Source organism: Mesoplodon bidens (assembly GCF_964165515.1).
Source record: "Mesoplodon bidens genome assembly, chromosome: 18".
NCBI lineage: Eukaryota > Metazoa > Chordata > Mammalia > Artiodactyla > Ziphiidae > Mesoplodon > Mesoplodon bidens.
The window spans coordinates 58,695,217-58,766,846 of record NC_138175.1 but is presented as its reverse complement, the minus strand read 5'-3'; the positions used below and the strand labels follow the sequence as shown (position 1 = coordinate 58,766,846).

Sequence of the window (71,630 nt, the reverse complement as noted above, 5' to 3'; positions counted from 1 at the left end):
GTGGGGGTGGAGAGGGCTGAAGGCAGGAAAGGGCAGGGAGGGCTGGGGCCGCGGAGCCCAGACTTCATCAGACACAGCTGTCCGGCGGTGGAAGGGATTGGTTGTCTGGGCTGGCCTGTCCCCTGGTTCTCTCTTTTAGAGAAGATTGTTTTGTTCTTCTCGCGTCGAAAGGGATATTGTGGCTACTTAAGAAATTACATACTCAATACCTTCCAATTATCTATAAGGGAAAAGAATCTGAAAAAGAATATGTATATATATGTATTTGTATATGTATTACTGAATCACTTTGCTGTACACCTGAAACTAACACAACATTGTAAAGGAACTCTACTTCAGTTAAAAAAGAGAGAGAGAGAGAGAAAAGACTAATAAAATAAAAATGCAAAGAAAAGAAATTACAGAAAAAATATACTAAAGGGAAAAAAATGAAAATCACCTACAAGCAGACCGACAAGAGATGAACCCCAGAAACACTTTATTGTTTTCAAAGATTTCTTTTTTGGATGTGGACCATTTTTTTAAAGTCTTTTTTGAATGTGTTACAATATTGCTTCTGTTTTATGTTTTGGTTTTTCAGCCGCGAGGCATGTGGGATCTTAGCTCCCGACCAGGGATCTAACCCGCACCCCCTGCATTGGAAGGCAAAGTCTTAACCACTGGACCGCCAGGGAAGTCCCTGGAAACATTTTAGAGTATTTTCACCCATTTTTTTCAATGCAGATATACTCATGAAAACCACTTTTAACGAAATTCTGAGGTACCATTCATTCACCCATCCAACAGTTTTTAGCTGAGTGACTATTATGTGCAAAGCATCGTTGTAGGTGCCAGGGATACAAAAGCGAACAAAACAGATGAAATTCCCTGCCTTTGTGGCGTTTACGTTCTGTGATTGGACATGTGAACGCACGTACGCATCTTTGAAGCTTCGCAACTTGAAGGTTCGTATGCAGGGGACTTACTGTATATGGAGACTGTGGCCAGGAGAGGCTTGTGTTGACATACATGCTTCTGCCTGTGATAGGTATTTCCCTTCCCCAAGAGATGTGTCGGTGGGGCTTGGATTCTCAGAGACTTTGGAGGTTAATGACCAGCCAAAGGCCTTGCTCCCTGAGAACGAGAGATCAATCCTTCCAGGGAAGGAATGTCAGCTCGTCCAGGACAAGTCTGGGAGCGGCACGGGGGGCATTTCTGCTTCTCTCATTCTCCTAAGCTCCCCTCTTGAAAAAGGATGGGGTCCCAGGAGGCAGATTTGGGGAGAAGATCGGAAATGGGCAAGAACAAATCTCTCCTGTAAGTGTGGGCTGGGCTGCCGCCCCGTTTGCTGGGTTACAGAGAGGCCAGGGTTCCTGCTGCCGCCCTATCCGGGCCTGAAACGCCTGGGAATCCCAGCGTGAATCGTTCATCATGGATTGTTTTGCGCTAGATATGATTTTCTAAAAAAAACATTATATTAAAATATTGTATATCTTAAAAAAATTTTTTTTAATTTTTATTGGAGTATATAGTTGCTTTACAATGTTGTGTTAGTTTCTGCTGTACAGCAAAGTGAATCAGTTATACGGGTACATATATCCCCTCCTTTTTAGGTTTCCTTCCCATTTAGGTCACCACAGAGCACTGAGTGGAGTTCCCTGTGCTATACAGCAGGTTCTCATTAGTTATCTATTTTATGCATAGTAGTATATATATGTCAATCCCAATCTCCCAGTTCGTCCCATCCACCCCTCCCCTTGAATACTTGGTATCCATAATTTTGTTCTCTACATCTGTGAGTCTATACTATTGCTTATATGTGGAATCTAAAATATTATACATGTTGATTACTGAGGTTTTTTTTTTTGGTGCCTCCTTAAACTTTGGGGGACTCGCCTAACCCCAGCCTGGGCCCTTAATTGGTACGAAGTGCAGGGTGCTGGTTCCAGCCCTGTGGAATTCGCCACATGGGTTTTTACTTTCCAACTGGGAGGACAGGACACGTAGGGAAAAGTGACCCCAACTCTCTGGGGCTAATTGACACCTAGAGGCAGAGGCTAGAGTGTCATGGATCCATACGTTCACTATTCTCCACTCTACTTTTGCTCAAGGAACATTAGATTCCCCAAGCTGAAGCTGACCGAGGTGGGAGGGGCAGGCAGGCAACCAGTGTGCATTCCAGGAGAGAGAGAATTTATGGGAAACGCATTTGGCTCCAAAGGAGAACTCATGGCATGTGTCCAGAAACCAGGGATAATAAGGACTTCGTATCTCCCACTGGAGGAAAGAAACATGTCCCCGGAAAGCACAGAGAGCTTAGAAATGCAGAAATCGCCTGTTACCATGTATGTACGTGTGCGTTTACTCTGTCAAAATGCAATGAGACTACTACTCTGTTATGGGCTGAATTCTAATCCCCCCAAATTCATGCATTGAAGTTCTAACCCCCATCACCTCAGAATGTAACTGAATTTGGATTTAGGGCCTTTAAAGAGATAGTTAAGGTAAAATGAGGTCATTAGGGTGGGCCCTAATCCATTGATCAGTGTCCTTATAAGAAGAGTGAATAGGGACGCGCCGGGGGAGACCGTGTGAGGACACAGGGAGAAGGCGGCTGTCTAAACGCCAAGCAGAGAGGCCTCAGGAGAAACCAACGCTGCTGACACCTTGATCTTGGACTTCCGGTCTCCAGAATCATGAGACAATACACTTCTGTTGTTTAAGCCCCCCTAGTCTGTGCTGCTTTGTTACAGCAGCCCTAGCAGACTAATGCGACTTAACATGTGAAATGAAAGGACAGTGCTGAGTTTATTTTTCACCATAACAAGGGAGAGCTGTGATAGCCAGGCAGTCTCTCTGCACAGAATGGACTGATTTCATGCAGGGCTTGGCTTTCGGAGGTTGGCGGGCCTTTGGCGGCATAAACAGCTTCATGTTGTCTGTAGGGCTGTGGTCTCTCAAGTGAGACCCATGTTGATTGGTTGGCACCCAAAGGCGTGTTTATCGGAGTGAGTCCGTCCTTGATAGGCTCTTTCCCTGGCTGACTTTCCAGAGCACAGTGGTGACACGTATTGTTGGCTCGCAAAAGCACGTTCTCTGAGGCAAGTTGCCACGGATCAGTCGAATGGGTTTAAAACGGGTTCTGATGGCGGCGTGCTCTTCCCTGGCTGGGGAACCAGTCTGTCTTTTTTTGAAGCTTGTGGGGACTTTCTTACACGCTGCTTTTGCTGGGTGACGGTGGCCCATAGGCTGTCAGCTCCGTGAAAACAGGAACGTGATCTGAATTGCTCATCTAAACGCATGCCGGTGCCTGGAATGTGACTGGCAAAGAGTAGGCACTCGGTACATGTTGGAAATTATGATCATTCCCTGGTCAGTGTGCCTTCCTGTGTGCATCTAGGCTCCTTGAGTGAGAGCGGCCTGGTGAAGACGTGCACATCTTGGGAATTCCCTGGCGGTCCGGTGGTTCAATCCCCTGTCGGGGAACTAAGATCCCACAAGCCAAGAGGTGTGGCCAAAAAAAAAAAGTGCACATCTCCAGTTTCTATACCTAAAAGCAGAAGAGGAGGAGCTTGAAGGAGAAGGCAGGGCCAGGAAGAGGTCGATGGTGTTGACGGCTGTGATGAAGCCACATAACAGACAGTGACAGCTGGATCTGACTACAGTGGTGGATTTTGAGCAGAGCAGTTGCAGGGGTGTAGGGGTGGGTGGAAACCTGTTTAGAAGGAACTGGTGAGAGAGTGTGTCCTAAAATGTGGTGTATTAATAGAAAATCTGAGGTATGTGAAGGCCAACGGATCAGAAGATGACTTGTCATTAATGAGAACCTACTGTAGAGCACAGGGAACTCTACTCAGTGCTCTGTGGTGACCTAAATGGGAAGGAAATCCAAAAAAGAGGGGATATATGTATACAAATAGCTGATTCACTTTGCTGTACAGCAGAAACTAACACAAGATTGTAAAGCAACTATACCCCAATAAAAATTAATTTTTAAAAAAAGATAGTTTGTCAGAAACAGACTCACAGAAATAGAAAACAAACTTATGGTTACCAAAGGGGAAAGGGCGGGGGGAGGGATAAATTAGGAGTTTGGGATTAACAGGTACACACTACTATGTATAAAATAGATAAACAACAAGGTCCTACTGTATAGCACAGGGAACTATATTCAGTACCTTGTAATAAACTATAATGGAAAAGAATCTATAAAAGAATATATCTATATATATATATCTGAATCACTTTGCTGTACACCAGAAACTCACACAACATTGTAAATCAACTATACTTCAATTACAAAAAAAAAAAAAAAAGATAGTGTGTGACTCACAGATCCCAAGAGGAGGGGGCACACCGGGCCATGGCAGGCCACACAGGGAAGCACCGAGGTTGCCCAGGAGGCGGAGGGAGCGAGGGGGGACCGTGAGCAAGAGCCTTTGCTGTGGTTTCCAAGGGCGGGCGGGGGAGGGGGAGGGGGGCGCAGGCGACTAGAGGAGGCCAGCTTAGGAGTGGCTAGTTGGAATGGTTTCCGTGGGTTCTGAGGCCCAGGGGACATCTCCAGTCCTCTGGAACCTGGCTCTGGGGTGATGAGAGCAGAGGAAGGTGGCCCAGGGTGTGAGAGGTGGACAAGGGAGCAGTTAGGGGTGTGTGGACCCTCGATTGTATTTGAAGAGCATGCCCCCAGGGAGAGGACTTCTCCTGGGGAGGGCGAGGGGGTGCAACGAAAGAGGGAGGAGCCCAGCAAGGGGACCCAGGCATATCACTGGGTCGTCCAGAGCAATGTGTCTCACTGGTTATCCTTGGATCCTACTTTTCACCAGTTTTATTCCCATTTTCAGGGGCTGATAGTCTTTTCCCTTCATGTTCTAATAAAACAGCTCAGTGTCCTGAAGCTCTTTGGCCATGACCAGCACAGAGGAAGGGCCTGGTTATTGCCGTTTGGAACTAAATTCCAAAATATATCCTGAATGTAACCATAAGAGAATGGGAATATTTCCAGTGTTATTGTTTGTCAGCTCACTGTGTCTATACTCTCTCTCTCTCTCTCTCTCTGTCACACACGCATGCACACACACACACACACACACACACACAGACCCCAAAACGTAAGTACATATTGATGAACATCGTCTATTATTTGGAATGGTAATAAGGTGTAGTCATTCATAAGGGGATGCAAGTGTAGCTTCCAGTAGCATTCAGGCACACCCTCTGTTCACCTATTTTTAAGCCAGTTGCCACCCCATGGATCTTCCAAACAGAACTTGGAGTCTCTGTTCCATGCAAGCCTTGGTGAGGAGTTGAGTTTTCAGTTCAAGAACTATAGGAATCTTTTGGAGGATTTTAGGTAGAAGAAAACACAGTCAGATTTTCATTTTAAAAAGGCTATGGATGGGGCTTCGCTGGTGGTGCAGTGGTTGAGAGTCTGCCTGCCGATGCAGGGGACATGGGTTCGTGCCCCAGTCCGGGAAGATCCCACATGCCACGGAGCAGCTAGGCCCGTGAGCCATGGCCGCTGGCCCTGCGCATCCGGAGCCTGTGCTCCGCAACCGGAGAGGCCACAACAGTGAGAGGCCCAAGTACCGGAAAAAAAAAAAAAAGGTTATGGTGAACCTAGGCAAAACATTCTCTGACATAAATTGTAGCAATATTTTCTTAGATCAGTCTCCCAAGGCAAAAGAAATAAAAGCAAAAATAAGCAAATGGGACCTAATCAAACTTATAAGCTTTTGCACAGCAAAGGAAACCATAAACAAAACAAAAAATAACCTACAAACTGGGAGAAAATATTTTCAAATGATGCCACTGACAAGGGCTTACTTTCCAAAATACACAATATCAAAAAACAAAAAACCCAATCAAAAAATGGGTAGAAGACTTAAATAGACATTTCTCCAAAGAAGACATACAGATTTCTCCAAAGAAGACATACAAAAAGCACATGAAAAGATGCTCAACATCACTAATTATTAGAGAAATGCAAATGAAAACTACAATGAGGTATCACCTCACACCAGTCAGAATGGCCATCATCAAAAAGTCTACAAATAATAAATGCTGGTGAGGATGTGGAGAAAAGGGCCCTCTCCTACACTGATGGTGGGAATGTAAATTGGTGTAGCCACTATGGAGAACAGTATGGAGGTTCCTTAAAAAACTAAAAATAGAGTTACCATATGATCCTGCAATCCCACTTCTGGGCATATATCCAGACAAAACTCTAATTCAAAAAGATACATGCACCCCAATGTTCACTGCAGCACTGTTTACAATAGCCAAGACATGGAAGCAACCTAAATGCCCATCGACAGAGGAGTGGGTAAAGAAGATGTGGTACATATATACAATGGAATACTACTCAACCATAAAAAAGAACAAAACAATGCCATTTGCAACAACACGGATGAACCTAGAGATTACTATAAAGAGTGAAGTTAGTCAGAAAAGACAAATATTATATAACTTATATGTGGAATCTAAACAACAATACAAATGAATTTATTTACAAAACAGAAACAGTCTCACAGACATAGAAAACAAACATATGGTTACCAAAGGGGAAAGGGGAGGGGTAAATGAGGAGTATGGGATTAACAGACACACACTACTATATATTAGTATAAAATAGATAAGCAAGAAGGACCTACTATATAGCACAGGGAACTATATTCAATATCTTGTAATAACTTATAATGGAAAAGGATCTGAAAAAATATATAACTCAATCACTTTGCTGTATACCTGAAACTAACACAGTATTATAAGTCAACTATACTTCGATTTGTTTAAAAAGGCTATGGAGAATGGATTCTAGGGGGTAAAATGCCAGGGAGATAGGATGTGATTTCAGGGACCCAAGCTAATGTAGTTGTGGCCTTCACTGTATGGGAAACAATGAGATCAGGTCTGAGGAAAGAGCTATTTCAGGAGGCAGAACTGGCGGGGCTGGTGGGTGATGGTATACGCCAGGTGTGGAGGGGAGACTGACAAGGACATCACCCACATTCCTGCCTTGGCCCCTGAGAAGAACTGCCGTACAGTGTCTGTGGAGGGCGGGTCCCCTGTAGGACCAAGATCGTGTCTAAATGTGCCTTTCTGGGCAGAGGAATTCTAGAAGGAGGGAGAGCCAATTGTGTCCACCCTCTGGGAGGAAAGAGGTTACCTCCTGAAAGCGGGGCTGGCTACACAGTTTGTGGGACCCAGTGTAAGATGAAAATTGTCCGAAAAGCATGAAACAATGTGCATTGAGGGTATTGAAATATAACGTTTTTTCCTTCCTTCCTTGCATGACCTCGCTCATGACCCGGCCAGCTATTTCCCCTTTGCTAATTGATGCTCTGCTGCCTTGGGTACAGGGATAGTTGTGGGGTGAGTGCAGACCCTCCCAGGCAGTTGGGAGCCCTATCCGTCATTCAGATATGTGTGCAGCGCCCACCAGCTGCTACCTTTCTCTTCCCATCTGAGCCAGAGTGAAGCATCGCGCCCTGGTCAGGGCAGAGAAGCCAACCAAGTATTTCCCCTTCTCATCCATAACTGGATGGATGGACCATTTCCAAAGGTCTGAATCAGGGGAGGGTAAGAGTCTTGCCCCCATCCAATGGCCCACTGAGGGCACCCTTCCTCCTCCTCCCCATCATCTCCCCTTCTGTCTATCTCATCTCTCTCTGTCTCACTCCCATAAGGACCTTTGCCTTTGGATTCAGGGTCCACTCGGGCAATCCAGGATGACCTTGTGTCAACATCTTTAACTTAATTACATCAGCAATGACCCTTTTTCCAAAGAAGGTTAACATTCACAAGTTCCAGGGATTTGGACGAGGATGTATCTTTGGGGGGTAGCCATTGGACCCTCTACACTGGCCATGCCTGAGAGAGAAAGTGTTGGGGGTACGTGGGGGCCATATCCTCCCCCTTTCCCCTGCGTCCCCCTCTCAAAGGAGAACTGGGTCCTTGAGAAGGAAGAGCGAGGGGAGGAGAAAGGAGACACATAAGAATAAGGCTCCAGCAGGCTCCTTTTTATAAAGTTGCTGCATTTTATAAAGTTCATTCTTGCCCAGGTTGGGGAATGAATGGAAGGAAGGGAGACCAGCAGAGGGGCTGGTACATTGGCTGTTATGGGTTGAATTATGTCCCCCCACCTCCCCACTGCCAATTCCTATGTTGAAGTCCTAACCCCCAGCACCTCAGAATAGGACCTTATTGAAAATAGGGTTGTTGCAGATGTAATTAGTTAAGATGAGTCACACTGGAGGAGAGCGGCCCCTGATCCAATATGACTGATGTCCTTATAAAAAGGAGAAATTTGGACACAGAGACACACGCACACAGAGAGAATGCCCTGTGAACATGAAGACAGAGATCTGGGTGACGCACCTACAAGCATGCATTGGTGTTCTACAAGGGGTGACAAGAATTTCCAGCAAAGAACCAGAAGTTAGGAGACTGGCATGAACAGTCTCCTTCACAGTCCTCAGAGGAAAACAAATGCCAACATCTTGGTCTCAGACTCCTGGCCTCCAGAACGGAGAGAGAATAAATTTCTATTGTTTAAGCCACTCAGTTTAGGATACATTTTTTTTTTTTTTTTTTTTTTTTTTTTTTTTTTTTTGCGTTATGCGGGCCTCTCACTGTTGTGGCCTCTCCCCTTGCGGAGCGCAGGCTCCGGACGCACAGGCTCAGCGGCCATGGCTCACGGGCCTAGCCGCTCTGCGGCATGTGGGATCTTCCCAGACCGGGGCACGAACCCGTGTCCCCTGCATCGGCAGGCGGACTCTCAACCACTGGGCCACCAGGGAAGCCCTAGGATACATTTTTTAATGGCAGCCTGGAGAACTAATACACTTGCCTACGCAAGAGAAATGAGGAGTCGACCAGGGAGGTGGGACTGGATGAAACAGAAGTGGCAGAAGTCAAGTGTGATTTAGGAAGGAGGAGGGGAAGCTGAAGATGCATGTTGGAGACAGGACTGATGGATTTGATGCTGGAGTTGAGGAAGAGAGGAGAGTCAAGGATACCATCCAGATTCCTGGTCTTTACAGCTGGTGGCACCATTTTGTGAGTTTGAGAAAATTGGAGAAAGTGGATTTGGGGAGGGGTGGAGTAGGGGGGATGGGCTTGATGAGATCAATTTTGAATTTTTCTTGAGTCTGAGATATCAGATCCACCTGGGAAGAATGCCCAGGTCATAAGTGGATATACAGTTTAGGAGCCCAGAAGAGAGTTTGTGGTTGAGGATAGAGATGTGAAAGGCAGGTGGCCCTTGAAGCCGTATGGGTGTGTAAGATTTCCCAAGGAACTAGTGTGGATGGAGAAGAGCCGGTCCAGGATGGAGCTGTGATGAACTCAACATTAAGGTTTTTACCACCTAGTTGGGAGGACGAATCTCAATGAACAAGACATTATAGAAACCACAGAAGTTATCTAACATCCTGAGACAAAGGTCCTGTCTTGAGTCATTCATTATTTCATTGTTTTCTCCTTCACTCTTGCCCAGTAATAGTACCTTTTTTCTTTTTTATTCCATATCACGTGGCATGCGAGATCTTAGTTCCCCAACCAGGGCTCTAACCTGTGCCCCCTGCAGGGGAAGCTCAGAGTCATAACCACTGGACCACCAGAGAATTCCCTAATAGTACATTCTTAAGGTCATGAATTTCTCAGGCTGGTGATGCAGACATCCAGCAAGCGGGCACATCCAGAAGGCAGAAACCAACCCAGTAAGACATAAGACTGTGTGTGCTCAAAACTGAGTATTTATAACACTCAGTTTATACACAATGTCCGTCCATTCAACCCTCCATCCAGGAAATACCAGATACTTCATGAAGGGAGTGGTGAACCCAGTAAGGCAAGAGAAATTTGCAACAACGTAATTAATTGATAATTTATTTGTCTGTTAACTGTGTTTCCCGTGAGGCCAGCAGGTAGCAAACTAATGGCCTATGGGTCAAATCCAGCCCACTGCCTGTTTTTGTATGGCCCATGAGTGACGAATGGTTTTAATATTTTTAAAGGGTTGAGAACAAATCAAAAGAAGAATATTTTGTGACATGGGAAAATCACGTGGAATTCAAATTTCAGTGTCCCTAATAAAATGGAACACAGTCGCGTTCATTTACATACACATTGTCTGTGGTAGATTTTGCACAAAATGTCAGAGTTGTATAGTTAAAACAGAGACTGTATGGCCCACAAAGCCTAAAATATTTATCTGGGTTTTTTGTTTTTGTTTTTGTTTTCGTTGAAAGTTTGCTGACCACTAGATTATAGGTTCCAATAAGAAAAAGACGTCAATTTAGTTCAAAACAAAATCTCCAGCACCTAGCACGATGCCCGGCATATTACATATGGTAAAAAATATTTCTTATGTAAATAAATGTGCAGATGGGGCTTGCCCCATCTTCCTCCAGCCTTATAAATGGAGGTTGCTGTAGAAGCTCAGAGGACCTGCATTGTTACTGGTTCTTGCCTTCTCTCCTACCCTATTCATTGTAAAATCTTTAATGACTGGGATCAAGTCTTATGTATCTTTTCTTCTGTAGAATCTTATCCAGGGAAGATGTCTGCTATGGATTGAATGTTTGTCTCCCACAAAATTCATATGTTGAAATCCTAACCCCCAAGGTGATGGTATTAGAAGGGACCTTTTGGAGGTGATAGGTCATGAGAGTCAGAGCTCTCATAAATGGGATTAGTGCCCTTATAAAAGAGGCCTCACAGAGATCCCTTAACCCTTTGGCCATGTGAGGAAACAGCTAAAAGATGGGCCCTCAGCAGACACCAAATCTGCTTGCACCATGATCTTAGACTTCCCAGCCTCCAGAACTGTGAGAAATAAGTGTTTGTTGTTTATAAGCCATCCAGTTTACGGTATTTTTGTTATAGCAGCCTTGATGGACTAAGACAGTGTCAGTCAAAGTTTGAATGGGTTGGTCCAAGCATTTTGCCTCCAGGCAACTGTGTTCTGCAGTGAATCCTGGACAGCTCATAAAACCTCATCATGGCCTGGAGGAAATATTCCTCTGTACAGTACATCTACATCTGTTTCATTCTATGCTCTCCAAGAAACCTCCTGATTTACTTTATTTTGAAGTGGTCAACAAACCCACAATCTTCCAGTCCCTACAAAGAATTTCTTCTCATGTTCCCTTTGTAACTCATTCACAACACTGGCTGACATTTATTGAGAGCTTACTTTGCACTAAGTCCATTACAGACATTATCTCCTCTAAGCATCAGAAGAGAGAGTGGGGGGGCACCCTAACTCTCTTGCTTTTTTCCCTAATAGGCAGACAAGACCAGTTTAGCACCCCAGCAAAGAGAATGTCATTCATTATAGCCCTCAGGGAAAAGTTCCAGGTGAGTCTCTGAATGGCTCACCTGGAGTCATGTGCTCATCCCTGAGCCAATCACAGTGGTCACAGCAATAGAATAGAGTGACCAGGCCTGGGTCAAACAATAACCAGTTCTCCGTAGAAACAGAGGGCTTCTGTGCCAAGAAGCTGGGGGAGGGAGTATTGGGCAAAAAAAGCATAGAATCTGCAGTGATATAAATTATGTTTCTAAATAGATGACACCACCTATACCTCTGGCATTTTCATTTAATTAGGTCAATAAATTCTTTTTATTTAAGTCAATTTGAGTTGAATATCCTGTATATTGAAACTGAAAGAAAAAGAACACTAATTGATTCATTTACATATATTTCCCTCTTCCTACCATAATGTAAACTCCATGAGAACAGATACCAAGTCTATTTTGTTCATTGCTATAGTCCCTTTGCCTAAAACAGTGCCTGGCACCAGAGTAGGTACTTAGTAAATATTTGCCATGTTTGTGATTATCTGTTTAATACCTGACCTCAATCCTACCAGGTTTGTTTCCATGCAGCACAGCATTTTGTTTTGCTTTTTAAATTCACTCTGTATCCCCCAGACTCTAATATGTCTCACACATAATGGGCTCTCAGAATATAGTGATGAATGAACAAATAATAAAATAACAAAAGAAACAAATAAATAACAAAAGAACACAAATAACAAAGGTTGGCGAGGATAGGGAAAAGGGGAACCCTGTATACTGCTGGTGGAAATGTAAATTGGTACAGCTACTGTGGAAAACAGTACAGAGGTTTCTCAAAAAACTAAAAATAGAACTACCATTTGACCCAGGAATTCCACTCCTCAGGGGTACATATCTGAAAAAAATGAAAACACTAATTTGAAAAGATACATGTACCCCAATGTCCACAGCAGCACTATTTAGAATAACCAAGATATGGAAACAACCTTAGTGTCCATCAACAAATGAATGGATAAAGAAGATGTGGTACATAAATAAAATAGGATACTCTCAGCCATAAAAAAGAATGAAAATTTGCCATTTGCAACAATATGGATGGACTTGGAGGGTATTATGCTAAGTGAAATAAATCAGACAGAGAAAGCCAAATACTGTATAATATCACTTATATGTGGAATCTAAAAAATATAACAAACTAGTGAATATAGCAAATGAGAAGCAGACTCATAGACAACAAACTAGTGGTTACCAGAGGGGAGAGGGAAGGGGGAAGGGGCAAATATAGGGGTAGAGGATTAAGAGGTACAGACTATTACACATAAACTAAGCTACAAGGATATACTGTACAACACAGGGATTATAGCCAATGCTTTATAATAGTTATAAATGGAGTATAACCTTTTAAAATTGTGAATAACTATATTGTACACATGTAACATATAGTATTGTACATCAACTATACTTCAAGTTTTTTTTTTTTTTTTGATCACAAGGGCCAAAATTACTGTGTGGCCTTATTCTTTTTTTTATTTTTTTTTAAATTTTATTATTTTTGGTTGCATTGTGTCTTCGTTGCAACACGGGCTTTCTCTAGTTGCAGTGCAAGGGCTTCTCATTGCGGTGGCTTCCCTTGTTGTGGAGCTCAGGCTCTAGGCACATGGGTTTCAGTAGTTGTGGCGTGTGGGCTCAGTAGCCATGGCACACAGGCTTAGTTGCTCTGCGGCATGTGGGATCTTCCTGGACCAGGGCTCAAACCCGTGTCCTCTGCATTGGCAGGCAGATTCTTAACCACTGCACCACCAGGAAAGCCTATACTTCAATTTAAAAAAAGATCATAAAAAACAAACAAATAAATAAGAGTCTTTCCTGCTGGACTCTAAGGAACAGGTCTCTAAGGAACAGAGACCATAAGTGTTTTGATAGCAATTGTATCTTCAGGATCTAGCACTGTTTGACACATAGAAAACCAGGTCCCTTCCAATCATTATTGGTTGATCAGACTAAATGATCAACCAATAGACTAAATGAATTAATAAGTGTTAAACATGCAAAATATTAATCTCCCTGTTGCTTGCAGCAGCTTCTGAACTGAAAACCTATGACTCTGTGGAGTCTGCAGAGGTTCACATAGCCAACTTTTTTTCTGCAGAGACCCCATCCAAGGACAGATTTTAACACATACATACATATTTCATAAACCACTGAAGGAGCCGGCTTTAGGGCTTCAGGAAGTCCTCCACATCCCCCAGCCAGGTTAGGTTGACGTCAATGGTTCCGGCTTGTTCCCCTTCAAGAGCTCTCATCTCTAGTTAGCTATAGAGGCAGGTTCAGTCTGTTACCATGGAAACTGCAGCTGGAGTGGGGAAGCGGGGGAGCCTAAAGAGTGAGCAGAGACTGAAAATTTCAAACTCAGATGCAGACTGTGTGTGGAATAAAAATACCAGCCCAGCACACAAAAATATTCTCAATAACTATTTTTGGGGTGACTGAATGAAAATGTGGGAACTTGGACAAGCAACCTCTTTGTTCATTTGTAAAATAAAAATAATTATCCTACTGCATGGGACATTTCAATTTAAATAATGTAAATACAATCTTTAGCACAGGGCTAGGCACTTTTATATCAAAGTTTCTCAAGCACGGCTTTCAGTCATGCTTCATAATTGGAGGCATTTATTTATAAATTCCAGATGCGCTTTTTTCTCCCTTCTCCAGTTCTCTAAGAGGAATGAAATCATCTTCTCTCCCCACCTTAACACGTTGTCTTCTCGCTAGGGTGCCAGATAAAATATAGGAAATCCAGTATGGGACATACTAAGGCTAAAAAATTTATGTTGTTTATCTGAAATTCAAATTTAACTGGGTTATCCTGTACTTTTATTTGCTAAATCAAGCAACCCTACTTCTCACACTAGGCTACTTTGTGACGAATGAAAACTTGGTTTTATCAGCCAATCTAGCGGATGGTTGGTTCACTTGCCCGGAACTCTAACTTTTGGTGCAGCACGCCCTTTTAAAGACTTCTGTGATCTGAGAACTATTCACTGAGCATCCATTCTGTCCCAGGCACCGTTTAGGTGCAGTGGATACTCGAACTGACAAGTGCCTGCCCTCTCAGTTTTCATTCTATCATGAAATTTCTCTTTTCCCCAGAACATAATGAAATTATTCAAAATATGATCTCATGGAATTCTAAAATTGAAATTTATTTTTAAAAGATTAATCCACTGCCTAGATCAAGATATGAAACTAATGTGTCTGAAAACACATCTCACCAAGCTCTATATCAGACGCTTGGATATAGCTAACGGATACCCTGCATTCGCGCGTTGCTTTTTATCTGCTTCCGGTTCCTCCGTGAGCTCCTTGAGGGCAAGGCTCGTCTCGTTTTACTGACGGTTTCCCAGGCGCCCTTGCGTAGGGGGCCCGTACGGCGCGTCTGCGCACAAAGTTCGTACTCATTGACCAAGAAAACGCCCATTCCTGGGTCCTATCCTTGTCCTCGTCCGTGAGCAGGGCTCGACTTAGAGACCTGTGACTCTAAGACAGTAGTGGCTGGAGGTCATAGTTCTACTGACTGTTCTCTACCGAGGGACTGAGTCCACAGCCATAGGAGAACCCCGGAAACTCCGACGCTCTGGCGTGGGCCCAACAGAAAGGCCGGCCCAGGGCGCGTGCGCAGAGCGCCTCAGGCCCTCGGCACTATCTCGAACCACCGTGGGAAGTGATACGGCCCAGTCCTGGGCGTTCGGGCCTGCGATGTCGGTGAGTTCGCGTCGTGGGGCCTCTCGGGACCTGGGCTTCCCCTCTTTTGAGGCAACTTTCCTGGCGTCCCCGTCGGGCCTCGTGCTGGACTCAGGCCGTCGGAAATGCACTCCCCGGTGACCGCACAATCTCGGTTCCCTCACCCTCTACGTTCTGCGGGGCTGCTTCTCAGCTGGGTCCAATTAAGACCTCCAGCCTCGCCCCCGGGTCTTTTAAACAGCGGGAAACCGTCCACGAACAGCTGCTGAAGTCCGGGGCCCGCCTCCCTAAGTCTGATCCACCGCAGTATTTACTCTGAATTGGGGATTTCCAGTGATTACCATTGACTTGAATAAGAGGAAGCTTGTGAGACGCGTAGCACTGAGTCTAGGAAATGGCCTTCGATAAGAATCGGTTGTTACATAATATTGAGCAGTTCCCTGTGGTATATAGTAGGTCCTTGTTGGTTATCCATTTTAAATACAGTAGTGTGTATATGTTAATCCCAAACTCCATAACAATTCTTCCCTCCCCACCATAAGTTCGTTCTCTAAGTCGGTAAGTCTGTTTGTGTTTTGTAGATAAGTTTGTTTTTTTTAAGATTCCATTATTCATATTTGTCTTTCTCTGACTTACTCAGTATGACTATCTCTAGGTCCATCCATGTTGCTGCAAATGGCATTTTATTTTTTAATGGCTGAGTAATATACTACATCTTCTTTATCCATTCCTCTGTTGATGGACATTTAGGTTGCTTCCATGTCCTGGCTATTGTAAATAGTGCTGCTCTGAACATTGGGGAGCATGTATACTTTCGGGCCATGTTTTTCTCCTGATATATGCCCAGAAGTGGGGTTGTAGGATCATACGGTAGCTCTGTTTTTAGTTTTTTAAGGAACTTCCATGCCGTTCTCCAGTGTCTGTACCAATTTACATTCCCACCAACAGTGTAGGAGGGCTCCCTTCTCTCCACACCCTCAGATCAATTTGTGGCACATAATTATTTGCTCCCTGGGAGTTGGTAAGAAGTTTATATACACCCCCCCAACGGTCTTTTGATAGTTTTGGTACTTTATATTTTATCAGGAAATTGTGCATTTCCTCAGTATTTGCAGATTTATTAGGTTAAAATTAAGTGGTGTCTTGTTAAGAGTGTAGTCTCTGAAGGCAGAAGCCAGGGTTAGAGGCCTGAGCTCTTATCAGCTTTAGTTCCTTGGGCAATGTGCTTAACCTCCTGAGGCTCCAGTTCATCCACAGAATTGGATAACAATGGCACCCTACCTTCCCCTGTTGTCAGAGGATTAAATGGAAATCTTAGGTTTAGTACAGCACCTGGAATCTTAGGGATAGTTCTTTAACTATCAGCTGTTGTTATTTTCATTATGCAAAGTTCTTTCCAATTAAAACAGCTTAGGGATTGTAAACCTCTGTGAACCAGTTAATTCAAAGGAACTGGGAAGCCCTCCACTATTTTTTAGGCCTTGGAACACGTTATGGAACAGAGAAATTTGTTCCTTGATAGTTGGAAGTTTCCATTCCTACTCCAGTCACCCTTTAAAGCCATGCTTTTTCTTCCTTTTGGGGAGTACTTTTTACACCCCCTCCCCTCCATTTCACTAAGAGTTTTAAATTTAATACTAAAGAATGGGTGTCCGTAAACCTTTTCTGTAAAGGGCCAAATAGTAAATATTTAGGCTTTGTGGGATATGTGGTATCTTTCAGAATTACTCAGCTGAGCCACTGTAGTGTGAAAGCAGCCGTAGATAGTATATAAACATGGATGTGGCTGTGTCCAATAAAACTGTATTTATGGACGTTGAAATTTGGATTCCATATAATTTTCATGTGTCACAAAGTATTATTTTGATTTTCCCATCACTTAGCCACTTTTTAATTCAACTATTTTGTGTGTGGACTGTACAGAAACGGTGGGCCAGATTTGGCCTGAAGGCTGTAGTCTGCTGGCCCCATAGAATTTCATGACACAGTGACTAGTGGTATGATATGGAGTCAGAAAGACTTGGTTCTGATATGTATTAATTGGTTGTGGTTGGGCAAGTTAACCAGCATTCTAAGCCTCGTGTTCCTCATCTTACAAACAGGTATTATGCTAACATACCTACCTCCTCAGGTTGTTAAGTTGATACAATACATGTGAAAGGCCTTGCATAATGTTGGGTGTCTAGTGAATCAAATATTAGCTATCTCACATTCTTTTTTGAGAATCAGTCAAATAGAATAAGTGCTAGAGGGTGGAGCTAGATGACTTGGGTTTAAATCCTGGCCATTTATTAGCCATGTGACTTTGGGCTGGTCACCCAACCTCTATGCCTCCCTTAACTCATCCCTAAAATAGGGATTATAATAGTACCTACTTCAGACAATTGTCTTGAAGATTAAGTAAGCTAACACTTCATAAACTGCTTAGAAAAATTTCTGGCACATATAATTTTTCAATTAATATTAGCTGTCACTATTTCACAATAAGACATATTTGGGGTTAAAACTCCTGTGCTTTGTTGTTAAAATGAAAGACTTGTCTCTCTTCCCTGGAGTGGTACAATTTATAAAGCATAGGATTTGTTTCTTGGAAATGAAAAGAAAGTTGCCGGTAAATGGCAAGGGCTTAGAGCACGTTTTAAGGAAAGCACTCCCTTGATATTTGCCAAGTTTTTATTATCTGCCTTCCTCTCAAGAATGATCCATTTCATTATGGCTTTCAAATTTAATAGCCTAGAATTGTATCCAGTGATAGTGAGGGCTCAGGCGTCTAACAGATTTGGGTTTGATTCCTGACTCTACCAACTACTAGCATGTAACCTGGGACAAGATACTAACCTCCCAATGCTCACTTCTGATCTATGAGACTTGGATAATAATAGTATCTACCTCATAGAGTTGTTATAAAGATTAAACATACTAACACACATAAAGTGCCTGGTGCCAGGCCTTGCCCATTGTAAAAGTTTAATAAATGATAGCTATTACTTTTACTGTCCTCCAGGGCACTCTTAAAGTAAAACCCATTTGAGATGGAAAACCATTTGCCAGGTTTTTAAATGGGCAGCCTTCTCTCTTACTGTAGGTTTGGAATGCTTAATAATATAGGATTTTTTTTTGTTCTTAGGAGATTGCCCTTGTGAACGTGTTAGCCATCAGTTTATGTCTTCACAAAAAAGAGGGCCATTTTTTGAAGATTTTCACTATATTTGCATTAGGATTGTGTTGGGAAGTAGTAGGCATTGTAGACAGAAAGACCTAGGTGTGAATCTTGGCTTTCTCAACCAGTTAGATTACGACCTTGAGTAAATGACATCCCCTCCGAGATGCAGATTTCTCATCCATAAAACAAGTATATTAGTTCTAGTTTCATTAAGATTATCGGGAGAATTTACCCAGATGCATATTTTTAAATAACGATTTTATCTAGGTGTAATTAATTCACATACCATACAATTCACCCACCTGAAGTGTATAATTCAGTGGTGTTTAATATATTCACGGAGTTGTGCAACCATAACCACAGTCAATTTTTAAACATTTTCATTTCCCTAAAAAGAAATCCTCACTCTCCATTCCCTTCTGCCCCAGCCCTAGGCACCCATTAATCTACTTTGTCATTGCCTATTCTGGACATTTCATATAAATGGAATCACACAATATTCTGGGCTTTATTGTTGCCTCCTTTCACTTAGCATAATGTTTCCAAAGTTCATCAGTGCTGTAGCATGTATCAGTACTTCATTCTTTTTTATTGCCAAATTCTCTGTTGTATGGATATACTACATTTTATTTATCCATTTATCAAACAATGGGTCCATCAAATGATGGGCATTTGAGTTGTTTCCACTTTTTGGCTCTTATGATAATGCTACTGTGAACATTCATGTACAAGTTGTTATGTGGACATATGTTTTCATTTCACCCAGAAAAGGAATTTCTGGGTCTTGTGGTAACTGCTTAACCTTTTAAGGAACCGCCAGACTGTTTTCCAAGCAGCACCCAGATCTTTTTTTTTTTAATTTTTATTTTTATGTATTTATTATTTTTGGCTGCATTGAGTCTTCGTTGCTGTGTGCGAGCTTTTTCTCTAGTTGTGGTGAGCGGGTTTCTCACTGCAGTGGCTTCTCTTGTTGTGGAGCACGGGCTCCAGGCGCAAGGGCTTCAGTAGTTGTGGCGCACAGGCTTAGCTGCTCTGTGGCATGTGGGATCTTCCTGGACCAGGGCTCGAACCCGTGTCCCCTCCATTGGCAGGCGGATTCTTAACCACTGTGCCACCAGGGAAGTCCTACCCAGATCATTTTTAAAGAATTTAACCCAAAGCCTGACATAGAGCAAATGCCTCATACAAGGTAGCTATTTCATTGTAAGAAATTTGTTCTTGAAGGCCACTTCTAATTTAGTTGAATAAACTGGCAAGCCTTCTGTCTTTTTAAATGCTCTGGAACAATTTATACAGACCAAGAATAATTTGCTCCTTGGGCATCTGAAGGACATTTCCAGTCAAACTGAGATTTCAAGTAATTTCTGCTTCCCTAGAAAGTGATACATTTCTTTAAGGTTTTTCCAATTTGTTGGCATAAAATTATGTTAGCATAGTGGTTGAAGAGTCTGACTCTGGAGTCATTTGCTAGGTATGCAGGTTTGAGTGAGACTCCATGACCTTCAGTTTCCTTACATGTAAAACAGGTCATGAGGTCACGTATCTCAGAGGTATTTTATGAGGAGCTGCAAATACATATAATGCTTGATGCTGTATCTTGCATGCAGGAAGTGCTCAGTAAATATTAGTTTTTAATCGCATAGAGCCTGTGGGGTTGAAAATCCCTGTGCTAGGCTATTAAAATGTTCTAGAGAGTCTTAGTACATAGGAATTCTTTGTAAGGCTTTTCCTACTTTTTTTTCCTATTCCTTTGCTAGTCAGTTTTGGTAATTTTTATTTTCCTTGACAGTGTTCATTTTCATTAAAATCTTCATATGCATTTGTCTAGAACCTTGACTAATATTAATCAAGTTAATATTAATGTGTTTGCTTTACCTTTTAATAGGTAATTTATTTGTGTGGCTCAAAATTCAAAAAGGAGAGAAGGGTATACACTGAAAATTTGCTTCCCATATCCCTTCTCTCAGCCACCAGTTTCCCTCCCTGCAGATAACCAGCATCACTAATTTTGTGAATTATCTTTCCAAAGGTATTTCACGCATATTGAAGCAAATATATTGCGTTTGCCTTTTTGTTTAACAAATGAAGCATACTGTGTTCAAGGTTCAGCACCTTGGCTTTCACATAACAATGTATCTTGGAAATCATTCCATAAGATATTTCTCATTATTTTTTATGGCTACTATGTATTTTATGGCTTCTATGTATATGTATATATATGTATAATTTATAAAATATGTATCTCTTATCTCCAGCTCTTTTTCTGCTTTCTGACTCATGTTTTCCTTTAGTCTCAATGATTGTCTTTTTCCTGTTCTCTTTAGATTTATATTTGATGGGCCTTTGGCAAAATGAACCAGATAAGAGCCCATGTCCTCTCCTGGCCTGACGATCTGCATTGTGGAAGCCAGTTCACCTCTCCATAGCATTCTGATCACGTTCTGAGGTGTTGACATGTGAGTATGTGGGGAAATCATGCCACTTTCCGGGAGACTTGTGTGAGGTTTGAGTGCTGGCTGGTCACCCCTGCGCGGAATTCCTGTGGCATGCCAAAGGTTGTGATTGTCAGGGATCTCCAGTCCTTAAATGGCCTACAGGGCTTTGCAAGGTCTGACTTCGTGCTCCATCCTTTGTCTTAAGCCAGTCTGTATTCTAGCTGCATGGTCCTCCATACTCCTCTCTGCCTCCTAACCTTTGTACGTACTTTGTACGTACGTTAATTAGGCGTGGAATGTCCTTCTTCAGCACCTGGTCCAGATCAGATTCTCTAATTATACATGCTTATAGCACAGTGTATCTTCATCACATTTACTGCTTGTCACTCATCTTATTCGTGTGGCTATTTTTAATTTTTTGGTGTCATCCATGAACGATATACCCCATGAAAGCAGCAACTGCATCTCCTTTATCATTTTATCCCTAGTGTCTGGATGTATTTGATAATACCTGTTTATTGAATGGTTGAATAAATGAGTGTCTACCATTTTGCCAGTTCAGGATTAGAGCTTTCTGGTTGGCAAACCAATGTGAGAAAAAAGTATGTGAATAGGGTTTCCCTGGTGGCGCAGTGGTTGAGAGTCCGCCTGCCGATGCAGGGGACACCGGTTCATGCCCCGGTCCGGGAGGATCCCGCATGCCGCAGAGCAGCTGGGCCCGTGAGCCACAGCCGCTGAGCCTGCGCGTCCGGAGCCTGTGCTCCGCAACGGGAGAGGCCACAACAGTGAGAGGCCCGTGTACCGCAAAAAAAAAAAAAAAAAAATGTGAATAACCCTGGATTTTTTAAATAAGTATTTTGATTAGCATGTGATAACTTGACTTCCGAGTGATTTTGCTTCCTGTGAGAGAAGGTGCCTAGTGTCCTCTTGGACAGGGACATGTGAGCGGAACTTTGTATAGATGAGCCTTCCTGGCATACAGGAACTCTTGTAGTTCTGAACCTTAACCCCATCTGCCAGACTTGACATAGCATTTTTCTTTTCTAACATCAGACTTGTGACAGGGTTCTCCTTTGCCTATCTTTAATCTTACGTGTAATTAACTGTTTGTTTAATATTTGAATTTAGAAGCAGTTTTTCTGAAATAGTTGGTTGCCTTTAATGTGAATGTTTGGTTTTCTGTTATCTTGAAATTCCTTGAGAGGGTTAACAAATAGAAGTAAGTTTACTCTTAAAAAAATTGGTTAGATTTGCATTACTGAGGAACTATACAAATTTGAATACTAAGATAATTACCTATCCAGCACCGAATGTGTACACGAGAGTACTAAATACTGAAGAACTGATTATTAAATTTATTTTGTAAAGTAGTGTTTATCTTAACCTGACTATTCACGCAACAAACCAGCTCTGTGCGGAAAACTTGCAGAGTCAGAGCTCTAGCAGACCTCTCACGAATACCCACTCAGCATCTTCCCTTGCTTGAGCATAAGCATTTCAAATATAGCGTATCCAAAAGGGAGCTCTGGGTTTTCTGCCCTTCCCCTGCCCAAACCTGAGACTCGAAGACTCACTAAACAACACTTCCATCTACCCAGTCACTCAAACCAGAAACGTAGGAATCATTTGTGATACTTTTCTCCTTTGCCATACATACACAAGTTATCAGCAATTTTTGTCTCTTTTGTGTCTTGTATTTGTTCACCTCTCCTTGTCTCCACTGCCACCATGCTAGTTCAGAGCACTGTCATCCTGCCTGGACAGCTGCCTCCTAACTGGTCCTCCGGCTTCCTCTCTTTCCTATCTCTAGTCCTCTAGTTTTCCACACAGCAACGTGAATCATCTCTCAGTGGATTGTGTCAGACCTTATTGAAAAGTCTTTAATGGCTCCTTATCACATTTAGGATTAAACTCAAGATCTTCATCTGGGCCTGCAGTTCCTAAAGAACTGGTTTTTGCATTACCTGTAAAACCTCATTTTATGCCCTTCCACCCCATTCTTGCTATCCTCCAGCCATTCTGGTGTCTTTTCCATTTTTTTCCTTTATGGTCTTTGTATATTGCTATTTTATCTGTCTAGAATGTTCTTCCCCTTGTTCTTCCCAGGGCTGGCTCTTTCTCACAATTTAGTTTTAGCTTCTTGTCCTCAGAGAAGCCTTCCCTGACTGCTCTATCTAACCACCATATAAAACCCTCCCCCTCCCCACCTCATTTCAGCATCCTGGTTTTTTCTTCAGAGTCCACACCGCAATTTTTAAAGGTTTATTTTGTCAACTTAAGGTATGTATCTTCCCAGCTAGACTGAAGCTCAAAGACATATATATCAAATAAATGAATTAGGGCAAGGGCTATTTCAATTTTATTTGCAGTGAGCCAAGAACCTGGCCTAGCACTGGTCCTTATATGTAGTAGGTAGTCAAATATTTGTTGAAAGAATGGATGAATAAGCATTCATTGAGAGACTTACATGTATTAAGCTCTGTGCTAATCCATGGGATCATACCACCCAGATAGTAGCCCAATGTATTATAGATTTATTGTAGACCAGAGGTTCTCAAACATTTTTGTCTCAAGACCCATTTACACTCTTGAAAATGATTGAGAACTCCAAAGAACTTTTGTTTATGTGGATTATACCTATCAATATACATAGTTTTAGAAATTAAAACAGAATTTAAAATGTATATTAATTAATTTAAAAATAGGTAGTCCATTACATGTTAACAGAAGCAATATTTGTTAAATTAAAAAAAGACATAATTCCCAAAACAAAAGATTACTGAGAAGAGTGGCATAGATTTACATCTTTGCAAATCTCTTTAACATCTGGTTTAAATGAAAACAGCTAGATTCTCAACTGCTTCAGCATTCACTCTTTCATGATACCACATGTCATATAGCCCCAGTAAAACTCCATTGTACACTTGGGAAAGAAGTGAGAACTACTACTATAGACAATTTAGAAGATAATATTTTTGATTGAGATGGTGCTGTGAGTTCTGCATTCACACTTCAAACCAACCTCTTTTAAATATAAACTTGTAATGATCTAGATATATATGACATCTGTATGGATCAAAAACTGAACAGAAAAACAAGGATTTCTGGGGTTAAAGACATGAACCTGCTGGACTTCTGATCTTTAAATAGGCAGAGGTAGTTAACAATTTGACTGCTGTGGATTAATGAGGTCCAGAAGCCTATTGAGGTCCCAGGCTCATTGTGTCAAACAAGGGCTGAGGTGATATTCTCCTGACGTGAAATGAGACTGCAAAAAGCCAGTAATAGTTACTCAGAGCTCCAGCTTATATTATGAGCAGTGGCAGGAGATAAAAACATGGCCATGCAGAGTGGACCCAGTCTAAGGTTAAATTTTGCTCAGTGACTAATATTAACCCTTTATCACATGGCACAGAGCCCCCAGTTGATGATATAAGACTTGTCTCACGACTAAGTTTCTCAGGGGCAAAGCAGACACTACCAAAAAGCAAAAAAAAAAGGCTAGATATGGAGGGAAGAGATGGGTGGGGTAGGGGGAGATATCCCATAGGAGAAACACTTAGAAATTAAAATTGCAAAGCACTCAGTTAAACATAGGAAAACTTACAATAAGTAAGACAACAAAGTCAGTCAGGATATGAATTCATTCCTGACAAAATGCCATTCTAACAGTTTTAGTTTGACTTTAAGATTCTTGAAAGATAAAGAACAGTATTAATAAAATGTTCATCCATTTGAGAAAGGTGGATATAAAAAAGTACTGATTAAAAATCTGAGACATGAAAAAAAATAGCCATTGTAAAACACATGGGAAACAGTACGTTGGATGCAGTTAGAAAGAGGAGTTTCTCAGAAAAAAACCCAGAAAAGAATATGAAAAATAGAGAAGATAAATGGAGGATAGATTAAGAAGGGCCAATATACTCTAATAGTTTGAGAAGAATAGGATAGAGTTGGAATGACAGAATATATTGGCCAAGAATTCTCCAGAACGGAAGAAAGACCTTCATTGGTCACACAACTCCTGAGCAGGATAAACAAAAATAAATCCATATGTAACATCTTTTGAAAAGCTACAGAGGGAAAAACCAGTGTTAGGAACATTTAGCAATGTTAAATGTTGAAGACAATAGAATAATATCTTCAAAATAAGGAGAGAAGATAAGGGTCACTTTAGAATTCCATACCTAGGTAAACCGTCATTGAAAAAATACCTTTTAAAGCCATTGTTAGAAATACAAATAGACTGCCTGAAAGGCTTATTTAAGGATTTATTACAATGAGAAAAAAAAGAAGCTAGAGAGAAGGAGTAAAATTCAAGAAACAAGAATAAATTATCAAAATATCAATAAATATAATCATTGACTGTAAAAATTGTGCTTTTAGTTGTTTAAAAATGTATAGCTAAAATTCTAGACAGTAACCAGGAAAGTGGGAATAGGAAATTCAATGAATTGCTGAGATATGCCAGGATCCTTTATTATTTTATACTCTTAAAAAATATGTACTTGTATATAAATTAGGAATTTAAAGATAGACAATAAAACAACTGAAATATAATTCAAAGCTTTCAAATTAGCAAAGGGAAAAAAGAGAAGTAAAGAAAACTTGATCAACTCAGTAGAAGGCAGGAAAGTAGAAAATAAGAAGCAAAGGAAAAGGCACATTTAACAAGCAAATATATCAGAAATTTAAAATGTGATCGATTAACTCCCCTATTAAAGGCAGACTTCTAGATTAATTTCTTTGATATCTGCTTTAGAGGAAATCATGGACTTGTTCCTACCTAAAAACATGGCCTTGAAATATATAAAGCAAAAGCTAAAAGAATTACCAGGAGCAATGGATGAAACCATAGGCATAATGGGATATTTTATTATAATTATTTAGAACTGATATATCAAGCAGACAGAAAATTAATAAGAATACTGAAAATGTAAATACAAAGAAAGCTTGTTCTTATGAACATAAATAGAAATTGGTACCTGATAGTTAGAGAATGCTTATTCTTTTCTAATACATTGAACAATTAAAAATTGATTACATCCTAAGATCACAAAGGAAATTTTAACAAATATCCAGTAATCACATATAGGCCATATCATTTGGCTATAATGCAGTTAAATTAGAAATCTATAATCAAAAGATTTTTAAAGAACTTGAAAACCTAAACACATTCCTTAATGTGACTAAGAGGAAATCTAATTGAAACAATGGAATATAGTACCAAACAACAATGAAATAAATACATGGAATGCAGTTCAAGTGGTACTTGAAGGGAATGTTACAGCCTTAAATGTACCTGTTAAAAATTAAGAAAGGTTAAAGGTAAATGAGTTAAATATGCAACTTAAGTTGCTAGGAAAAGAAACTCAAATAAGTAGAAGGAAGGAAATAATAAAATAAAGAACAGAAATTAATTAAATGGAAAAGAATAAAGAATATGGTCAAAAGACCAAAAGCACTTTAAAAGACATAAAATTGTCAAATCTTTAGTGAAACTGATGATAAAAACAAGAATAGGTTAAATGATATTAGTAACAGAAAAGGGGACAAATTATTAATTACCAATGAGGACTAGATTAAAAATCAAAAGAATACTGTGAATAATTATGTGCTAATAAATTTAAGTGAGGTGGACAATTTTCTTGGAAAATATAAATGACTAAAATTGACTCAAGACAAAGCAGAAATATAAGTACAAAGCTAAGGAAACTAAGTCAAAAATATTCCATGCAAAAAGACATCAGATTTAGACAATTTTATAGTGAGTTATATTAAACTTTCAAAGATCAGAGAATCTCTATTTTTTATGAACTGTCATAGAGAATATAAGCAGCAAGGTAATAATCCAAATAATTTTATAAGGCTAGTGTAACCTCGATACCTAAATGAAACAAGTATAATAAAGTAAGAACTTAGGTGCAAAAACAAAAAAATATAACCCAGTAGTATCCTCCTGTATGTGTATATAAATCAGACCCTCATAATCATGATTAAGTAGGGATTAGGAACGCAACATGTTTCAACATCAGAAAATTTGCCTTAATTCTCCACATTAACAGATTATATAAAACAAAGTATAATCTTCCCAATAGATAATAAAGTCATTATATAAAAATTAAACTTATTCATGATAAAATTTTTAGAAGACTAGAACTAAAGGGAATTTCAATTTCCTTAACCCCCAACAAAGAGGCTCTACAAAAAAGCTTATTGTGAACATTTTTACTTGGTACTGAAAGAAAAGTATCCCCTTTCAAGTCTAGAACAAGTCTTATTCCATATCACCCCAGAATGCATTATGATAGAAATGAGATATAATTGTCAATAAAAATTAAAAATTGTCATTAATAAACAGTTTAACATTTTAAAATATCCAGGAAAATCTGAGAGAAACTATTAGAACTAACAAATAGAGGTCAGCAAATTCACTGGATTAAAAAAATCAACATATAAAAGGCAAGAGCAGATAATTCTTCTCAAAAACTCATAACCCAAGACAAATCATGAGAAAATATTAGACAAACTCAAATTGAGAGATTTCCTACAAAAACCTGCTAAAGTTATGAAAAACAGGGAAATACTGAGAAGCTGTCACAGCCTGGAGTTGTCTGAGGAGACATAACAGCTAAATATAATGTGGCGTTCTAGATGGGATCCCGGGACAGAAGGAAGACATTTATGGGAAGTTTGTAGCTTAATTACTAGCTTTGCACTAATGGTAATTTCTTCATTCTGACAACGTACCAAAGTTAGGTAAGATGTTAACCTCAGGGGAAACTGGGTAAGGAAGGTTTACACTATCTTTGCACCTTTTCTGTAAATAGGTTATTTTTAAAAAGCTATACTACTGCTGTAACCCCAAAATAACCAGTTAGGTAAGTAATAGGAAGAAAGACCTCCTAGAGTCAAATAAGATCTTAAAGGGAAAAAAATTACAATGTACTGTTGGTGGCTGTAGATGACATGAATAAATGGGTAGCACAGACCATAGGCAAAGATGGGAGGTCTTGATAAAACGTTTTCGGTCCTCTTTAAATTTCTCTATGGATTTAGTAAAATGTCAGTTGAGGGCTAAGAATAACCCAAGACACTTTTGAAAAACAAGCTAGGGCAATTGTCCTTCCAGTTATCAAGATACTGTAAAGCTCCAATAATTAATATGATGTGTAAATCCATACAGATAAACAGATGGGCCAGTGGGCCAGACTAGAGAGTTTAGGAACAGGTCCACTTGTACAGAAACATGACATATGTCAAGAGAAAAATTAGATCCATACCACAGAACATACATAAAACTAAACCTAAAAAACTAAGACTTCAGGCTATTATAATATCTTTATGACTTCAACGTGGAGAGGGATTTCTTAAGGTATAAAAAGCAGAAATCTGAAGGAAAAGATTATTAAATTTTACAGCACAAATATTTAACATTCTTCCATGACAAAAGATATTGACGCCTTTTAACCTTATATGGATTTTAGACTTATATTGAAGTGTGATTGGGGTAGGGAATAGGAGGTAATTCAAGCTGCAACACGATGTCTTATTCTCAGTTAAAGAAGATCACCCTGGATGCTGTCTAGAGAATATTGGAGGGAAGGGTTTGGAATGGAAGCAGGTAGTCAAATGAGTGGGCTGATATCTAGGGGAAATCGTGGTAATTAGGACTATCATGCAGAGGAAAAACATAGGACAAATTTGGGATGTATCTCGGATGTAGAGTCAGCAGGACTTGCTGACGAATTGGATGTTGATGGTAAGGGAAAGGGGAATCGAGAACAATTGCGAGATTTTTGGCTACTGCAACTGGTGCTGTTTATAGAAACGGGGAAAAGGGAAATTACTATTTGTTTTCAATGTTTTGAGTTGCCTGTTAGGCATCCTGGTAGAACAGTCAGCTGTTAAGCAGATAGTTGGATATATGAGACTGGGCTTCTGCGGAGAGTTCCGGGGCAGAGGGAGCTGTTGGCATGCAGGTGCTATTTAAACCATAAGGCTAGGTGAGACTGCTACCTAGGGAGTGGACGTTGATGGAGAAGGCTAGTGACTGAGTTCTGAGCCTTGGGAGGTTGAACAAAGCAGAAGCCAGCTAAGAGGACATGGGAAAACCAGGGCAGTATAGTGTCTCTGAAAATAAGATAGTTTTTGTTATCATTGTTTGTTTTAATGAGGATGTTGAATGTTACTGAAAGATCAAGTGAGATTAAGAACAAGTTTCCTAGCCACATGGAGAACTGCTGGAATTGCCAAGCAGTTCCAGGGGTGTGGAAAGGAGGGAGCCCGTGTGGCATGCCAGGGGGAGAGAATGTGTGGAAAGGCTGTTGAGTCGGTGACAGAAGACCACTCTATCAAGAGGGCTTTTTTGGTGGGCGCAGGGAGAGAGTGCTGAGCAAAGGGGTAGTAGCTGGAGAAGCTCTGAGAGCACGTGATATTTGATGGGAATGAACGACCTGGGATCCAGAGAAAAATCTGTGTTGCCGATAGAGGTCTTTGAGAAGGAGAGAGGGGATGGGGTCCCTAGATTGCATTAAAATCACCTCCTAAACCATAACCAGACTTTAGGATCCCCTGAGGAGCTCCAAAACAAACACCTCTCTGGGACCCTGGGCACCTGCAATGTTTGACAGCTCCCCCAGGGGATCCTAATGTGTGGCCAGATTTGAAAACGTCTGACCTAAGGGTAGTACCACAGTCACTTCTAGTGGTGCCTCTAGAATTTCTATAGAAGCTCCCGGGGAATAATTTTCAAAGGTACAGAGCAAACACAATGTTTTCATTCAGATTTTATGTTTATGTGGCACTGCTGGGTGAGAAGAGACTGCTGAAGACTTGGGGAGTTTCAAACATCCCCCACCCCAAAAGCCAGTAGTTCTTAATGTACCCAGCAACCACTGATTTATAAATATTTATACTTACTAAGTATAAAATTTAAATTTGGGTATCATGTTCTTTGTGCTTAGGTAACCTGCTTTTTGTAATTAACTGTATCTTATGAATCTTTTTTTAAAATTAAAAAATTACATTTTAACTGGCCACATAACATTGCAGTGTATGGCTTTGCCAGAATACAATTTATTTCTTCCGCAGAGTACATTTTTCTAATAAAAAATGATGCTACGTGAATATGCCTGCATATAATCTTTCGTACCTCTTAGCTTAGTTCGTTTCCCTTAGCTCCTGGAGAGTGGAATCGTTGGGTCAAAGGGTGCATCCGTGAGCTTTTTGTAATTCATTGATTCTACTACTGGGAAAGAGATGCATATTTCTGGCCAGGAGATTCAAAGAGTATGGACTGGAGACGGGAAAGATCCCTCCTCCATCTTCCTTCCCCTCATCCCTTTTCCCTAGAGGTAACCCGCTAACAGTTTCTTGTACACTTTCCCAGAGGCTTTACCTGCGTGTGTGTTCATCCTTAACAAACAAATGAAAACACTTACCGGGTCGTGTCTGCAAACTTCGGCCACTTGAGTGTTTGACTAACTCTATTGAGTCCTCGGCCGTCGTTCGTCCCGAGCGGCGCTACTCGTCGTTTCCCGCCGCACACGGGTTTCCTCACGCGTCTGTGTGCCCTGCGCGGCCGACGGTCTGGGTGGACCACGGGTGGGACTGACCCAGCCTGTCCCAGGCGGCGACGCGCGAGGCCGCCTCAGGAGAGCATCCGCTAAACCGTGCTGGTCCGGGCTCTCGGTTTTACGTTTCTTTGGGAGTCAGGTCGTGAGTTTTGTCCTGTAGGTCTGTCAGCCATTTGTATTTTCCTGTGAATTGCCAGTTTCCTCCCTTTTTGCCCATTTTTCTGGCTTGGTTTGGTCTTTACCATATCGGTTTCCAAGAGGTCTTCGTTTATTAGGGAAGTTAGCCCCGTGTCTTTCATGTGTCCCAGGCGGAAAAGTCTCGTCTCCCACTTTCTCGTTTGTCTTTAACTTCGACATACATATTTTTGTCCGCCGGATTTTCATTTTCTTAGACAAATGTATGGGTTTTTTTTTTTCTTTTTCTTCAGAGGTTTTGCGTTTGGGAGTCGTTAGCGGGCCTTTCTCCGCGTCACCCCCCTTCTTTGTTTGGGGGTCGCACACCCATTCCCCCTCCCCCTTTTCCAGACCCTTCCTCAGGGCCCCTAGCGTTGGCTCCGTTGACGTCAGCCTCCTGCCTTCGCGCCAAGCCATCGCCACAGCAACCGCGGCCTGATTGGCAGGGCTTGGGGGCGTGGCGAGGGGGCCCAGGGCGCGTAGCGCTGCCTCTGATTTGCCCGCGCCGGGGCCCCGCCTCTGCGGAGAGCCTGACAAGGAGTCGCGGGCCAGGGCTCGGTGCAGACGCCGGGAGCTGCGGGAGGACGAGGTCGGAGAGGAAGAGTGGACATGTCCACCATGGGCTGGTGGCGCCGCCGGGTGCCCGGGGCCGTGTGGGGGCAGTAGACTGTGCGCGGGCTGCGCCGTGGCCGACCTTCGGCCAGGGGCGGGGCGGTGCCTTGAGGTGCGGTGTGGTGAGGTGAGTCCGGCCGCCTCGGCCCGCACATCCGCGTCTGGACGGTGCGCGGGGATGGGACGCCGGAGGTTCGGACCCTGGTCAGCGGGCGGGGGCTGCCGCGTTTGCCGCAGCGGCGCCATCTTGCGCTGCCGGCCGGAGTCTGTGGTGGGGGCTCCCGTGCCACCTTTCCTGGGCGTAGTGGGGGACAGGGATGGCTGGCCGTCCTGGGCAGGGGGCGGGAAGGCCGCGGGCTCCTGTCACCGCAGTCCGCTGGGGTGGGTGCCAGAGAAGTGGCGGGCCATCCCTAACGAGCGCGGGAAGGCTCAGTGCGCCCCCCACCACGCGCCCCGCCCTCCCGTTTCCTCAGCTTGGTCGGAGGGCTGCAGAGGACACCCCATCCCACGGGGTTCCAGATTGGCCAGGTCCCCTCTGGACGCCCCTGCATCCTTGCCGGTCTTTGGGGGCGGGGCTTGCTTGCCGCAGTGGCGGCGGGAGGAGCTATGGGGCGGGGCCGAGGGCAATCGTGCCTGCGGGATGTTTTTCTCTGGGCGGTGACAGACTGCGGGCCCGCCCATCCTGGCGTCACTTTTGATATGTCGGATAAGAGTGGCTGCGCAGGCGCTGTCCTGATTGGTTGGTGCGGGCTGGGGTGGGGCCAAGGGCTGTCTTGACTTCAGGTCTCAAAAGAGATCGACTGGTCGAGCCCTGCCTACCTCTGCGCCATCTTTGATGGGGGCGGCTGAGGATCGCTGCGCATGCGCGGCCTGGTCTCGGCTGGGTGGCCACAGGGGCGGGGCTGAGGGTAGCGGTGCCCTGTGTTCTTTGCCGTGATTGAAGGCTGCAGGGGTCCTGCTACCTCACACCGTATTTGCTGGTCACAGGCCTGGCCGCCGACGCTTGCCGCCGACGCTTGCCGCCGACGCTTGCCGCGACGTGCCACCCTGACTAGCGTAGGTTTTGAGGTCTGACTTGAGATTGGGCGACGGCTGGTGACTGGGGGGCTGTTTTATCGGCAGGGTCCATGTGGCCCAGAGTTTGCCAACACTGTTGTTGCTGGAGAGCTGTCCTGAGGGACAGGGCTACGGGCTGTCATTGTGCCCGCTGTTTCTCCTTGGTTGGTCTGGGGGTTGCAGAGCATCACTCCTTGCCCTGTCGTTGCCTTCCCGGACTGCTTTCACCTTGGGATGTTTCTGGCTGCATCTTTTGGCTGGGGGAGGGCTGGGGCGGGGGGTGCCGCCCAGCCGTGTTTCGCAGGTGCCCTGTCAACTGGGCTGAAGGGGTGGGGCCGCGAGCCGTCTTTGGGGACAGACAGCATTGCAGAGCCCTGCCCACTCTGATCCTGTGCTTGTTGGCCGACAGGTGGCGCCTAGGCTATTTGAGCAGGCACCGTTATGAATGAGGGCGGAGCTGCAGGGGGCGGGCCGGGGGAGGGGCTGCAGAGCACTGCCCACTCTAGCACTGTTTGTTGGCCGTCAGGTGGCGCCAGGGCTTACTGCGCAGGCGCCATCTTGAACGACTGTGGGGCTGCAGGGGGCAGGCCGAGGGAGGGCTACAGAGCCCTGTCCACTCTAGTGCTGTTTGTTGACTGACAGGAGGCGAGCAAGGCTTACTGTGGAGGCGCCGTCTTGAATGCTAGCGGTGCTGTCTGCTGGGGTGGGCCCAAGGGAGGGGCTTTTATGCTTTGTATGAGTAACAGGGCACTGCAGACCATTTCCCATCTAGCGCTGTGTACTTTGGCCTAGGAGTGGTAGCTGAAGCTTACTGTGCAGGCGCCATCTTGAATGACGGTGGTACTGCAGGGGCAGCCCGAGGGAGGGGCTGCAGACCCTTGCCTACCTAGTGCTCTGCCGGCCGACAGGTGGCGGCCGAGGCCTACTGCGCAGGCGCCATCTTGACTGACACTGGGCCGGCTATAGGGGGCGGGCCCGAGGACAGGGCTGCGGAGCCCTGCGGCCCTTGCTTTCTGCGCATGCGCCATATTGAGTGCCAGTAGGAGTGCGGGGCGGGCTGTGTATGGCGTCCTGGGAGATGGAACTCACCCCGCCGTCTCCGCTGCGCAGGCTCCAGGTGGGCCGCTGCTTGCCGCTGCGGCACATCTTGGCTGCCGCGCGACGGCGCCGTGTTCCCTGGAGGGCATGCAGAGCCTTGTCCCTGGGACTGTGGGACGGGTTTCAACTGCACATGGCCGGGGTCACTTAGGAAAGTGGGAATTTTAACAGATTTGGGGAAGGGGGGGATCTAAGTGAGAAGGCGGAGGAGAGGGTGGCAGGCTCTGAGGGCGGTGGGAGGTGACGTGAAGGAAAAGGCCTCAAGCCCGTAGACAGCCTTGGAGAATGTGGAGCGCGGACGGTTTTGAGGGAGGCGTGGCGTGAGAAATGATGGGACGGGGGAGGGGCTGGCAGGTGAGGCGGGGCTGGGAGGGGCGGGGCGAGAGGGAGCAGCCCTGGATTCCTTGTTTGTGGGCGGGACCTAGTTATATATCCGCCCATGACTGATAGCGTTAACATAAACCAGAGCCATAGTCCTGAAGGTGCGTCCCCTAGGGGCCTCTGATTGATCGAACGCATGATCTGAGGCACAGTGGGACTTGAAACATGTTGTGTCCACCGGGATCATGTTGACAACCTCAACTATTGTGTAAGGTTAACTAATAATACCATTATCTACTGGTAATGTTGATGATAATAGCATTAAGATTGTAATATAAGCTAGTTTTTCATGCTACTTAGATGTACAGCACAGTAAAATTTCTGGCATTGCATCACTGGCTATCGCATGGCAGAACTGGAGTTTTACTCACCTTTCTAAGGGGTGCCTATATCATTATTCCACAAGGTTTCCATGAAAAATGTCTGTAGATGTACTGTTTTCCAACCTGACGTTAGTTGATCTGTAATTGCCATGAGTTCTGAGGTTGAGTTCTCTGAGCCTCTGCTTTTTTGTGTGTGAAATAAGTAGAAAATAATGTTGTGGTGGAATTAACAGAGATGCTAAAAGTAAGGTGCTAATAAGCACTGTATGAGGCACGTAATTAGCAGTAAATAATACTACCTTCTAAGCCATTTTTTCCCTCCAATTTGTACCTGCAGTATGTGTCCCTTGCGTTTAGAGGGATGGCCAGTGCAGCGTAGCTAATAAATGGGAGATTGGGGTCTTAAATAGGACTTCTCAATCCCAAGTCTTTACTGTTTTGCTCTGCTTATTAGAGAAGTTTCTAAGACACTCAGAGATTGGCTTGCACACGATTGACATACCCTCACTGGAAAAAAGCTATGATTATAGCCAGGGTACAACATACACCCCAGGGAGCAATGCCGATGGCCCTTCCACCCTGGGAGGAGAAGCTGTTCTTCTTGGTCTCATTTTACCTCTACCACTGTAGGAGGTAAAGATGCAGCTGTGTGGGGTCATTTCCAGCCTGGAACTTCAGTAATTGGGAAGTAAGTTCGGTGTCTCACGTTTTCTTTTCCTTCCCCAGCTCTGTCTCTTCTCCGAGACGACGTGCAAGAGGAAGAGGGACTAGGTCCAAACGCCAGGTGGCGGTGTCCAGGTGAGCTGAGTTCCCTCCTCACGGTGCCACGCCCATCCTTGAAGTGAGCACGTCCTTCCTCAACCTGACACTTTCCTACTGTACACGTGTTCCGTATGGCCACACGAGCACCCTGTGTGCTCTCTGAGAATGCACAGGCTCTTCTGGTGGATCATGTGTTCACCAAATTCTCCTTGGTCTTCGCAACATTCAGCTACTCCTTCAGGCCTGCCCTTTCTTTCTTATTGGGTGAATAAAGAAACATGAGAAATTCATTGATTCATCTATCAAACATGGCCCCAAGTGGAAAAGGAAGTGTTTTCCTGGAGCTCATAGTCTTTTGGGTAATGAAAGACATTGAAAAAATAATTGTGTGATTCATGCCTTTGAAAGAGAAGGTTCACTTCAGGCAGTTAACTTAATCTGGGAGAGGCCATGTAGGGTCTCCCTGAGAAGGTGAGGGACATTAAAGCTGAGCCCTGAAGCGTGGTGGATGGTAGTATGTTGTGAGAAGAGCAGTCTTAAGGGAGCTGGGAGTCCAGGATCTAGTCTAGGCTAGAAGCCTAGAACAAAAGAAAGAAAAGAGTGGTGTTTGAGGTGAGAAAAAGGTAAAGTGGGGCTGCACTGTGAAAGGCTTTGCAATCCATGGTAGGTAATTGGGCTTGGTCTGAAGCACCATGGGAAGCCATGGAGGTACCTAACCATGGCAGCACCATGATAATCAGATTTGTGTTTTAAAAATATCATCTGGTTTCAGGGTCCAGAAGGGGAGGGTAGAAACAGTGGGTCCAGGAAGACCACTTCAGGTCTGGGTGAGAGATGGTGGCTTGGGTTAGGGTCACAGAAGAGGGATAAGTGAATTGGATGGATCTGAGAGAGGTACTGAAGAAAGGGACTCAGTAGGGCTTGTACTCTTTGTTCATGGTTTGCCGACTGATTCAGACCCTACTCAGTGAATCATATCATGGGGGGAAGTGAGCAAAATAGCCAAATATTGCTCATTCTGTCAGCAAGCATTGATACTGTGCCTGATCTGGGACATGATCCTGCTGGACTTCGGGTCTCTGGAAGTGAGTGACATAATCCGTGGTCTCAGTGTCTATTGAATGAGAACTCCAATTAAGTAGAGAGTAAGAAAACATGCTTACCAAGATTGGCGGCCATGCTGATGGCATATTACCACCCAGGGAAAGACTAACATGCTGTCTCAATGAGCCCCCGGGGGTGGGTTGGTTTTTTCTGGCCTTGGTGAATGCTCCAGACAGCGGTCCAGTGTCTGGCGCTCAAGCCTTTGCAGACTCAGGGGCCCTACTTCACCTGAGGACTCATTTTACATCAGTAGATCCACGTTAACGAAGCTAAGCCATAATGAATTATTGGTTTATGTTGGAAAATAGTGTGATCAAATACGATGTTCCTGTTTTCTCAATTTTGGTAATCGATTCATGGTGGGAGAACACTACCACAGGAACCCAGATATTCAAAAGTACGCATGATCAGCACATTCTCTCCTTGTAGGCAGACCTAAATGGGAAAGGAAGCCATAGTGAGAGCTCGCTTGGTGAGTATGGAATCAGAATGAGAGGATGTGGAAAAGCTTTGGTAGCACTGGCCTGTAAGGTCGCCTGGGGATACCATCTGGTTGCAATGAAGCTCTTGCTAGGGTCACCAGGACACCAGAAGCCCCTTGTCTGCAGCCCCCGCCCTCCCCAGTCTCCATTCACATTAGGTCTGACCAGAGTAGCGTGTGCTCTCCTATAGATGGTTAAATGAACCGTGCTTTGTGGTCTGCCTTTTCATGCCCTCACCCCTTTAAAAAAAAAAAAATCTGATCAGCCAGTTACTGATGTAAAAATTGGTCAGATATGTCCTACTGGCACAGAAGAGGTTTTATCTCTTTAAAGTAACTCTTTTTTTGAATCATTTGGGGGCTGACCATAAAACTAAACTCTTAGTTACTGTTTCCTCTTTTTTGAAATTTTTTGGGAAATTCCTCCAGAATGGACAACGATAAGGAACTTTTGCTGCAGAGTGGTAAGTGCTCAGTGTATATGATGGAGGTAAGCCCAGGGCGACATGGCGACTATGTGCCAGGAGCCACCTGAGAGTCCAGAGGGTGGAGTCGTGGCTGGTCTGGTAGGGGTAGTGGTTGTTTACTCCATGCTCACATTCCCCTGTGAAATTGTTACCCAAACAGCCTCTATTGTCCACATGTACCTGTTCATGGTTGACTGGACCACACTGGACGCATCAGCCTAGAGCAGTGGTTCTCAAAGTACGGCTCTTGGCATGCTTCCTGGATGGCTGTTTCCTGGGGAGCCACAGACCTCCTAAATACCCACCCCGGAAAGGCTGGTGCCTTTCTCCCAGGCACCCCAGGCTTGAGAGCCACACCCTAGAAGGCATCGAGCTGTAGTGTGCACTCGTAATGTCGGAGAGGGGGTGAGCAGAGGCACGGGCTGGCCCAGCTGGCAGTGTTGGGTACCTGATCCGGGAGGTAAGGCGGGCCCAGGCTGGGACAGCACTTCCCTCCACGTGGTGCTGAAGGAGAGAATGTCGGTTTGCAGAAAGAGGCAGGAGAAAGGAGCAAACAAGAGCAGAGAAGAGACCGCACACCCTGCTGTCCCTGAGAAGCGAAGAAAGTAACTTCCTCGGTTCGTGACTTTAAAGTTCTCAATTCCAGCCCCCTTTAATGAGGTAGGTAGAATGAGAGAGGGGCTGAATCTAGGTGCGCTGTGATGAGGCACCAAATTAAGTAAGTAGAAACGGGCTTGGAGAAGAGACCATGAGCTTCTCTCACTCGTGGTGGGATGTGGGGAACCTGAGGTCACACAGGAGGCCACAGAATTTCTTTACCTCTCCTCACGCATCCAACCACATTTCCAGCCACCACTAGTTCCTCCCAGTTCAGTTGGACACTTGACCCACTGGTCCTTTGATTGAGGCCAAAGACCCCCCCACTTGTGGCAGGGGTGCCTGATGACTTCCATCTTTGTTTCAGATGAATTAATTGTGAGACTGTGCTTTTGTTTTCTATGCATTTTTATGAAATAGAAGTAAAGGGCTATAAAATACTCAAGAGAATGGCATAAACACCTCCACATGGGCCACAGTGGCAACACTTGTCCAGCAGGCAGGACCACTGCCCTGTGGTTGGAGTCCAGCTCTTGCCCGAAACTAACTCTGCATACAGTGCTTACGACGCACACGTTTCATGCTTAGATGTCCCGTGCATTTAAGAACAGGTCTTTGGAGGTTGAAGAACAGCTGGAACCCCGTAAGCCCCTCTGCCCGGTGTGGAGGGTGAATCCTTTTTCTGACCAGCTGTCCTTGTTTGTCTCCTCTCCTTCCCTTTCCTTGGAGTTAGTGGCCTCTCTTGGCCCCTACGACCAGAGTCAGGCTGGGTCCCTGTGTGTCCCCGTCTTCGCCCCCGTCCTCTGAATGTGGTCAGACCTTTGGCTTTTAAAATCCTGCCCTTGGGTACTACTTGACTCACGCTAGGACTCCTGCTGCAGAGAGAGTGCGGAGGGAGATGTGGGAGCTTCAGTAACTAGGGTGTGTGGGAGCCCACCTCCAGGCCCAGAAACAAAGCTGATGGGTTTGCCACGTGGCCAGAACTGAGTGTGAACAGTGAGACCGAGAGGACAGCTGGCAGTGAGGTCGGGGTCTAGGTGTGGCGCCCCAGCAGTGGTGCTCTGGCCCGAAGGGTGTGTGGGGAGGGGAGGACTCCATGGGAGCACTGTGGGTGGTCGGAGAGGGGAGAGCCACCCAGGGGAGGGGGTGCTGATGCGCAGTGACTGGCGCAGAGGAGAGGACGGACAGACAGCAGCTGAACTTCCAAATTTATATTCAGGGTTTTTTTTTCTGATGGTGAACTTAAACTAACATTCTAAGTTGAAATGCAAAATGAAGTATCTTTTATTAATCATTTATTTTTTCGATTTTCCCCACTTTATGCATGGTCTTCATACAAGTTTTTATGGAAGTTTTCTTCCAGTTTGGTTTTGTATGTACTTCCATACGTTTAAGTACCTATGTAGTTTTTTGGTTTTTTGGGTTTTTTTTACGTAAATGAGATCATGCCCAATTCACTAACACTTCAAACTCAGGCTACCAGAGTGAAGTATGTGGGGTGTTAGGCAGTAATATTTGGTTGTGGGAGAGTGCATGGTGTGCCATCTGGTGAGCTCATGTCACGTGCCCATCACGTTTACAGTCTCCATTATATGCGTGTTTCTGTGTGTGTGTGAACGTAATATTGTGCAGCTATTTAACAACATCTACAATAACTTCTGTATAAATACATCTCCATCTGCAGCTTTGATTTCCAAAACTTCATTTTATTCCATTGTGTGGACATCCTCATTGTTTTCTGTGTACATATAAATGAGTATATTTGCAGTAAGAATGCCACATATGCTGTATAATTTTATGCCCTTGTATTTTCATTTAATGCTTTAAACATTTTTTACATTGGTCATTTCCATCAAGTGTAAATAAACTGGTATATCCATAGAATGGAAGACTATGTGGCCTTTAGAAAGAATGATATCAATCTATATGTACTGGTTGGAAAGATGTCTATCAAAAATTACTGGGTTTAAAAATACACACAGAACTCCTGGTATGATCTCATTTTGGTAAAAACAAGATGTTATCTGTACAGACTTTAAGAGGTTTAGTACAGGAACAAATAGGATCACTGGACGTGGCTTGCAGTTTCTACGCTGGATAATCTGTAATGTTTGAATGTTGTACTGTCTTCTATGTTTGTAATCAGAAAATAAAGCTACAAAGTTTCTTGGCAACATGACTTAATGTTACATGACATTTTCTTAAAGATTTTATCTGTTTTCATTTCTTTTTGCATGATGAAATTTTGGAGGAATGCTCTCTTTTGAGGACAATGATTTATTTTTCTGAGAACAAAGTATGTTTGTCATTGGCCTTAGTGGCCTTTGCCTTCTAGAGATGAAATACCGAACTTCTTGGAGGAGAGGCCAGACACTGGCACTGCTGTTATTGGTCTTTCCTAATGTCAGACAGAGGCCTGCTCCAACCTTCTTAGAAATCCATACTCGAATAGCTGGTCAGAAATGGAAGTGTTGGCTGACTTTTCTTGCCACTTTCCTTAAAATGACCCTTTATCATTTACTCCTAAGGAAGTTCCTAGTTAGTATTTAAACAGTTAATGCTTTTCTTGATTTAAAAGTCTTTCTTTACTATAAACTAAATTCCCACATGTGTATATACTTTCACACGAGTCAGATTCTGGAGTGTATTATGTTCCATCAGTGTATTTGTCATTGCACCCCCATCCTTGTGTTGGAAAGAATACTTTATGTTCTTATATGTTTGGGTCACTTTATAGACAATCCCCCACCCTTGCTGCACACATACCTTCTTGTTCAGAATTGTCTTGATATTTCTGTACATTTAGTCTTCTGGAGAAACTGGATTCTCAGTTTGTCAAAACTCCCACATTTTTTTGGATTTTAACTTATATTCAGGGAGGATTGACAACAATTTTCATGGTCCTGTGCAAAAACATATGTCGTCATTTATTTAGGACCTGTTCTGTGTCCTTCTGTACATTAAAAAAATTTTATTTGGAGTTGCAAATACTTTACTGAATTTATTAATGAGAATTGGTTTATTTATTTTTCTATTCCTGGCATTTTTTTTCTTGCTGTATTAACTGACAAGGTTTTTGAATTCAAAATAATGCTTTTTCCACATTTATACCTTTCACTTCTTTTTTATCAGTTGCATTAGCTAGGACTTCCAAAATAGTGCTGAATGGTGGGTATGGTGGAGGGCTTCCCTACCTTTAGTGTTTAATGCTTGCTTGCATTTGAGGTAAGTCTTTATTGTGTTTAGATGGTCTCCTAGTCTTACTCTTTGCTAGGGACATACAAGGAAAGGTTGAAGTTTGCAGATGCTTTGTAACGTGCGACAGTGCTCATGGAATCCCCTTCCCCCTCTAATCCCTTATATAACAGCCTACCCTAATGGGATATCATCCTTGTATTCCTGGAATAACCTTTCATGGTCAAGGGCTACCATTTAGACTTTTCTAGATTGGGTTTAAATGTTTTTGCATCTAAGTAGAAAAAAACCCAAACACACAGTTTATTGAACACCCTCTACGTGCCAGTCCTGTGAAGGTAACAATACAGTGATCAGAAAGGCGACGTAGTCCTTGCCTCAGGGACTTTGCGGCCTGGCGTAAGTACAGGTGCTCCCTTTCTCTGTTGGGCTGTGCGTCCCCCAGCACATCTTGATTCTGTGATGGCCTTTCTGGGCCGTCCTTGGACAGGCGTCCCCCTCGGCCTCAACGCTGCCTTTGGTCATGCCAGGCAAGCCCGTGGATGACTCTTCCCTGATGCTTTCTTCCTCTCAGCCACCCCCGACACATATCTTCTGTCCTCTTCAGTGGTAGGCATGGCTGTTGCCATGGAGGCAGAAGCTGGACTGGGGAAGTGGGGGCGCAGTGGGCAGAGCAGTTATGCTTTCGATTGGCCAGAGTCGCTGTCACCAGAGGAGTTCACCTGGGTCTTCCCAAGGGTGAGGTGAGTATGGGGCCCTGGCAGGTGCTAACTCAGCACCTGGCCTCACTCCTGGGTGCCCTTTGGGCTGCCAGCGGAGGACAGTGTGAGTCGGGGCTGAGGGCTGGGTCACTCGCCTCCTCCTGAGGAGCCACCTGCAGTCAGGTAACCCTGTAGGAGAACGTTGACCAGTGTTTCCTGTCCCTGCTTTGCCTCTGGTTGCTGTGCAGGGATCTGCCCTGTGTTAGGACCGCCATTGCATAGTGGCACGTTCCCAGAAGTGCTCCTTGGGTGAAGTTATGTCACCTGCCATCACCTGCAACATATTTGAGAGTAGATGTACGTACAAGGACTTAGAGTGGTGGTGGGCAGCTGACTTTGTAGCTTTTTTTTTTTTTAACGTATTTTTATCTACTTGAGTGTCTTTGTCCTTAGGTGGAGACTTGCTGTTTCAAAAGGAATAGGCATTTTTAATGTTTTTTAGATATATGCCAAAATGATATCCAGAAATAGGATTCACACTTGTACCAGCTGGCTTCCCACCAACACTGATTTTTATTTTGAAATAGTTGACCATTTGGTAAGCGTAAAAAGTGTTCACTATAATATTTTTCATTTCTTTGATTTCTGATATAGATATTGGCTCCTATCACTAATTTTATGAACTGTGTATTAATGTTCTTTATTTTCATGTGGAGCCACTTACTTTTTTCACTGCTTTCTAAGACCTATTAACTGTCATCTATGTTGCAAAATATTTTTCCCCCTCCTTTTCTGGTTTGCTTTTATTTTGATTGGTTTTTATAGTGTGGAAAATGTGTACCGTTCTTATTTTCACGTCTGCTGCATAGCAGTCAGTGGTCTCTGCCATTGAATCTGCTCAAACATTCTCCTGTCTGTCCCTGTTCTTTACTGTTGTAAACTGTGCTTCTGTGAACACCCTTGTGAACTGTGTCTCTGTGCTCGTGGGCACATAGGTCTGTCAGTTCGAGTTCAGAAGAGGAATCGTCAGGATAGGGAATGGCACTGCATTTATGTACTAGTAGTTGCTAGAGTTGTGAGTGCTATTTCAGCTTGGGGCTGCAGTTTCCCTAAGTACTTCTTGGGTCTGAGGAGTTTCAAAGTTGATTTTTTGGAGGTTTCTAAATTGCCTATCATATCGTCTGCAAACGGCCAGTGTAGGGTGTGACCTTGGACTCAGACCAGGGTGGGGGTGGGGTGGGGTGGGGTGGTGGGCAGGGAGGGGAGGAGACCCCTCAGCGTTCAGGTGGTAGTGCTGCCAGCACCCACTCAGCGGGCAGCACAGTCTCGAGAGGCCTCCACTCGTGCTTTTGTTTATTATTTTGTTTTAACTGTGAATTTATTTTTTTGACTAGGTAATACATGTCATGATAAAAATAAATAAAAACAAAAGGGGAATATACAATGAAAAAGTTAAGTCACCCTTCCTTCCCTGGCCCCCAGTTCCCTTCCCCAGGGGCAATCACTATTAATCACTATTAATAGTCTCTTCTGTGTCCTTCCAGAAATCGTCTAAGTAAATGATGTCTGTTTTTATAGTTCCTTAGAATGCTATGCACATTGGTGTGTCCCATTTTGCACTTAACTACCTTAGAGGTCATCTCATATCCATTTATTTACAATTGCCTCATTATTTTAAAAGGTTTCATAATCATAATATAAACATACCATATTTTGCCCATTGTCATAACAGTACTTCAATGAATATATTCTTGCACATATGTCATTACATATCTCTGGGATAAATTCATAGAAGTAGAATTAATAGGACAGGATATCACATTTTTTAATTTTGATCAGTAACCAATTTGCCCTTTATAAAATTTGCAGGATAGGTGTATGCCAGCTTTTTCTTCACACGACATGTATGTTATCTATCTTTATGATTATTCTGTTCCCAAGGCCCTTTCTTACTCTCAAGTGAATTTCCTCTGCCATTGTGGGAAGGAGTAGGTAAGGTCCCACTGTTGTTCCGGTTTTTCTATTAAAAATCTTTTCTTTTTCAACGCCCTTGCTGACCAAGGGCTGTTTCGTTGGCCTGGTCAGAAAATATTGAGCATTAACAAAGATCCCATTTGTTGACTCTAGTCCTGAATTTCTTGAGAAAAGGAATAGGTGAATTTTCGGCAAAGAAGTTGGTATCTACCTTGTGACAGGATATTTATGGGTGTTCACATCGTCATATTATCAATGAGCAGGAAGTCCTCCATCTCTCTTCTGTGCTCTGGAAGGGTTTTTATAACATGGTAAATACTTCGCTCATGGAAATTTTATGGGAAGTTGCTCCTTCGATCATTTCATCTTTTTAAATTTCTTCCCTGGATTTTCCTCTGCTTCCTGAGTTAGGTTTGCCAAATATTTATATTTTCTTAGCAAAATTGTTGCTTCCTTATCAAACTTTTTAAGCCTACAGTTCTTAAGTATAGTTTTTACCTACTGGTGCTTTATGCTTCACACATGCGTAGTGGGAAGAAAAAATAATGTGATTAGAGAAGTATGTATACAAGGTCAAAGTTGTCCCTGTTTCCCAATTTTATTGTCAGGTTAGAAGATCCCGTCCCTGCTCCAGGATTATAAAAATTAATCTTTTATTTATTTTATTTTGATTTTAGTTTTAGCATTCTCATATATGTTGTGACCTTTTTCCCCAAGTGAATGATTGGCTAGATCTCCTATTACCATTATTATTTATTGAAGTAATCTATATACATTCCTCACTATTTTTTAATGCCACTTTCATAGAGTCCTACATACTCAATTGTGTACATACAGTAAACTTATATTACAATTCTTAAGTGAATCAGTCTTTTTGTCCTTTTTGGTGTTTTTTTAGGTGGTTGATTTATTGCTTTGGCTTTGATGGTATAGACAAGAACATCATTTGTTACTTTTATGTCATCTTTCTGCCTTTAGGCATCATACTAGAAAAGAACTTTCTTAACCCTGAGATTATATTAAGATACTTCTTTTGTGTGTGTGGTTTGTTGGCCTTTTGATGTATGAACTTTCAAAATATTGATCCAAGTGAAATTCTTCCAGGTCAACTTTAGAACCATTGTCAAGTTCCCCAACATTTATATTCTTTGAAATTCCACTAGGTAGTATAGGTTAATTTGGGGGGGTATTTAGAGCTTTCATATGCTAGATCCGTATATCTCCCATGATTATCCTGTGTCTCTCTGGTTATATTGCCTTTTCTATTGCAATATAATGTATAAGTTTGTTCCTATGGGTGCTGTCTTCTTCTGTTAAATCTTTTGTATTTTTACAATGGAGTTCTTCCCATTTTTTCAAATTGGTTATTGTCGGTACATATTTAGGGAGTCCGTTATAAATGGGTTTCTTACTAAATTATTATTATAAGGTCTGTTTCCACTGATTTGCAATATCTGAGTGGATGGTCTTACATAAGAGAGTGATAATTTTATATCTTTCTTTGTTCATGCCCCAGATTTTCTTGTAATTGGCTGAAACTCTGTAGAATGATGTTCATTAGTCACAGTGTTAAGCCTGTTTTGTCTGCTTTTATAAGTGAGTTTGGTCTGCAGTTTGCTAGTGCTCTCTGTGTCTTAGATGTTTTAATTATTCTGGTTTCATAAAATTTGAAAGCTTTCTGCTTCTTGTCTCTGGTTGGTTTGTATGACATGGGAATGGGCCTTTTCTTGAATATGGTATATAAGGCCTCACCCCCAATGCTATCTCAGTCCACAGCCATTTGGAGAGTGAATTCTCTGACACTCTTTACATTTCTTCCATGTTTATGTGTCCATGTATTTCTTTAAAATGTCTGCAGGTCCCTGGCATTTTGACTCTGTTCCTGTGGATAAGAACACTTGTTCTGAAGTTCCAGAAAGGATCCTATTCCCAAACAGGTGATTTATGTACCCAAGGGTGTCCTGTGGCCTCTGAGAGGTGGCACTGCTGTCATCTAGGGGACCGGAGTTCTCTCTGGAATTGGATGCCACAGAGCAGCCTTGGGCTCCCTGCCCACCCCTCTGTCCCGCACAGGCCTGCTGGCTTTTGAGGGCCCTGCTCTTGTCAGGGCAGAGTCCCTTTTAGCCAGTTGCTGGGTAAACTCGAAGGTGTTCTCTTGTCCCAGCTGTCTCACCAGCTCTCCAGAGCCTGGACGCTTGCCCTTTCTTTCCCCTGCCCAGCAGGGTGTTATCTAGTGTCCTGTCTGTCATCGAGGAGGGCAGGGCCGGCAGGGCGGGAGTGGCAGGGTCTCCAGGGTCTCCGAATGGAGGTGCATCTGTGTGGTTGGTGCTGAAGCTCCAGAGGACAATGCAGAGAGAGTGGGAGGGCAGTTTACATGGGGCGGAGCGGAGCCCACCACTGTCTGGAGGGAGTCCCCTGCATTCATGCCCAAATGATGAAGGCTACTTTGAGACTGAATAATTGAAACACCTTTTGTTTTCTCTTTAGACATTAAAAAAAAATTCTTTTTAACTTACTGGTTTTTCCTTTTAAAACAAAAAAGAATTTTTGCTGCATGTGGTTTTGTTCTTCTCTGGAAGTAAAGCCAGAAGTACAAAACTGTCAGGTAAGTTAATTCACCCAAACCTAGATTTCTTTCCTGTATTGCCTACTTTCTTGCTCCAGTTGTGGCTGACCACTAATAACAAGGCTACATAATAGAAACCACATGCAACTAAAATGGTTTAGGTGAAGGGAAACGTATAGCCTTAGTTGGTTACGTTAGACCAAAAGGAAAATGGAAAATCAGCTTTTATACTTGGTCTAAAAAGTTTTCTTAAGAAGGGAGGGGGCAGATACTAAAATAAAGACAAGTAAGGAAATAAATGATACAGAGGATTATCAAAGTAGAAAGCTGGTTCTGTGGAGGCAAGCTAGATATTTGACAAGGTTGATAAAAGCAGGAGGATGTGCAGGGGTGTGAAGAAGCCTGATGGTCGCTGGATCACATTCTCACCATTGATGTGAATAATAGGTGTTTATCACCTGTGTAGGGTTTCTGTGGGTCCACTGGTACTTCATTTAACCTTCCCCCTCTGTGCTAGGCAGCGCTGTAAGAGAGCTCCACATATACCTCCCAGTGCTCCCCATGCCTATTTGTCGGGAATACCGGGAAGGGGCTGGTAGAAAAGTGGGCAGTTGAGGGTAAGTGAAACGCCAGGGTGTTCTTTTGGAAACAGTGCCGCAGAACTTAACCCAGAAACTGCACTGTGCTTCTGCAGGCCTGTAGTAAGAATGCATGCCTGTGTCTAAAACCAATTTTAAAATGGGTTTGCGTACGTTATCTTCAACATGCTCTATCAGTGTTGATACCTGACTTTTCCAGTGATGGAAAAGTTTGTCTCTCATCCCTTTACCAGAGTTAACAGTGGGGGCACAGGCAAGCAAGCTCAAATATTTAAGACCAAATGCAGCAAGTGCTTGGAACACTAGTAGAGGAAGTGAGTCTCGGGAAGGCTCCCAGAGGACGTGGTGTTAGCACGAGCCCAAGGCTGGGCTGTGGGGCAGACGCTCCTCAGAAGGGTGGGCACTGCTGACGCAGGGGTCCTGAGCTTTCCTGCAAACTCAGACGCTGTCTAGCCACTCTGGCCAATAGAACTTTCCCCCACAAGGGAGATGTTCCGTGTTGTGCAGTAGGGTAGCCACTGGCACTTGGAGTGTAGCTGGTGTGACAGAGGAGCTGAACTTTTAATTTCATTGAATTTAACTTAGTAATGGCGCAGGTTCAGAGAAGTGAAGAGCGCTTGCCCTCGCATTACCCAGAGCTGAGCACGTTTAACATGTTTATGTGGTCTTCTACCTTTCACGTGTTGTATGCTGTTTTAACAACCATGTTAGGGGAAGAAATGCTCCGAAATGGCAGGATTGAGCCCCTCACGACCCCCTTTCCGTTTTTGCTAAGAAAAAATACCGACGTTCCATTTTAGTAACGGCCAGCACCTTGGGCATCCCCATGTGCTGTGTGCTGGGTGGTTAGGCCTTTTAGGTGTATTGGCCTGTTTAAGCCTCACAGTTCTAGAAGGGGTGTAGGTCTGTTGTTCCCATCTTGAAGATAAGGGGACAGACTGCAGGACATAGGCTGTGTGGCCCAGGGTCACAGAACCAGTTAGTAGCAGAGCTCACTCCTCACATGGGTGTGTGTGGTGCCTTAACGCCTGCCTGTGCATGTGTGTGTGTGTGTTGGGGTTTGATGGCTCTCTTCTGCCCTTGGCCTGTTCACAAAGCATTGTTGGCACCCTTGTCGGGCAGCCCCACACTGCTGCCTGGTCCTCAACTTCTGGGACACTTGTATGTCTCCTTACGATCCACAGGTCCCTGAGCACTGACTGTCCCAGGCTGCCGCGTCTTTCCTGTTGACTCATGTTGGGTTCCTCCAGTGAAAATTGTCCTTAGAGAGATGCTGCCTCCAAAGTACTTGTCTGCCACCAAACCCAAGAGGTCTTGGGCCCCAAATCTGTGTGAGCTAGACAGTGACTTGTCTCAGGAGCCGGATGCCGCCATAGGAGAAGCCGCCACTGACTCTGAATTCTTTCATCAGAGGTTTCGGAACTTCCTCTACGTGGAATTTGTCGGGCCTCGGAAGACCCTGCTCAAACTCCGAAACCTCTGCCTCGATTGGTTGCAGCCGGAGACTCGCACCAAGGAGGAGATTATCGAGCTCTTGGTCCTCGAGCAGTACCTGACCATCCTTCCAGAAAAGATCAAGCCTTGGGTGCGTGCAAAAAAGCCGGAGAACTGCGAGAAGCTCGTTACTCTGCTGGAAAATTACAAGGAGATGTACGAACCGGAAGGTGAGCGGGAGAGGAAGGCGGAGCTCCCTGGGGTGCCCTGGGCAGCGCCCCTGATGTTCTAGGCTGATCGTCCTCTTCGCAGGGGGTGGGGGACTGCCCTGTCATGGGACGTATGTGGCCTCCCGGCCTTTCTGCCCACAACGTGCCAGTTGCATCTCCCTCCCCAGCTGTGACAGCCTAATGAGAGCCGGTGCCCCGTGTCCCCGGGGAGCAGAATCCCTCCTGGTTAGGATGCGAGAGGGAAGGAGACCGTGGGCCTCTGATAGGAAGGGAGCCTGCACACACCGCGCCCTGGCCCAGGCTCCCCTCTGTGGAACCGGGGCGGGGGCAGGGGACACCCGAGCAGGTTGTACTTGGCACTGCCATCGGGAGGGTCACAGCCTTGTTCCTGCCCAGCAGGGGCGGAAGGGAGGGGCGAGAGGGTCTGACCACTGCAGCAAGGGGTGGGGGCCACCCGGGGGGGCTACTTAGAGGGGACCGGCGAGCACGGATGAGACTTTAAGTCATGTGTGGTGCCCTCTCAGACGACAACAGCAGTGACGCCCGCAGCGAAGGCAACATGAGCCGGAAGGCAGCAGAGTCCCCGCCGCCACACTCCGCCTGCTGCAGTGAGTAGCCCGGTCACCGCACCATCCAGGCCGCGCAGGACTTCCCTGGGGCAGGGCTGCTGCTCAGAGGTCTGAGGGGGCAGGAAATCAAGTGAGGATGGAAGGAGTCATTCTTACGTCGAAGCAGACGTGTGTGGAGTGAAATACAAGTGTTTCTCTTAATGATGAGAGAAAATGTTTAAAGCTATGTGAAATTTGCAGTAAGCTGTTTCAGGTTGTGTCCACAGCCTCCCAGGAGGGGCAGAGTTCATCACCCCTTTGCCTCCAAAGCTGTTTTATTTGTTAAAGGTTCTTCGGTGAACTTTTTGAAAGAGCGTTGCTTTTGGGGCAGGTGGGTGTTTCATTTCTTTGGGGTAAAGTTACGTGCACATTAAGACTGACCGGGGTAAGCCAGGCGGTGGAGGGTCTGAAGTCCGTTCTCGACCAGGAGAGTCTGAAGGGGGAACCAGCTCCTCAGCTCAGCGTTGGCCCTGACTGAGACCAGGCCCACCTAGGCGAGGCCCCCAGAAACAGTGGTCCGGGGCCCGGGTGTCGGGTTGCACTTGGGACCCCGGTTCGGGATCCGTCTCCTAGCATCCCTTCCAGGGGGCATGTGCACGTGAAGTGAGCACACTCGTGTCAGGGCACGTGGTCAGCTCCTGAAATGTCTGCTTCCTCAGGTGACCGGGACTGGGACCAGGACTGGGACCGAGACTGGGAGCGAGCCCACGAGCGGGAGCACCGGAGGGGCAGAAGCAGGGACCTGGAGTCCCGGGCCCACTGGCCGTACGCCCGGAGCCCCAGGAGCAGTAGGTCCTCCTCCGACCGCTCCCCGGTGCGCGCGCCAGGTTGACTGTGCCTTGTTCCTTCATGACACCTGTTGTCTTCCAGGGTTTCATCAGCGGGATCTTTCCCTTCCTCTGATGGAGAAAGTGGCTTTTGCAAAGGAAAGAGAGCACAAGCGTTGGGACTCTCTGATGGATTACGAGACGAGATCGCAGGTATGCTTAGGTCTCCACTCATTCTGGGAAGGCTGTCTTCATTTCATGGCAGAGATGCCTTTCTTTCCCAAGAGGCTGAGTTATCTGCCCGCTAGAATCCTACCTGGGTTGGGGAGAGCCCCAGCGACTCCCCAGGAGCCTGTCCTGTCCCCAGGGGTGACTGGTGGCTGGGGAACTGCTGCCTCTTTTCTGGTTCATCCACGGGGTCAGAGGAGCGCTTTTCCGCTCAGCGTTTGTGTCATGTGGTGAGTCGGCCGCAGCAGCTTTTCCTCCTGGGCCAGGGAAGCCCATCGACCCTGCAGGTGTTTTCTGGTCCTCAGTAGGGAGCCAGGAAAGTTGCACATCCACAGAGCAGACTTGGGGGGAGAGCAGAAGGCCCCGGGGCCGGGAAGAGCTGGGTCTGGAGCCTGGCTCTGCCACCTGCTAGCTGTGCAGCCTCAGACCATGGATGAAGCCGAGCCTCGGTTTACTCATCTGTGAAGTGGGCGGGCTGTTGTGAGGAATGGGTGAGAGTCACACTTAGATACAAAGGGCGCAGTGCGATGCCTGGCACGAGGGAGGTGCTGTGGGCATCGCTGGCTGTGGATGCAGGGAAGACGGGCCTTGAGAGAGAGGGTCACGCGTGACATGGCAGCGTGGAGGAGGGTGCGGGGCCTGCGGCCCAGGGCGCACGGTGGTGACCAGGCGGGGCCCGTCCTGGGAGCCTCCTGTCTTGTAACAGGAGGGTGTTCAGCAAGCATGTGGGGAGTCTCTGTAGAGAGAGATGGTGTGCCTGACGCTGGCTGTCCAGCTCGCTCTTAAGGAAGAGCCAGGGTAGCGGATGTCACAGGGACAGGAGCAGCTGGCCAGGTGCCCCCTGGGGCAGGTGATCCCAGGTGTTCAGGAGAGCCCGGCGCAAGCCCCGAAGTGGCACCAGATGAAAGCCAGAGTGGGTGGAATGCAAGGGAAGAGGTGCAGTCTCTCCCCAGTGCCCCGAGATGCGGTAACGGTGCTCCTTGTGGCGGGGTTTGAAAGGTGGGGTCAGGTAACACAGGGCTCTGAATTCTACCCCGAAAACTCTTGTCATTTGTCCTGTGTCCTGGAGACAAGCCAGAACGCGCAGGTGTGTGAGAAGGAGGGGGATGGCATCCCGTTACTGAAAGCAGAGCTTCTAAGGCAGCAGTACCGACGGGGGAGGGGATGTGGAAGGGAGGGAGGGGATGCGGAGGGTGGGCAGGGTCGGAGGTGACCCCGGTGCTCCAGATGTGCATTATGACCTTGTCCCAGGGAGAGGCCCCTATGTGTGGGACACACTTAGTTTGTCACTAATTTTGGTTTCTTATTTGGAGAAACCAAATTGACCAAATTTATGAATCCAGATGAAAACATTAAATCGTAGAAACTTTGAAAAAGAAACCTCTTTAGTGTGCATTTGCCCCCACGAAGTGATGAACGTCAGTGGTTTCCAGTTAACTGCTCTGTGAGCCTGGGACCAAGCGTTCACTCATCTTCAGGGAAAACAGGAACTGCGGGTGTCCTTATTTGGAGGTGTTAAAGTACTCTTATGAAATGAAGGTGATAGCAGATTGGCAGTGGGATTGTGTCTTATTTTGCTTTTCAAATGCCCGTCCTCGCTACTGGAAAGCGTTGGTCCCCTGTGTGTGGTCCAGAGGTCTGGGAGCCACTGGTTCCTCCTACCTTGGTGTCATAGAAATAACAAACAAAGTTCTCATCTTCCTTCAGCATGCATTGTTCATGTGTGTAGGTCATGTGAGGATGCAGCAGTGTGGGTGCTGTTCTCCGGACAGCATCTGGCACAGGGAACGTGGCGGCGGCTTGTGCCACCTTAGATCCGTGGTTGATCACAGATACAAAGAGGACAACTGCTTAGGGCTGCCCACTTGAATAGGTCAACTTAATTTAAGTCAAAGGAGCATTTTTCTTTCCTAGCAACAACGTAGTCCAAAATTTAACATACATTACATTTATGTTACTCAGATTAGGCAAACAGAGAGAAATAGATGAAAAATGCCCCTTCCCTTTTGCCATTGCCCTTTGGGGTCTGTTAGCACCAGGGATGGCGCCCTTCTGGCACCCTCAGCCCTCCGGGTTCTTGACCTCATCTGCTCTCTGGCAGCCCGCAAGTTAGGAGTTCTGGTTCCCTCCCTCTCCTACCACAAATACATCTGTGCTCCCAGCGGGCTTCTCCTGCATTGCAATAATCCAGGGCTGAGGCCTTAGGATGGAGGCACTATCGCCCCTGAGCATAGCGGGGTGCTCGCTCTGGGGAGCCGCCCTCTGACAGGAGGAGACGGGCTCCCACCAGAAGGGGTGCAGTCTAGCTTTCTGGCCGGTGGTGGTACCAGCCGATTTTGCAGAGAGTGCTTCCTGATCTTTTGTAGTGTGTTGTCCTAAAAATCCGAAGGCCTGGCCTAGTAAGAGTTTTCACTTTTGAAGTTCTGCTTAGTTTTGGTGGTGGCTTTTTGCTTTTTAATCACTGCACATTGGCAGTTGTATTACAAATGAGGCTTTCCTCTTAAACCCCAGTGCCTGTGCCTGTTTATTTTTTTCAGTAGGCGATGCACCTGATTTTGTCTTTTTTTTTTTTTTGCATTTGCACATGGCTGTAGTATCTATGCCACTTCCCAGAAATGTAGCAAATTTAATATCAAAATATCTTTACATAATAGTTCAGTAGTGACAACAATTTACATTTCCTTTACACAGTTTTCCTCCATGCTTGAACAACAGATCACATTGCAGGACATCCACTCCCACATGCTGCAGGGCAGGCCGATGCCCTCCTCTCCGTTTCACAGATGAAGGACCTGAGGTTTGGAAAGACGTCTGCTCCCAGGGTTGCTCGGTCATAAACGGTGCATAAGCTCCTTTGACCCTGGAGTCTTCTCTGACCCCACAGCCTGTGGGCTTCCACGGCTCCACCTCGCTCCTTGAGTCTGTCTCCAGGTTCCCTGGGACCACGACTCCCCGAAATTAGTGACGTTCTAGTGCGGCAGTGAGAAGAGGTCCTGTGAGGTCCTGTGCAGGAGGCTGTCCCGTGTGATGTGGGGACTCCTAAGATGCTTTGCAGGGGAATGTGCGTCAAAGCAGAAAAGGCAGCTGGGAGAGGAAGGTGCTCTGTGCTTAGGTCACACCCGGGTTCTTTGGAACTTGTCCATACCCAGAAGGGCCCACGGAGTAGCCACAGTATACAGCGGAGGCGGACAGAGGACACAGCGGGCCTAGGGATGGAAGCCGGTCATTCTGCTGACCAGGTGTCTGGAAACGCTGTGTGCAGTTGACACTGAGCCTGTTGAAGCTTCCCCCCCCCCACCCCCCACCCCTGTCCGGGCTGGAGTCCCACCACCACTTAACCACCCCACCCACGGCCTCTGCGGTCTTTGCTCACCATCCCAGCCCACCCTGAGCTGTCCCCCCGCTAAAGCCGCTTAGCACTGACTCTCTGCACCCCACTTTATTGTTTACTGTTCTCTGATTGTTTCTCTCCAAACAAATGATAAACTGCATGAGGGCAAGGAATATATGTCCTCCATCTTTGGGAGCTTCCTCAGAGTGTAGCACCAAGGTAGGTGCCAAGTAGGTCCCTGGTAGAACCTGACTTGGATCATTCGGAACCCCAAGTGGTGTGAGCACTTGCTGCACACCATGTGCACGTGTGTGTGTGGCTCCCATGCCGCCGGTGTTGTCCTGTCCTTGTCGTCCACGGGAGTGGACTCCACTGAGGAGAGGTGTGCATTTGCTGTTGCAGGATGCGGTGTCATACCAGGATGTGGTGGCCCTCACCGAGGACCGGAAGCCCCAGAACCCAGTTCAGGACAACATGGAGAACTACCGGAAGCTGCTCTCACTGGGTGAGTGCTGCACTCCCGGCCTGGCCCCTCAGGCTGCTGCAGGGAGTCAGGGTCCGCAGTGTGTGTGGACTCGAGAGGTCAGAGGCCCTCAAGTGGCTCCCAGCAGAGGCATAAACGATGAGGCTGTGTTTTACGAATCCTCTGGCTTTGGGGGAAGAGTGTATAGTGTGGGGTCAGGGAGCCCAGGAGACAACTCTTGCCCCCAAGAGTGCTGACCCTGGAAACTTAAATACTCATTTCGGATGGGGTCCCAAGTTCCAGTTTGGATTCCCCTGGAAGACATCTGGCTCAGGTCCTAGTAGGCGGTTGGCTCTGCAGGAGTGTTGTGAGGGCAGTGGAGCCTTGAGGTGCTCCCGTGTTTGGAGACCAGGTGGGGAAAACAGGCACGAGTAGGAGGAGAGCCAGGAAGCCCAGTGAACGGAAGTCAGGACAGAGGAGGTGGTTACGAGAAGGGGAAGACTGAAGAGCACGCACTAAATTGCGAAGGCACTCGGAGGTGGTTGTGCAAACTTCTAGGTGGAGTCAGGAGAATTAACTGGAATTCAGACCAGCAGAGGCTAAGGAACGAGTAATAAGGAAATGAGACTGCAAACAGAAGACACGGTAGGGCCTGCATAGGGGCCCCTTCACACTTGGTGGCTGAGAGAAAGACAGACATCATTTATGGTGATGAGTCTTGGTCCCCAACTCGAGTGTGAGATGTTGTGTTCTTCCTGTGGACAGGGGTTCAGCTTGCCGAAGACGACGGCCACTCGCACATGACCCAGGGCCACTCGTCACGGTCAAAGAGAAGTGCCTACCCGAGCACCAGTCGAGGTGAGCGCGCGAGGCCCTGCGGAGTGGCACTTGCACCAGTGAGATGGGAGCCGTCCGTACACACTGATACATGATGATACACAATTGATGCACAAAAATACAAGCATTTTACAGTTTATCTTCACACCACCATCACGGAGGTCCCAGTGTTACTTTGCACAAGTACAGGGACGAGGGAGCACTTACATTTGGGATTTCTTTTCAGGTCTGAAAACTATGCCTGAAACCAAAAAGTCAGCCCATCGGCGGGGGATCTGTGAAGATGAATCTTCCCACGGGGTGATAATGGAAAAGTTCATCAAGGACGTTGCGCGCAGCTCCAGATCGGGAAGAAGGGAACCTAGCGACCGGCCGCAGAGGTTCCCCAGGAGGCCAGACGGTGACTGGAAGGAAGCTCCATTCAGCAAGAGGGAGTCGGTGATTCAGGAGAGGGGCCATGAAGGCAGTGCCTTTGGGGGAGGAGGCTTTAATGTGAACTCAAACCTTGTTTCCAGAAAGAGAGTTCTTGAGAGAAAAAGGCGCTATCATTTTGACACAGACGGGAAGGGCTCTGTGCACGGTCGGAGAGGTGGTGCAAGGAAGCGGCCCTTTGAGCGCAGCGAGGTGAGGAAGGCCGGGAGCGGGAGCAGCCTTAGTGTGCCGCCCATCCCCCAGTTGCAGCCCTTCGACTTCGGGGCGACGCCCTATGTGTGTGATGAGTGCGGGAGGTCCTTCAGTGTGATTTCGGGGTTTGTGGAGCATCAGATCACGCACACCAGGGAGAATCTGTACGAGTACGGCGAGTCCTTTCTTCATAGTGTGGCCGTCAGTGAGGTTCAGAAAAGGCAGGCTGGAGGGAAACGCTTTGAATGTAAGGAGTGTGGGGAACCCTTCAATAAGAGCGCCGCCCTGGCCGAGCATCGGAAAATTCACGCTAGAGGTTGCCTTGCGGGGCGTAAGGGCGAGGAGCACGAGGAGCCCTTCCTGCCCAGCCCAACCTTCAGCGAGCTCCAGAAGATATACGGGAAGGACAAGTTCTATGAGTGCAGGGTGTGCAAGGAAACCTTCCTTCATAGTTCTGCCCTGATCGAGCACCAGAAGACCCATGGCCGAGATGACAAAGGTAATGAGCGTGGGGAAGCCTTCAAACCCAGCCCAGTGCTTAACGAGCTTCAGAAGATGTATGGGAAAGAGAAAATGTACGAGTGCAAGGTGTGCGGGGAGACCTTTCATCACAGCGCATCCCTGAAAGAGCACCACAAGATCCACACCCGAGGAAACCCATTTGAAAACAAGGGCAAAGTGTGTGAGGAAACCTTCATTCCTGGCCAGTCCCTTAAAAGACGCCAGAAAACCTACCCAACAGAGAAGGCCTACGACTTCAAAGATGGTGGGGATGCCTTTAGGCAAAACTCAGACCTCATCGAGCATCAGAAAATTCATTCTCGGAAGAACCTCTTTGAAGGCCGGGGGTACGAGAAGTCTGTCATTCACAGTGTGTCTTTCCCCGAATCTCAGAAGAGTCACACTATAACAAGGCCACCTGAGGACGAGGAAGACGAGAAGGCATTCACTGTCAGCTCCAATCCTGATGACAGCCGGGAAGCCCTGTCCTATGAGAGGAACCCCTATGAGAGGTCCTTCATTCACAGCTCAGCCTTCTCTGGGGCTCAGAAAGGTCACAGCAAACCGAGAGTGATAGCAGAGGCGACCGTTCAGAGCTCGGGTGCCACCGAACATCAGAAAGTCCATGCTGGGGAGAGTACCTCTGAAAGAAAGGGGTATGAGAGGTCCGTCATCCACAGCCTAGCCGCTTTCAAGGCCCCCCGTGGTTGTGGTGGAAATGAGCTCCTTGGCTGTGACGAGCAGCGGGAGTCCTCCGCTTACCTCTCAGACCCTTGTGGCCAGCCGCAGAAGACCCCTGCCCGAGAGAGCCCCTATGCAGGGGGTAAGAACAACATCTTCAAGGGCTCTGTTGTCCACGGCATGTCCCACACCGGACCTCAGGACAGTCTCGCTGGGGAGGGCCCCAGTGGATGGAAGAAGGATGGTGAACCATCTGTTCGCAAGTCAGATGTGCGCGAGCATCAGAAGGCTCGTGCTAAGAAGAAGAACATTGAGCGTAGGATTTACGAGACCTCTGTAATCCACTCCCTGCATTTTGGTGAACCTCAAACGTTTCGCCCGAGAGAGAAGTTGTACGAATGTCCAGAGTGTGGAGAGTCCTTTGTTCATAGCTCCAACCTCACTGAGCATCAGAAGATTCATGATAGAAAGAAGCCCTCTGGAAGTGAAAACTACATACGATCTGTCATTCGCAGCTTAGCCTCCACGGATCCTCAGACCAGTTATGCGGGCCAGACAGCACAGATGAGTTATGCTGAAGAGCCAGCTCAGACCAGTTACGTGGACCAGTCAGTGCAGACAGCTTATGCAGGACCACCAGCTCAGACCAGTTACGCTGAACCACCAGCTCAGACCAGCTACCCTGAACCACCAGCTCAGACCAGCTATGCTGAACCACCAGCTCAGACCAGCTACGCTGAACCACCAGCTCAGACCAGCTACCCTGAACCACCAGCTCAGACCAGCTATGCTGAACCACCAGCTCAGACCAGTTACGCTGAACCACCAGCTCAGACCAGCTACCCTGAACCACCAGCTCAGACCAGTTACGCTGAACAGCCAGCTCAGACCAGTTACGCTGAACAGCCAGCTCAGACCAGTTACGCTGAACAGCCAGCTCAGACCAGTTACGCTGAACAGCCAGTCCACAATGAATGTAAGGAGTGTGGGGAGTGTTTTGCCACTGTTGAAGACCTTGGCATCCATCAGAAAATCTATTCCCGAGAGAAATTCCATGGCAGGGAGCTGTTTGGAGACGCTGTGATTCAGGGTGTGGGCCTTGATGGGCCTCGACAGGAAGAGCCTCGGCAGGAAGGGCTGGACGAGTCGGATGAGCCTGAAGACACCATCTATGGGTGTAAGGACTGCGGGCTGGGCTTCGTGGATCGCACAGACCTCAAGGACCATCAGAAGGTTCACGGCAGAGAGTACCTCATCGACAGCCGCGAGTACGCGCATTCTGTGATGCACATGCATTCTGTCAGTGAGTATCAGAAAGATTACATTGGAGAGCAGCTTTATGAGTGCCCGGCATGTGGGGAATCTTTCGTTCATAGCTCATTCCTTTTCGAGCATCAGAAAATCCATGAGCAAGACCAGTTTTACGACCACAGGAGGTATGATGAGCCCTTTATGCAGCCCTTGGTCATTAGCCCACAGCGGCCTCGGGCCCCACAGAAGAGTCCTCCTGCGGGGACGTCCCTGCAATGCCAAGTGTGCGGACGAGACTTCATCCACGGCTCTGTCCTTAACGAACACATGAGAGTCCACGCTGGAGACAGCCTGCTGGAGCGGAGCCAGGGAAGCACAGATGCGGTCAGCCCAGGTTCGGCCCCCACAGACCTTCAGAGAGACCAGGCCAAGGACAAGCACTATGAGTGTAAGACCTGTGGAGAATCCTTCCCCAGCCAAGCAGACCTTCGGGAGCACATGAGAATTCACGAGAAGGATGAGCCCTATGACTATGGGGCCACCTTCGTCCACACCTCCTTCCTTACCGAGCCCCCCAAGAGAGATTCACCCTTCTATGAGTGCAAGGACTGTGGAAAGTCCTTCATCCACAACACAGTCCTCACAAAGCATCAGAAGCTGCACCTCGAGGAAGAGGAAGCAGCAGCAGCCGCCGCCCAGGAAGTTGAAGCCAACGTCCTCGTTCCACGGGAAGTTCTGCGGATCCAGGGATCAAATGTGGAGGCCGCAGAGCCGGAGGTGGAGGCTGCCGAGCCGGAGGTGGAGGCTGCCGAGCCCAACGTGGAGGCCGCCGAGCCCAATGGAGAGGCCGAGGGGCCAGAGGGGGAGGCCGCCGAGCCCAACGGGGAGGCCGAGCAGCCCAACGGGGAGGCCGAACAGCCCAACGGGGATGCTGATGAACCGGATGGGGCAGGGGTTGAAGACCCAGAGGAAAGAGCCGAAGAGCCAGAGGGAGACGCGGATGAGCCGGACGGTGCAGGGATCGAGGACCCAGAAGAAGAAGTTGACGACCAGGAGATCCAAGTGGAAGAGCCCTACTACGATTGCAGGGAGTGTGGAGAGACCTTCACCTCCAACTCGGCCTACAGTGAGCACCTGAAAACCCATGCCAGGGTGATAATATTCGAGCCTGGAAGCGTCTACGGGGAAAGCTCCCACTACACCGAGCACGCCAGCACCAGCAGCAGTGACAGCGGCAGGGCTGATGACAAGTACTTCAAGTGTGACGTCTGTGGGCAGGTCTTCACCGACCGCCTGTCACTGGCCAGGCACCAGAACACCCACACTGGCTGAGGACTTGGGTGTCAAGGTTGGAAAACCTTCACTAGGACTGGACCCTTACTAAACTACAGAGAATTGGAACCAACCCATGATGAGGTCGGAAGGAGGCTTCCCTTGGCGTATACACACCTGACTTTGAACATCAGACAACTCAGCCTGGAAAGAAACTGAAGGTGGAGACTCCTCCGGACCTAGCTCTTCCCCATCAAACCTCCGCGTATGCATGTGGGAAAGCCATAGCACACAGCATACCTTCCACCCGAGCATTTGCATTGACGGAAAACTAGAGGGGTTTTCAAGGCCACAGAAATCGCCCACATCTGTAAATGACACTCCTGGAACCTATATATAATGAATGTTTCCTGAGATGTATATAAAATAGCAAATCATAGCAAACAGTACTCATATTTGGACTTAATATGGTATCCAGTTACAGTTCACTTGCAGAGGTACCTTCCTTACCTGGTACTCTTTGATTTTTTTTTTTTTCTTTTTCTTTTTGGAGGAGGAAGAGAGCAACAAATTAGAATATATTTGTAAGCATCTTAGATCCTTAGAAAGATTTATTGTGCGTTATTTGAATCCCATCCATATTTTTTTGAGTAATGAACTGTTGTTCCTTACTCTTAAATATTCCTGTAGAGGTGTAGGCATGAAAGATAAAATGTCTTTTCCGCTTTGCTGTTTGAAAGGGGAAGTACTTGGAGCTTCCTTTTCAGCCATTTCGTCTACACCAACACTTTGGAACCTAATGCTGTGTAAGCCTTTACGATACGTGGATTGGCCTTTTGTAACCCCAAATTGATTGGTTGCCACCTTGTACTTTGCAGTGGTTCTCATGCAAAAAATAGTTACAAGTTTTGTTATTTGTTTTTAAACCAACTTGATGTCTGTTGGATAGCGAATTCACAAAAGCTGAAGCTTCTCCCTGTGCATCTTGCGTCTTTGCCTTTCAAGAGTGGTTGCAGCCATCCCTAGATCGCGCGCGGGCCTGCCGAGGTTGAGAACCGCGGGGGCTCTCACGTAAGTTAGGACGGGGCTGCTGCCTTGTCACTCCCTTTGCGCGCTCCCTGCCTTAAGCGACAAGTAGCAACGGGGCTTCGTCCGTGTGTGCCGCTACAACTCAGTTTTTGCACCCTGGGCGCCCAGGGGCGAGTATCCTTAGAGCTTTCTAGCGTGAAACTTAATTCTCGTCTTTACCTGTCTGACCCTCGACCCCATGTCTAACTTGCATTTAAAAAAAAAAAAAGCTTTCTTTACAGTCGACTCAAGCTTACCGTGGACTCAGGTTCCCCAGCAGCCTTAATTTGTTCCCTTGCCATCTGTTCCTTCCTCTTAACGAGTGCCCCCCTAAGTAAGCAGTTGTCACCTATCCTTCAGAGTGTCATGTCTGTCTAGTCGCCTCGGTTTCCCGTGTGATCACAAGTCGACCTCACAGCTCGAGGTTTCCTGTGTCCTGTTCTGTGGACCACCTGTGCTCCCTTTGCTTCCCCACCCCTCGCATAATGACTATTAAGAAATTTTTTTGGCTTTGAGTTGGCTGGAAAAAAAAAATTAAAAATTAAAAAAAAATTTTTTAAAGAGGATCTGGTAGATGAAGGGAGCAGAAGATAAGAGCTAGATTATTGGGGTGAACAAAGTTCAAGTACCTGCCGGGGAGATGTGTCTAGATCCCCTTCTCCTAGGTCTGCACGGTTAGGGCTCAGGGAGAGCATATCGCAGCTGGAAGGAATGCCAAAGTCGAAGGAGGTTGGTAGGGTGAGAGCAGGAAGCAGAAAAGAGTAAGCCAAAGAACGGAGTCCTGATAACGTCACCAGACCTAGGAGGGTGAGGAAGCAGGTGGAAGCAACATGAGGAGCAGGGAAGGGAAGGCCAGGATGGGAAGAATGAATGAGCAGGATATCCTGGGCCTCTGAGAAGAAGGGGCCGTCTTGATGGCATGGTGTGGGCGAGGGCCAGCTGCGTATGAAGACCCGAGGTTGGACACCTGGGAGAGCTGAGGGACAGTGAGGCACGGCCTCAGAGGAGGACCCCTGAGGTGGGGGCCAGTGTCAGCATCGGTGGGGTGAACCTGCGTTCCTCACTGTTGCCAGTCTTAACTGGTAGAACCCTTCAGAAAGCGACTTGCCAGATGTCAGGGTGTCCATCCCAGCCTTTGCTTAGTGGAACATTAGGAACAACTTACGCCAAAACTGGGAGGACAATTAAGGGAACTTGTCGGTGGACTCCTAATGCAGCTGTTTAAAAATGATAATCATGGAGAGTTATGTAGCAACATGGAAATATATTTACAGAATACTAAGTGGAAAAAACAGGACACAGAATTATATTTATACTACAGTTATAACTGTTCTAAAATGTATGCTTATAGTCAAAAGCTGTCGTGGTGGTGGTGTTGTAGGCTTATAGTCGAGCATTATTTTCTTAAATTCCTTGAATGTTCTTCATCGTAGTGTTACTAAAAAGTTTATAATCACGTTTCCATTGTGAACATAATTTGAACTCATTATCAGGCACTTGGAAAATACAGAAAAGTGGAGGAAAAAAAAATCCATATACCCCCCCATCCAAAGATGGATATACTCCTCACTATATTGTTTATCCTTGTTTCTGTGCACAGGTTTATGATCATAACTGTGTCAAAATGTGTACTCAGAATAACTGTTACCTTTGTGGAATTATGGTTAAACACTTTCATCTTAATGTTTTCAGATGTTCCTTATAGTAGTGTCCTGATAACAAAGTTTATTATGTTTGTTTCCATTACAAGCATAATACGTACCCAGAGGAATAATTGGAAAACACAAAATAAATTAGAAAAGTCGCCCATATCCCCAACACCCAACAACTACTGTTCACATCTTGATCTATTTTCTCCATCTCATGTCAGTGCACAAGCTTGTGATTATGACAGTGTTGAGTACGTGTGCCTAAAGTCTAACATGAAAAAATATGGAAAATAATTAAAAGAGTGTTGTTGTTGTGGGATTATGGTTAAACATTTTGTCTCAAATTCCTTGAATGATCTTTGGTGTTTTGGTACTAAATCTTACGTATGTATTTTTCCATTACAAATATAGTCCATACTCATGGCAGACTTCGGGGAGATTCAGCAAAGCAAAAGAACAGACATTCACCCATATTCCCGACACCCAACAACCATTGCTGTTGACACCTTGACCTGTGCACAGTCTGACGACTGCGGTGTTTGTGATGAGTCTGCAGAGGGTCGAAGGTGGGAAGAGACACGGAGAGCAGTGAGGACATGGTGTGTGGTCACGGTGGGGTCACAGTGAAGGATTTCGTCTCGGTGTCCTGGGACAGGCTTTCGCACAGTGTTTTGGGAGCCTACCTTTATTACACGTATTTCCATTATAAACACGGTATGTATTCATTACAGAGACTTGGAAGTTACAGAAGTGTAGAAGAGAAACTCACCCATATTATCATCATCCAAAGACTGTGGTTAACATCTTCATATATTTTCTTCATCTTGTTTCTGTGCACAGGTTTTTGGTTTGTTAATATGGTTGTGGTCGTTCTATCTATCTGTAATAGTGTCAACAATAAAAATAAAGTTAAAAATAAGATACTTCTCAGTCTCTTCTTTTGTCCATTTTAAGTGTTCGGGGTGGTTAAAAATCCAAAAACTTAGCCTCTCCTTAGGCCTTTAGGGTTAGTTTACAAATCTTATTCCAGTTTTAATTATTGCATATTTCAAGAGTTACTTCTAAGGGATCTTTTAGTACACACGATCCCACAGTTTTAACTGCATGAATAAAATTAAAACATATTCCAATAGTGGTTTTTTTTTGCAGAATGCAGGCCTCTCACTGTTGTGGCCTCTCCCATTGCGGGAGCACAGGCTCCGGACGCGCGGGCTCAGCAGCCATGGCTCACGGGTCCAGCCGCTCCACAGCATGTGGGATCCTCCCGGACCGGGGCACGAACTCGCGTCCCCTGCATCGGCAGGCGGACTCTGAACCGCTGTGCCACCAGGGAAGCCCTCCAATAGTGTTTTCAACTCGATAATAACCGCAACAAGTATGTTTCAGTTACTTGAGTCTGCATTTAAAATTTTAATCTCATTTAAATATAATATTCTCTGAAAAACAAGAATGATCCCATAACATAGAAAACATGTTGCTGTTACGGAGTCTCTTTAAAGTGTCCGTCCCTCACTCTTCCGTGAGGTTAGCTGGTTACCCCTACCCACCAGTCAGCTGTTGGTGCCTGACTGACTCCACGGTGGTCACAGTGTCGGTGATCCTTCTACGATGAGCACCAGCGTCGGTCAGGGTGCGAGGGTCAATTCTCTTTTAAGACTATGAAAGGAAGTCTAGGAAGGGAAGGAAGTGAGGGTCGTTGGGGTTGCTTGACGGGCACTTTGGGAATTCTTTCCTCTACCTGCACCTCACTTGCAGGGGTAACTATGCCCCTGCCATGTTTATACCCTGAGGTTTGACCCTTCCCTGGCCTCAGCTGATTGGTGCCCATGGGTTCCCCGTGTCCAGTCAGACTCTGGACTGAGGGCCACCTGGGTGGTCACACAGGCTGGGGCTGGGTGTGTTGGTGAACAAGGCCACGCGCCAGAGGGAAACTTGGTTCCTGGTGCTTCACCCACCCCAGTGCCTTGGGGATCCTGGCTGAACTGCCTACCTGTGGGTTCCCTAAGAACTCCTGCCTCATTACAATAATCGTCCTTGCACTTGAGCTGGCTTTGTTATTGGTGTAGTGTTTTGCTGTTTTCAGCAGCCCCAAATCATTTCCCCTTTCTGGGAACCACCGAGTCTTGTGGGAATGCCACAGTGCCCTTGCCCCTTCCCTGTCCAAAGGCTGAGCCCTGTGCCAATCAGGCTCCCTGAGCAGAAGGGCACACAGAAGTCATCCCAGTGGCAGCAGTGACCATACATGAGTTCCTGCTACAGAGATAGCCAAGAGCTGTTCTGGTAACTGTCCTTCCTGAGGCCTGATTGTTTAGTTCTTCCTTTGATTCTCTGAGTACCCATTATCCTTCCAGGCTACTCCTTACTTGCTTTCCTTGGCCATAGTTATTTGTAACCCCAGAGAGTCCTAACTGATACAGAGAATGGGTTGGAGATAATAAACCCTGAGGGAAATTGGGATACTTGGAAACATTCAGTATTGGGCCTTGGAATGGGAAACTCAAAAGACCAAGGCATGTGGCAGTAAAATATTTAAGTACTGCCCATGGTCGGTCATCTGGAGTCATCTCCTTCCTGGGGTGAAGGGCTTGATAGCAGCTGTCACAAACAAATCCAAAGACTATGAAGGATGTCGTCAGGGGGCTTCCCTGGTGGCGCAGTGGTTGGGAGTCTGCCTGCCAATGCAGGGGACACAGGTTCGTGCCCCGGTCTGGGGAGATCCCACGTGCCACGGAGCGGCTTGGCCCATGAGCCATGGCCGCTGGGCCTGCGTGTCTGGAGCCTGTGCTCCGCGGGGCGGGGGGCCGCAGCGGTGAGAGGCCCGCGTACCACAAAAAAGGGGGAAAAAAAAAAGATGTCGTCAGGGAGCTCAGTTCTGTGCTCTGTGGTGACCTAGAGAGGTGGGATTGGGGGTGGGGGTGGGGTGGGAGGCTCAAGACAGAGGGGATATATGTATACATACAGCTGATTAACTTTGTTCTACAGCAGAAACTAACAATACTGTAAAGCAATTTTACTCCAATTGAAAAAAGACTATGAAGAGTGTCGAGATCAGAGGTACCGGTGGGTTTCTACCTTTAACCTGCATGACTCTGACTTTGGTCAGTTAAACCCATAGCCTTGCCCTATTCCCAATGTGAAAAACTTGGGCAGCCCTAGGGAAACACGATCCTGGCAATCAGAATGGTGGGTCTAGGAGACTAGGAAACACTGAGACCACCCCGAAGCTCCAAACCCTTGAAAACACTCCTCATTCACCACTTCCATCCCACACAGAGGAAGTCGTGGGGGCTGCCCGTGGGAGGGGCAGCCGTTGAAATGCTCTCTGATGTTCTTGGCAATGGGGAAAACCTGAGTATTGAAAAGGGGGCCGCTTCTCAGAGGAAGCATGGCTGGTGTAATCAGATCCTGGGGGGATGGGAGTCCTGACACAGATTCATGGATGTGATGCCCCCGCAAAGGATTTATATAACAAAATAAGCCAAAGTCTAGGTCCAAAAGAGGCTGACTAGGGCCACCATACTCAGAAGGAGAAAGAGAGAGAGAGAGAGAGAGAGAGAAAGCCTATTTAAAGAAATAATGGCTGAAAATTTCCCAATTCTGGGGAAACAAATGAACATCCAGATTCATGGAGTCAAAGAATCCCAGATAGGTTGATTTTTAAAAGTTCTACCTGAAGACACAAAATAATCAAATTCTCAAAAGTCAAAGACAGAATTTTGAAAGCAGCAAGACTGACCACAAACAAGATAGCCCTGGTAAGACTGTCAGCAGCTTTCTTTGCAGAAACTTTGCAGGCCAGGAGATAATGGGATGATACATTCAAAAGTGCTGAAAGAGGAAAACTGCCAACCAAGAATACTATACCTGGCAAAGTTGTCCTTCAGAAATGAAGGAAGATAAAGGCTTTCCCAGACAAACAAGAGCTGAGAGTTCATCACCACTAGACCTACCTTACAAAAAATGCCAAAAAGAGTTCTTCATGCTGAAATGAAAAGACACTAATTAGCATATGAAAATATGCTAATTGAAAGCACATGAAAGCATATGAAAATAAAACTCACTGGTAAAAGTGAGTATATAGTTAAATACAGAATACTCTAATACTGTTATGGTGGTGCACAAATAACTTTCAATTCTTGTATAAAAGTTTAAAGACAAAAGCATTAAAAATAACTATAACTACAATAAATTATTAATGGATACACAATATAAAAAGATGTAAATGGTGATATCAATAACAAAGTGTGTGGGGTGGTGGAGGAAGTGTAAGTATAAAGTTTTTGTGTTCAACTGAAGTTATCCATTTAAAATAGACCATCAAAGCTATAGGATTTCTATGTGAGCCTCAGGATAAACACAAATAAAAATAGTAGATACACAAGATATAAAGAAGAAGGAAATCAAAGCAGACCATTCCATAAATCATCAAATCACAAAGGAAGACAGCAAGAGAAAAACAAAGAAGCTACTGAAAAAGTCAAAAAACATTTACCAAAATGGCAATTATATGCCCTAATTTATCAATAATTACTTTAAATGTAAATGGATTAAATTCCTCATTCAAGAGACATAGAGGTACTGAATGGGTAGAAAACAAAACAAAACATGATCCAAATACATATTGCCTACAAGAGACTCATTTTAGCTTTAAGGACACATATATGCTGAGAGTGAAGGTTTGGAAAATGATATTTCATGTAAATGATATGGTAACCAAAAGAGAACAGCGGTGGCTATTCCTATATCAGACAAAGTAGACTTTAAGTCAAAAAGTGTCACAAGAAAGTCATTATATAATGATAAAGGGGTCAAATCATACAGAGGATATAATAATTATATATGTACCCAATATCAGAGTCCCTAAGTACACAAAGCAAATATCAACAGAGCTGAAGGGAGAAATGGGTAGCAATACAATAATAGTAGGGGACTTCAATACCCCATTTTCAATAATGGATAGATCATCCAGATAGAAAATAAACAGCAGTTTGGAACAACACTATCCAAATAGGCCTAGAGACATATAGAACATCCCATCCAGCAGTAGCAAAATACACCTTCTTCTCAAGCACACACAAAACATTCTCCAGGGTAGATCATATGTTAGCCCACAAAACAGGCTTAACAAATTTAGGAAGATGGAAACCATATCAAGTATATTTTCCAAACACAATACACAACAATAGAAAAGATCAATGAAACTAAGACCTTTTTTTTTTAAAGATTTTTAAAAGCTGACAAACCTTTATCTAGCCTAAGAATAAAGAGAAAACTCAAATAAATAAAATTATAAATAAAATAGGTGACATTACAACTGATATGACAGAAATGCAAAAAACATGTATCATAAAATCCACCATGGGACAATTATATGCTAGCAAATTGGACAACCTAGAAAAAACAGATACATTCAGGGGAACATACATTCTTCCAAGACTGAATTATGATGAAACAGAAAACCTGAAACGGCCAATAATGAATAAGGAGATCAAATCAATAATAAAAAAACGTTCCAACAAAGAAAAGCCCAGGATCAGATGGCTTCACTGGTTAATTCTGTGAAACATTTAGCAAGGAATTAACATCAATCTTCAAACTTTCCCAAAAATTATAACTGGAAAGAACACTTCCAAACTCATTTTGTAAGGTCAGCATTAACCTAATACCAAAGTCAGACAAGGCCACTATAAGAAAACTACAGGCCAATATCCCTGATGAATATAGATACAAAAATTCTCAACAAAACACTAGCACACTGAATTCAATAGCACATTAAAAGGATCATACAGGGAATTCCCTGACCATCCAGTGGTTGACACTTGGCATCTTCAGTGCTGGGGACCAGGTTCAGTCCCTGGTCTGGGAGCTGAAATCCTGCAAACCACGTGGCACAGACAAAAAAAAAAAGAAAAAAAAAAAAAGGATTATTCACCATGATCAGGTGGGATTTATTCCTAGGTTGCAAGGATAGTTCAATCTCAACATGATAAAGGCCAAATATGACAAGTCAACAATTAACACCATACTCAACAGTGAAAAGCTGAAAGCTTTTGCTTTAAAATCAGGAACAAGACAAGGATTCCCACTTTCACCACTCTATTCAACATCATACTGGAAGTCCTAGATAGAGCAATCAGGCAAGGAAAAGAAATAAAGGAATCCAAATTGGAAAGGAAGAAGTAAAAGTCCTTTTTGCCATGGAAGGTAACGTATTCACAAGTTCTGGGGATTAGGATATGGACCTCTTTGGGGAGCTATTATTCTAACTAACCACCCCCTTTCCTTAATTTGGAAAGATGTGAGGGACAGGATGTTGCCCGCTTTGTTTCCTAGAGTGAGAAGGGGAGGAGCTCTCCTTCTGGATGGGTCTCCTAAGGGCAAATATCACCTAGACCAGTGGTGAAAAGCACCCTCACTTGAGCCAAGCTGAGTCTGGGTTCATATCCCAGCTTCCCATGTTCTAGCTGCTCCTTACCATCTCTGTACTTTCATTTTCAGCAAAACAGAAATAATAATAATATCTATCCGGGACCAGCTGCATAATTTGGGGGACCCACTACCAAATTAAAACATGGAATCTCATGTTCAGAAATTATGAAGAATTTCAGACATACACAGCCGAGCATTAAACCTACCTGGGGACACATCTCCAATCCCATCCCCCACACCCAGAAAGGGGGTTTTCTGGGCATGGTGGGGGTTAGGGCTGGTGACACAGTGAGCCCAGGTTTTCCTTTCTGCTCACCCTCTCAAACAACCAGGGTCAAGGAGTCCCAGTGGCCTGCAACTACCATCCAATCGACCCCTGAGAGAGGAAACAGGAATCGCTCCCCATACCTACTCTGGGCAGAGTCCTCCTGGGTAAGTGACACAGACCTCTCTGGGTCTGAGTGACTCCAACCTGGACCTGAAGGGTTGCCCACCTCCACTGAGCCTGCCAGATCTGGAGAAGTAGTGGAGGAGCCCTCTCAGACCGAACCGCCAAAAGACTTCCTAGGGTCAAATGTTTTCTGCTCTGGGTTCCAGCCACTGTCCTCCTTGCTGTTCTTAGACACATTACTCATGTCGTCATCTCATCTCTTTGCATTGGCTGTTCCCTCTGCCTGGAACACGTCTCCTCCAGATATCAATAAATCTTGTTTCTTGGGATCCTTCAGAGTTTTGTTCAAATGTCATCTTTGGGGGATACCTTCCTTGGCCACCCTGAAATTTCAGCACTTCTCAAACACACCCCCTGTTTGATTTTTCTCCATAGCACTATTTTCCACTATCTGATTCACCACTTACCTTACTTATTTTTCATTGTCTCTCTTTTCCACTAAGAAAGAAATGCCACAAGGTCAGAGATTTTTGTCTATTTGATTCGCTGTTTCCTCAGCACCTAGATTGGTGCCTAGCATAGTATGTACTCAATAAATGTCAGTTAAATGAGCAGTCAGCTACTTAGGCTCTGGATCTAGATTTCCTGGGATCAGATCCCAGCTTTGCCCACTGGCCAAATGTTGCCTTGGGCACATATTTTATGCATTCTGACCTCAGTTTTCTCATTTGTAAAATGAGGTTGTTTTCATGATTCAAAGAAGAAATGCATTACCCTGGTTACTCTTCCATAAATGACAGTTATTTTTGCTATTATTACCACAGCTACATCCCCAGATACCCACTGAATTAGCTTCTTTTGTTTGTTTGTTTTTATTTTTTCCAGCTTAATAGAGACAATTGACAAATAAACCTTGTATATATTTAAGGTTTACGATATGATGTTTTGATAGCTATATACATTGTGAAATGATCATCACAATCAAGATAAATAATATACCCTTCACCACAAATGGTTATCCCCCCTTTTTCTTGGTAAGAGATTTACTCTCTTAGCAAATTTCAAGTATACAATACAATGTTATTAACTAAAGTCACCAAGCTGTACATTAGCACTCCAGAACTTATTCATCCTGCATAACTAAAACTTTATACCGTTTGGTCAGCATCCCTTCATTTTCCACACCTCCCAGACACTGCAACCATTATTCTATTCTCTGTTTCTAAGAGTTTGACTTTCTTAGATTCTACATATAAGTGAGATCATGCAGTATTTATCCCCATATTATTTTCCATAGTAGCTGTATCAATTTGCATTCCCACCAACAGAATAAGAGTTCCTTTTTCTCACATCCTCACCAACACTAGTTATCCTTTGTCTTTTTGATAGTAACCATCCTAACATGTATGCAGTGCTGTCTCATTTTTGCTTTGATTTGCATTTGCCTGATATTTAATGATGTTGAGCCCTGTTGGATATATCTGTTGGCTACTTGTATGTCTTCTTTGTAGAATGTATATTCAGGTCCTCTGCTCATTTTTTAATTCGGTTGTTTATTTTTTGCCATTGAGTTGTATGAGTTCCTTATACATTTTTGATATTAACCCCTTATCAGATGTATAGTTTGCAAATATTTTCTCCCATTCCACAGGTTCTCTTCACTCTCCTGATTGTTTCCTTTGCTATACAGCTTTTTAGTTTGATGCAATCCCATTTGTTTACTTTTGCTTTTGTTACCTGTGCTTTTGGTGTCATATCCAATAAAACAATTGCCAAGACCAATGTCAAGGAGCTTTCCTGATATGTTTTCCTCTAGTACTTTCATGGTTTCAGGTCTTATGTTTAAGTGTTTAATCCATTTTGAATTGGTTTTTTATATGGTGTGAGATAAAGGTTCAATTTCATTCTTTTGCATTTGGATATACAATTATATCCAAAACTGAGTATTCCAGTGCAATTAATTGAAGAGAGTATCTATGCCCCATTGTGTGTTCTTAGCACCTTGGTTGAAGATCAATTGACTGAAGATGCATGCATTTATTTCTGGCTCTCTATCCTGTTCCATTGCTCTATGTCTGTTTTTATTCCAGTACCATACTAGTTTTATTGCTGTGGATTTGTAATGTATTTTTTAAATCAAGAAATGTGATGCTTCCAGCATTGTTTTTCTTGCTCAAGATTGTACGGGCTAGTCAGGTCTTTTGTAGTTCCATCTGAATTTTAGGATTTTTTTTTCTATTTCTGTTAAAATGCCATGGAATTTTGATAGGGATTGCATTGAATCTGAAGATTGCTTTGGGTAGAATAGAAATGTAAACAATATTAATTCTTCCAATCCATGAACATCGTATATCTTCCCATTTATTTGTGTCTTTGATTCCTTTCATCAATGTTTTATATTTTTCAGTGTACAGATCTTTTGCCTCTTTGGTTAAATTTATTTAATAGTATTTTATTCTTTTTGATGGTATTAGAAGAAGAACTGTTTCATAATTTGTTTTTCAGATAGTTTGCTGTTAGTATATGAAAATGCTATTGATTTTTGAGTGTTGATTTTGTATCCTGCAACTTTATTGAATTTGTGTATTAGTTCTAACTGTTTTTTGGTGGAATCTTTTGGTGGGGGTGGAGTCTTTAGGATTTTTGTTTGAATATCATCTACAAACAGAGAAAATTTTACTTCTTCCTTTCTGATTTGAATGCCTTTTATTTCTTTTTCTTGTCTAACTGCTCTGGCTAGTGCTTCTAGTACTATGTAGAATAGGATTGATGAGAGTGAGTATCCATGTCTTGTTCCTGATCTTAGAGGAAAAGCTTCCAACCTTTCACCCTTGATATGATGTTAGCTGTGGGCTTATCATATATGGCCTTTATTAAGCTGAGGTACAGTCCTTCTATAGCCAATTTGTTGGGAATTTTTATTTATCCATCATGAAAGGATGTTGAACTTTGTCCAATGGTTTTTCTGCATCTATTGAGATGATAATGTGGTTTTTATCTTGTCTATTAGTGTCGTATCATTTATTGATTTGCATATGTTAAACCATCCTGAATCCCAGTACATATCCACCAAAGATAACGACTCTTTAAAAAAACTAGTCCCTGGGGCTTCCCTGGTGGCGCAGTGGTTGAGAGTCCGCCTGCCGATGCAGGGGACGCGGGTTCATGCCCCGGTCCGGGAAGATCCCACATGCCGCAGAGCAGCTGGGCCCGTGAGCCATGGCCGCTGAGCCTGCGCGTCCGGAGCCTGTGCTCCGCAACGGGAGAGGCCACAACAGTGAGAGGCCCGCGTACCACAAAAAAAAAAAAAAAAAAAAAAAAAAAAAAAAAAACTAGTCCCAATACCACTATTGCACTTAAAATAATTTCTTAATATCTCCAAATACCCCGTGTTCAAATTTCTCCATCAGAAATGACAATTTATTTTAAAAGTACTATTTTAAATCTTTTTTTTAAATTACTCATATAAAATGAGCATAAACTTGTGATCTTGTTGAATGCAGTTTTTTTGTTTTTTTGCTTTTCATTGGATGCACATAGCTCTTGGCTGCACAAGGCTGCCGAGGGGTGCTG

General features: G+C 45.0%; 1 protein-coding gene across 16 annotated transcripts; it reads left to right on the top strand.

The window, feature by feature from the left end:
• Positions 1-30,424: 30,424 nt before the first annotated feature.
• PEG3 (paternally expressed 3) lies at positions 30,425-62,132 on the top strand. Of its 16 annotated transcripts, XM_081217323.1 has the most exons (15): positions 30,425-31,116; positions 34,574-34,645; positions 36,143-36,185; positions 36,624-36,658; positions 36,822-37,321; positions 41,061-41,196; positions 44,987-45,065; positions 45,671-45,733; positions 47,478-47,957; positions 48,482-48,565; positions 49,225-49,353; positions 49,436-49,545; positions 53,294-53,396; positions 54,120-54,212; positions 54,418-62,132. In XM_081217323.1, exons 9-15 carry the CDS (start codon positions 47,564-47,566, stop codon positions 58,578-58,580), a joined length of 5,076 nt encoding a protein of 1,691 aa, XP_081073449.1. In that variant the 5' UTR covers positions 30,425-31,116; positions 34,574-34,645; positions 36,143-36,185; positions 36,624-36,658; positions 36,822-37,321; positions 41,061-41,196; positions 44,987-45,065; positions 45,671-45,733; positions 47,478-47,563; the 3' UTR covers positions 58,581-62,132. The 16 variants fall into 16 exon arrangements, 15 of the variants coding, with proteins under 15 accessions (XP_081073449.1, XP_081073447.1, XP_081073448.1 ...); XM_081217321.1 differs by having other exon boundaries at positions 34,574-36,185; XR_014013817.1 differs by having other exon boundaries at positions 34,574-37,321; positions 54,418-59,591; positions 61,649-62,132.
• The last annotated feature ends 9,498 nt before the right edge of the window (positions 62,133-71,630 follow it).

Excerpts from the sequence above, each read along its gene's own strand:
- PEG3 (XM_081217315.1), top strand. The coding sequence starts at position 47,564 with ATGCTGCCTCCAAAGTACTTGTCTGCCACCAAACCCAAGAGGTCTTGG. Across the intron at positions 47,958-48,481 it reads GGAGATGTACGAACCGGAAG|ACGACAACAGCAGTGACGCC; the intron begins GTGAGCGGGAGA and ends GTGCCCTCTCAG. Across the intron at positions 49,546-53,293 it reads ATTACGAGACGAGATCGCAG|GATGCGGTGTCATACCAGGA; the intron begins GTATGCTTAGGT and ends TTGCTGTTGCAG.